This window comes from Mustela nivalis, assembly GCF_964662115.1.
Source record: "Mustela nivalis genome assembly, chromosome: 4".
Classification (NCBI taxonomy): domain Eukaryota; kingdom Metazoa; phylum Chordata; class Mammalia; order Carnivora; family Mustelidae; genus Mustela; species Mustela nivalis.
Window position 1 is genome coordinate 79,158,318 of NC_139023.1, and position 72,089 is coordinate 79,230,406.

The following is a 72,089-nucleotide window of genomic DNA, read 5'->3' on the forward strand; positions in this document are numbered from 1 at the left end:
AGAAAACAAATAAAGAAAAATATATAAAACAAGAAAAATATGCATATGTATTAGATAAACTAGTTTAAAAAACTTTAAAAAAGAAAAGAGTAAAAGTTAAAAAAAATTATCAGAAGAAAAAAAATTGAGAACAAATTAAATTAAGTACAAGACTAAAGAATCATGGGAAGAAAGCCATGAGTTCTGTGCTTTACTTTCTCCTTCTCTGGAATTCTGCTGCTCTCTTCGGTATTGAATCTGCACTCCTTGGTAGGTGAACTTGGTCCAGGCAGAAATGCACTGTCCTTACCAGGGACCGAGCTGAGTAATCAACTTGGGTTTGCTTTCGGGAGCTTTTGTTTCCTGTATGCTTTCTGTAGAGTTTTGGAGGATGGGAATGAAAATGGCGGCCTCCCAGTCTCCAGCCAGGAGGAGCCAAGAACTTGGGGCCCCACTCCTCAGTGTATCCTCAGAGAATAGTGCCCAATCACTCCAGTCTTCCTGGCCTCCAGCCGCACTCTAAGCTCACCCAGCCTGCTACCGGTTCAAGGTAACCCCAAGCTGAGTGCTCACCCCTCAGGAGCTCTGTTCTAAGACCTGCAAGCTCTGCAACACTCAGACACCCCTATCCTTCTGTGACCCTACAGGACCTGGGGCCATGCTGACCCCACCTGGGCTTCGCCCCGGTTTAGCCTCTGGAGCAATGTCCCTCAGCGGAACAGACTTTTAAAAGTCCTGATTTTGTGTTCTGTTGCTCCGCCACTTGCCGGGAGCCAGTCTCTCCTCCCGCAGTCTATCTTCCCGTCTCCAAAAATCAACACTTCTCTGGAGTCACTTCTCTGCCAGTCCTACCTTTCAGAAAGTGGTTGATTTTCTGTTTCTAGAATTGCTGTTCTTCTTCTCTTTGATCTCCCATTGGATTTGTAGGTGTTTGCAATGTTTAGATAAGCTATCTAGATGATCTCCTGCTGCCTGATGTAGTCTCAGCCCGTTACTTCTCTGCCATCTTGACCTAATACCTAATATCAATATCAATCCATTGACACAAAATGTTTTTCTGTTTCTTTGTGTCATGTTCAATTTATTTCATCACTGTTTTATAGTTTGCAGAGTACAAGTCTTTCCACCTCTTTGGTTAGATTTATTCCTAGGTATCTAACTATTTTTGGTCTAACTGTAAATGTGATTGATTCCTTGATTTTTCTTTCTGCTGCTTCCTTATTGGTATATAGAAATGCAACAGACTACCATATATTGATTTTGTATCCTTTGACGTTACTAAATTCATTTTGCAATGCTAATAGTTCATTTGATGGAGTCTTTAGGTTTTCCAAATGGAGTGTCATGTCATCCATAAATAGTGGAAGCTGGACTTCTTGATCATTTTGGATCTTTTATTTCTTTTTGTTGTCTGATTGCTAAGGCTAAGACTTCTAATACTATGATGAATAAAAAGTAGTGAAAGTGACTATCACTATCTTATCCCTGACAGTAAAGGTAAAGCTCTAGGTTTTTTTCCCAATCAGGATGATATTAGCTCTGAGTTTTTCATATACTGCCTTGTGTTGAGCTAAGTTCCCTGTAAATCTACTTTGTTGAGGATTTTTACCACGAATGGATGATGTTCTTTGTCAATTTTTTTCTGCATCTATTGAAAAGATCATATTCCTTATCCTTTTATTTTATTAATGTGATGTATCATAGTGATTATTTTATGAATATTGAACCACCCTTGCAATCCAGGAATAACTCCCATTTGATCAAGGTGAATGATTTTTTTAATATATGGTTGGTTTAGATTTGCTGCTATTTTGTTGAGAATTTTTATATCCATGTTCATTGGGGATATTAGCCCATAGTACTCTTTTTTAGTAGTGTCTTTATCTGGTTTTGGTATCAGGATATTGCTGGCCCCATTAAATGAATTTGGAAGTTTTCCTTCCTTTTCTATTTTTTGGAATAGTTTGAAAAAATAGGTATTAACTCTTCTTTAAATATTTGGTAGAATTCCCCTGGGAAGCCATCTGGTCCTGGATTGGTTTTGTTGGGCATTTTTTTCTGATTTCTGGTTCAATTTGTTTGCTGGTTATCAATCTGTTCAACTCTTCTATTTCTTCCTGATTCATTTTTGGTAATTTATATATTTCTAGGAATTTACCCACTTCTTCATAGTTCATAACATTATTGTAAAATTGTACTTTTGTGGTGTTGAATGTTATTTTCCTCTCTCATTTGTGATTTCCTTTATATCTTTTCTCTTTTCTTTTTCATCAGTCTGGTTAGGGGTTTATCAATATCCTGGTTTCACTGGTCTTTTCTATTATTATTATTATTATTATTATTATTTTAATTTTGTATCATTTATTTCTGCTCTAATATTTATTATTTTCTTCCTTCTCTTGGCTTTAGGCATTATTTATTGTTCTTTTTGTAGCTCCTTTTGGTGTAAAGTTAGGTTGTTTATTTGAGATTTTTCTTGCCTCTTAAAGTAGCCCTATATTGCTATATACTTCTTTCTTATGACCAGTTTGCTGCATCCCAAATGTACTGTCTTGTTTTCATTTTCATTCCTTTCCAATATGTATTTTTGTTTTATTGATTTCCTGATGGATATATTAATTGTTTAGTAGCATGTTGTTTAACACTCATGTATTTGTGGTCTTTATTTTTTCTTGTGATTGACTTCTAGTTTCATAGTCTTGTGGTCAGAAAAGGTTCATAAAATGATTTTTTTTTTTTTTTTTGAGGCCTGTTTTGTGACCTAATATGTGACCTATTTTGGAATAAGTTCCATGTGCCTTGAAAAAAATGTGCATTATGCTGCTTAGGTTGGGATGTTCTGAGTATATATTTTAAGTCCATCTGGTCCAATGTGTCATTCAAAGCCATTGTTTAGTTGGTGATTTTCTGCCTATGTTGACATATGTGGGGTGTTAAAGTCCTCTAGTATTAGTGTACTATTATCAATGAATTCCTTTGTGTTTGTTATTGTTTCATATATGTGGGTGCCCCCATGTTGGGTTGTTTTATCTTTGTGTTGGATTGTCTCCTTTATTATTATACAGAGCCCTTTTTTGTCTCTTGTTACAGGCTTTGATTTAAAGTCCAGTTTGCCTGATATAACTATTGCTACTTTGAATTTATTTGGACATCCATTTGTATCATAAATGTTCCTCCATCCCCTCATTTTCAATCTACAGGTGATTTTAGGTCTAAAATGAGTGTCAAAGCACCTGGGTGGCTCAGTTGGTTAAGTTTCAGAGGTAGAGTTCTACTCAAGTCATGATCCCAGAGTCCTGGTCTTGAGCACACCTCGGGCTCCTTCCTCAACAAGGAGTTTGCTTCTTCCTCTCCCTCTGTCCCTTTCCACTGGTTGTGCTTTCTCCCTCTCATGTTCTGTCTCTGTATCAAATAAATAAAATCCTTAAAAAGAAAAGAAAAGAAGCCTCTTGTGAAAGACAATTATCATATGATTTCGTTCATATGTGGAATTTAAGAAACAAAACAGTGGAGCATGGAAGAAGGGAGGAAGAAGTAAAACAAGACAAAATCAGAGAGGAAGACAAACCACAAAGGATTCTTAATCACTGGAAACAAACTGAGGGTTGTTGGAGGGGAGGGAGGTGGGAGGATAGGGTAGCTGGATGATGGACTTAAGGAGGATGCGTGATGTAATGAACACTGGGTGTTACATAAGACTGATCACTGAACTCTACCTTTGAAACCAATAATATGCTATATGTTAACTAATTAAATTTAAATAAATAAAAAGAGAAATAAAAGAAATAAGTCTCTTGTAGAGCATATAGATAGATTTCTTTTTATCTATTCTGACACCCTATGTCTTTTTTATATATGTGTGTGTGTGTATATATATGTATACATTTATTTATTTATTTATTTATTTGTTTATTTATTTAGTTTAGGGGGAATAGGAAGATGTGGAGGGATAGAGAGAATCTCAGGCAGACTCCATGTTGAGAGCAGAGCTGGACTAGGGGCTTGAACTCATGACCTGAGATGATGACCTGAACTGAAATCAAGAGTTAGTTGTTTAACAGACTGAGCCACCCAGGTGCCCATAGTACCCTGTATCTTTCAAGTCAAGTGTTTAGTGCATTTACATTCAAGGCAATTATTGATAGATACATATTTATTACTATTTTATTACTTGTTTTGTGGTTGATTCTGGGAATTTTTTTCTGATCCTTTCTTGTCTTTTTCTCTCATGTTTTGCTGATTTTCTCTAGTAATATATTTGGCTTTCTTTCTCTTTATTCTTTGCACATTTATTAGTGGTTTTGATATAAGGTTACCATTAAGTTTGTATATAACCTCTTCTACAAATAGCAGTCTATATTAAGTTGATGGTCATTCAAGTTTGAGCCCATTCTTTTCTCCTCTCCTCCCCACATTTTAAGTATATGGTATATACCTAAAATACCTTTTTTATGTGTGAGTTCCTTGACTGATTTTTACAGAAATATTCATTTCTACTTCTTTTGTATTTCTTGCTTTTTACTTAAAATTTTAGTTTCTCCTTTGCACTTAAAAAGTATCCTTTCTTTCAGATTAGTTTTCTTTCAGATTGGTTTAGTAATAATGAATTTTTTAAAATTTTTATTTTTTATTTTTTATTTTAATTTTTTGGTCTGGGCAACTTTCTCTTCCTACTCTGAAGGATAGCCTTCCTGGATAGCATGTTCTTGGCTTCAGATCTTTCTCATTTAGCATGTTGAATATATCATGCCTCTCCCATCTAGCTTGCCAAGCTTCTATTGAGATATCTCCAGCTAGCTTTATGTGTCTTCCCTTATAAGTTAGGGATTTCTTTTGTCTTGCTCATTTTAGGATGTTTTCTTTATTCTATATTTTGCATATTTAATTACAACAAGTCCTGGTGTTGGTCTGCTTTGGTTGATTTTGATGAGAATTCTCTGTGCCTCCTAAATTTCGATGTCTTTTCTTTCCTTGGATTAGGGTATATTTTCTGCGCCCCCCCTTCTCTTTCTCTTCTCCTTCTGGGACTCCTGTAATATGAATCTTATTATATTTTCTGGGGTTAGTGAGTTCCTGAAGTCTGTTCTATGATCCATAATTCTTTCTTTCTTTTGTTCAGCTTCATTATTTTCCATTTTATCTTCCGTTTTTGATTTTTTTAAAAAATATTTTATTTATTTATTTGAAATAGAGAGTGAGAGGGAGAGCATGAGTGGAGGCCAGAGAGAGAGGGAGAAGGAGGTTCCCTGCTGAACGGAAAACCTGATGCAGGGACCCTGGAACCATGACCTGAGCCAAATGCAAATGTTTATCAAACTCAGGCACACAGGCAGCCCTCAATTTTATCTTCTATATCACTTGTTCCTTGCTGTGATTCTTTAATCTTTGTGTTCATTACATCTAGTCTATTTTGAATCCCCATCACTGTATTGTTCATTTCTGATTGGATTTTAATTCTTTTATCTCTGTGGTATAGGTTTCTGATTTATTCCATTCTTTTCTCAAGCTAGAGGATATCATTATGATTATTGCTTTAAATTCTCCACTAGGCATGTTACTTATATCTGTTTTACTTAGATCTTTGGCTGTGGCCTTATTTTGGTCATTTATTTACAATAAATTTCTGTGTCTTTTGTCTCAGTCTCTGCTTTCTTCTCTGTGTTTGAAAAGCCAGTTGTGTCTCCTGCTTCTGAAAGTAATGGCCCTATAAAGAGGAGGTCCAGGGCACCTGGGTGGCTCAGTGGGTTAAGCCGCTGCCTTCGGCTCAGGTCATGATCTCAGGGTCATGGAATCGAGTCCCTCATAGGGCTCTCTGCTCATCAGGGAGCCTGCTTCCCTCTCTCTCTCTTTCTGCCTGCCTCTCCATCTACTTGTGATTTCTCTCTGTCAAATGAATAAATAAAATCTTAAAAAAAAAAAAAAAAAGAGGAGGTCGTATAGTGCCTAGGGCCTGGTGCTTCAGGGGGTATCTCCAGTGTGTGCTGCATGGCACTCTGTTAGTATGTTTTGCCTGCTCAATCCTTCAGGTCAGTTGTCTGAAGAGGTTTCCCTTGCCTGCTACAGGCAGTGTTTGGTCTGTGGGCTGAATGTAATAAGTTTTAACTAGGTGTACTCTGGTCTGCTTGTGAAATGATCTGTCACTACCTCCACCAGAACTGAGGTGCTGCAAAACTCTCTGATCAGGAAATGTGGTGTAGTCAGAGGTTTGTGCTGGTCTTCTGGGGAAGGGTCCATTGTGTTCGGACTGAGGCAACCTTGACTGAGAAGGAAAGTTCCACCACAGCATAGAGAAGGGGGTTTAGTTATGCAAGTTAGGCAGCCAATGTTGGCACTGAGCTCCTTCCCACAGGTGGCTCTGTGCTTATGTTGAGAGGAGAGGGAAATGGCATGGCCAGCTTCTTTGTTTCTGGAGATCTTTCTCCATGAATGCTGCTGTCCAAGGATGTGCCCCAACAAGAGCAAATAATCTCTGCATTGTATTCCCAAACAATCTTCAGATTGCTCTTTCCAAACCATCTGCCCATGGGTTGTCTGTCTGTCCTCTTTCCAGGAGCAATGCAGCCTCTCTGGGCTCTATCCCAGCCATGTCTGCTGACATTTAAAACTCTAGCCTTTAAACCTCACTAGTTGTAAGAGCACACAAAATTCAGCTCCTCTCATTTTCCAAACCTCAGCTTTGGGGAAATGTTAGCCTGTGCATTCCCCTGTGTTCTCGTCTCTCTTGCCTTTCTCTGTGATCATGGCTTCCTTCCCATACAGCGCTGTGAGAGATCCCTTTCTCCCCTAAACAATGTCTCTGTATTTCCTACATTCTTTGATGTTGTCTCTTATCACCTTGATTTGTGGAGTTTATTCCATCAGTCCTTGGATCAATTTCTGGGGTATTTAGTATGATTTAATAGTTATCTAGTTATATTTGTGAGGCAAGTCTTCCACCATTTTCCTGATCCTCAAGGATCTTTTGTATGACTGTCTTTGAATCAACATCTCCCAGAACTCTCCCTGAAATCATCTCCTGAATGTCTTCTTATTAATACCCAATAAAATTTATTGCTCATTGATCATACAGTGAGTTCCAACATGTTGTTACCAATTCTTCTGGAATTGTCTCTAATCTCATTAATCAGCCTATAGGTTCTCATCCTTCCTTACTTTAAATGCCATGTTCTTTTAACATTATCTCCATCCATTCCATGAATGGTTATGCAAGTTGTGTCCAAATCAAAGTCAGTGACCAAGGTGATGTAATTAGGGATGAAAATCCAATCAGCACTACTACTTAAGCTATGGATCATGAAGCTGTGCTGTGCTGGAAGAAGGCATTTTTTTTTTTTTTTTTTATAATAGTCCTTCCTAGATGGGGCATTCCTTTTTTAAATTTATCCTTCATGAGATGTAGTAGAAGGTGTCCATTCTTTTGATATTGTGTTGGTGACAACTGTCAACCATGCCAACCTCCTTTTTCCTCTCATCCTGATCTGGGAAAACTGATAAGAAATCTTGAATGCCCCTCCTTTGATGAGGAGGTAAAACCACATAGCACTTTGCCCACAGGCAACCCTCATTCTGGCCTCATGCCCTAATCACTATTAAAAAAACACCTCCAAAGTCAGCCTCATGGCCTCTCAAATCATTTTCAGTCCTGCTTAGATACCACCATATTTGCCATTATATGATTTTAAATGAATATATTTATTCTTTCTTGGTGCATATGTATTGTCATCAGTCTTAACATTTAAACCAGATTTTGGGGAAGTGTCTATTCTGTTTCTGTAGAATGGTCACAACAGAGGTGAAGCTTTTTTTCTCAGTTCCCACAAAGGCCCACTATATGCTGCAAATGCATAATGTGGTTATACTAGGGAAAATGGCTACAAAAAGGGAAGGCAAAATGTTACAGAAATAAACAATGAGAACAGACAAAAGTAGCATAAGATAAAATCAAGTGTGACTTGGAAACAAGATACCTGTGACTAGGAAAAAGCAGAATCCACAAATCCTTGAATTATAGGAGGACCCAAGTGACAGTTAAAGCAGTTGTTCTATTGTCAGGAAAGGATTTCCTCTGTCATGTTTCTCTAGGGAAATGAAGATATTGGACATAGACTGGGGGAGCTGAGGCCACTGATTTTGTTGCCACTATGAAGATTCTGATGCTTTTCCAAACTCCTTTCCAGAGTTTGGCCAGGTGTATACTATTACATTATTATAGAACTTTTACTATGTTTTAGGCATTAGGCCTTATTACATTTATTCTCTAGTTTTCAGTTTGTGGCTTGAAGCTATGTAATAAGAATTTTTATTTTGTCTTTTATTAGGTATTTTTTTCTTATTGTATTTCTATCTATTAAAGAATAAATCTTGTTAAAAGACTGACATATTAGCCTGTGGGTTTTCATTGTTGAAGCAAATTTATTTTCTGGTTCATTTAATGATAATCAAATTATAGACACAGATAAAAAGTGAAAGGCAAGTTATTCAATCTAGCAAGACCAAGACTGCCACAGTCCAGACCTGAGGCTACAAATTACTTCTGTTGAAGTGATTTAAAAAGCTATCCCTTCCTTTTACAGTTGAAATTGTGTTTGTACAAATGAAGTTTTCCCCCCATTGACTTTGATCACTACATAGATGAAGATAATAATTTGAAAATTTAGACAAATCAATAAAAAAGGTAAATATTATGTTGGGGATCTCTAAACAAAATAACTGAATGTTCATTTTTCAGCCACCAGAGTAATCACTAGAGTAAACAATGTTATTCTCTAATTGTAGATAACTATTAAGCCTTCATTTACCTGAATAAAAACTAGAAATTAACTGCATATGTGATATGGATGTCACAGAAATTTTGAAAAATTTAAGTTATTCTATTTGTAGACTTTTCAATTACTAGGACAAGAAAACTGTTATTCTAACAAATCTAAGAGGTATTCTTCATGCTTCTCCTAGCCTATTTTATTTGTGTTTTGTTAATTTCCATCTGTGTTTTCAATTTAGTTTTATCATCCATTATGTTCATTATCTTTATTCTTGTACAGTACATTATTGTATTTTACCAATATCTTATCCCTTTGTGGTTTTAAATCATCATCCATCATCATTTGAAGAAAAATAAATGTTTTATGTAGAAAACAGGGTTTGCTTAAGATCCCTGAACTAGACATCAAAAGACGTGACTTTTAATCCAGTACCTATCCTCAAGCAATATATACAGCAGGTAAATAGTAAAGATTTGAAATCCAAACTATAAAATTTAGGGTAGGAATTACCTATTCCACTTTATCCATTACGTACTAATTTATTTTGATAATACCTGTTACTCTGCTTTTAAAAAAGGCTTTCCATTTTGTAATTGATATATTTTGTAGAAAAACCTAACCTTAAGGAGATACTTCACATGCCTACTATTTTACTCTGAAAATGCATGCTTCATTTTACTTTAGCTATTTGCTATTCAACAAGATCCTGCTATATACTGATGAGAAATTTAAAAACAACAACAACAACAACAACAACAACAAAAGCTTGAAGAGACAATAATGGATGGAATGTTGACTAAAACAAGTTAACTCTCTCTGAATGATCTGAATCACCACCAACAATCGAGATAATTTGTAATAAGAAATTTAGGATTTCAAAACTTGACCGAAAGTAATACTTATATGTAAATGAGATTAAATAACTGATAATTTTTAAAAAACCTTCATATAAAATGTATAACTGTATATGAGACTTTATAGTCTATTATATTTCATTGCATTTAATTTTTTCCCTAACTTTGTGATTTATAGAAAAATCCTTCAGCTTAAAATTAAAACGATTTCTCTCTCTCTCTCTCTCTCTCTCTCACACACACACACACACACAAACACACACTGTAGAGAAAGTTCCATGAACTCAAACTTTTCAATTATTAGGTGAAAGCTAGAAACTGATGTCTTAAATTGCTTTTTGTATTTGGATTGCCTCCCCCCACCCCCACAATTCTCTTCCCAGAATGGGGGGCGGGCAGAGAGGTCAACTTTACCAGATCTGGTTGATCAAATCTTCAATTTTGATTAATGACATTGAGCTCTGGTTATAAATAACAGAATATTGCATCACTCCTTCTCCCTTTTAGGTCATCTTCCTTTCCCTCATGGGGTCTATGAAGAAAGTCTAAATCTCTGAAACCAAAGGGATGGAAATAAATATTATTTTTATGGATATGACTTAAAAAGAATGAAATCAGATCGATATGTAGTAAAGAAGAAACAAATAACATTCTGGGTCTTTTTATTCATTTTTAGATGTAAGAATTACAGTTTAATAATGTTCAATTTTGACACATGTTTATTCACATGTCTCTGGTTTTCTTATTTTTCGTCTTTTAATTATTCCAACTTCAGACCATTCATACAGCTATACTATGCTTTGTTTTCTAATTCTATTCCAAACATGTTGTCCTCTGTAATGTCATCCTTATTGCAACCTGTATCTTCAGAGCATTTATATTTCAAAAGATATAAATAATTCTATAACATATGCAATAATATGTTTGTGATAATTCCTTTGAGGCATAATAAAATGTAGTAAACTGTTATCATTATATCTTTAAAATGACAAAAGTTAAATCATTTCTTTCAGAATTTGTGTCACAGAATTTTCAGAGAAATTATATTCTTTCATTCATCAAATATTTTTTTGGTTGAAGTCAGGTAATTCTGAATCATGAATTCTTGGCCTGAGACACAGTTTACATATTTTAAGGCACCATTATTCAGTGTGGTTGCGAAAAAATAAAATTCTATAATGTCTTAGCTGTTCATCCACAAATACTATTTGCCTTAGTCATGAATAAGTTCAAATTATATGATTTATGTGTAAACTGGAGAGTTCAAGAATTTCATTTATTTATACCGACCATAATTTAAATAATTACTTCAGATAGAATTACTTGGACAAAGTATTCACTTCTTACTACTTACTATAAACTATCAAAATGTAATCCAGCATATCTGTGTTCCTAAAGGTGGATTTATCCTATACGTTGTCCAAGAATAATAATAACTTTAACAACTATTATAATCTCTGAAGTAGGCACCAGGCTACTTTCCACATTAATACCTCTTTTATTTTCCACATCCATACTACATACTATTGCCATCCCCCATCGACCTAAGAAAAGTACTGAACCCAAGAGAAATGGTGTAGTGTCCCTAAGGTTACACACCTAGAAAGGTGGTGAACCAGTATATTTGAAATAATTAATAACTGATTATAATATTTTGTTTTTGATACCTACCACTTAACACTAAGATTATCATTTTATGATTTGAGAATTCTTCATACATTAATTCACCTTTGTAAATATATACATACACATCATTTTAATTTTGTGTTTTTTTGTGAAAACATTTAAAAATACATTAATCTTTCCTTGTGTTTTATTTATTGTGACTATAATATTATTTTCTACCAATAAACTACATAAATATTCAATAATATTATTTTCCATATGTTTTGTTTTATCAACTGATTAAACATTTTTTACTTTTTTAAAAAATTTTATTTATTCATTTGAGAGAGAGAGGGAGATCACATACACAGGGGAGAGGCAGAGGAAGAAGGAGAAGCAGACTCCCCACTGAGCAGGAAGCCAGAGGCAGGCTTTATCCTAAGACCCTGGGATCATGACCTGAGCTAAAAGTAGATGCTTAACTGACTGAGCCCCAAGCCACCCCTATCTAACCTATTTTTAATGTGTTTTTTACCACAATAACCATGAAATGAGATTTAGTAATATAGGGATATTGAATCATGAAAGAAATATCAGGATAACAGTTCCTTCTCACTTAAATAGAAGGAAAAGTTTGGAAAAAATCTAATATTGATATGGAAAATAGCTGTTAAGACATTAATTAATTATGACCATTCTGACATTAGTTAAAACAAAGACATAAAGTAAATATCATCTGGCTTTCCTGAAATAAATAATCATATAAAATTATGACATTTAACATCACAATGTATAGTCCCAGTACTTATCATTACATTTTAAAATTTTTATTTATTTAAAATATCCAATTTCTTTTTTTCCCAATTTCTTTTTCATTGTAAGTTTTCTAGAAATGCTGACTTGAATGCCTTTAACAAATAAAACTGTAAATACCATACCTATATACCTTGGCATACACCTGTTGAAGTTTAAATCAAATACTACTAATATTTTCATTCTCTCTCTAACCCAAATAACTAAATTATCTTTTATTTGATCATAAATTATTTTCTGTATTATCCAACATTATTTTCACAATCTCTTGAGAATCAATTGCTTCTTATCAAGTTCTTACTTCACATTCCTCTCTCTGAACCTGACACACTCTTTATTCATCAAACGTTCATTCATTCCCTCAGTGTTTTATGAATGCAGTAGAAGGGCCAAGAACAATACTTGACACTGGTAAAACAAAGATGAGTAAGACACAAACTTTGCCTTAATTATCTATAAGTCTCTGAAGGAGATAGACATGCAAAAATAAATAAATAAATAACAGGGAATTTAAACAAATTCTTAGTAAATTACAGAAAAATGAGCTTTAAATCTGGAGAAATAAAATGTTTTCCAAAGAAGTAACATTTTAGTGCAATCTTAAGAATTTTCCAGGTCAACAGGAGGAAATGCATTCCAAGAAAATTGAACAATAGGTGCATATGCAGAGAATTAATCCTGCAAATTATAGGAGAAGGAGATGAGAGATAAAATCCGTACAGAGGCCTAAACATCAGATACCATGCATCAGACCTAAACTATTTAGATACTTTTTTATTCTTAATAATAAGATCTCTTAATTAAAAAAAATATTGTCATATAACTTGAGAAGATATATAAACGGAGTAAAAATTACTATATAGCTCTTATAATAGAGAAGATGTGGAAAGATGAGTTCATATTTAATACTTTTTTAAATTAAATTTATTTATTTTCAGCATAACAGTATTCTTTATTTTTTCACCACACACAGTGCTCCATGCAATCCATGCCCTCTATAATACCCACCACCTGGTACCCCAACTTCCCACCCCCCTGCCACTTCAAACCCCTCAGACTATTTTTCAGAGTTCTTAGTCTCTCATGGTTCACCTCCCCTTCCAATTTACCTCAACTCCCTTCTCCTCTCTAACTCCCCATGTCCTCCATGCTATTTGTTATGCTCCACAAATAAGTAATACTATATGATAATTGACTCTCTCTGCTTGACTTATTTCACTCAGCATAATCTCTTCCAGTCCCGTCTATGTTGCTACAAAAGTTGGGTATTCATCCTTTCTGATGGAGGCATAATACTCCATAGTGTATATGGAACTCATTTTCCTTATCCATTCATCCATTGAAGGGCATCTTGGTTCTTTCCATAGTTTGGCGACCATGGCCATTGCTGATATAAACATTGGGGTACAGATGGCCCTTCTTTTCACGACATCTGTATCTTTGGGGGAAATACGCAGGAGTGCTATTGCAGGGTCATAGGGAAGTTCTATTTTTAATTTCTTGAGGAATCACCACACTGTTCTCCAAAGAGGCTGCACCAACCTGCATTACCACCAACAATGTAAGAGGGTTCCCCTTTCTCCACATCCCCTCCAACACATGTTGTTTCCTGTCTTGTTAATTTTGGCCATTCTAACTGGTGTAAGGTTATCTCAAGGTGGTTTTAATTTGAATCTCCCTGAGGGCTAGTGATGATGAACATTTTTTCATGTGTCTAATAGCCATTTGTATGTCTTGATTGGAGAAGTGTCTGTTCATATCTTCTGCCCATTTTTTTTATATGATTGCCTGTGTTGTGTGTGTTGAGTTTGAGGAGTTCATTATAGATCCTAAACATCAACCTTTTGTCTGTACTGTCATTTGCAAATATCTTCTCCCATTCCGTGGGTTGCCTCTTTGTTTTCTTGACTGTTTCCTTTGCTGTGCAGAAGCTTTTGATTTTGATAAAGTCCCAAAAGTTTATTTGTGCTTTTGTTTCCTTTGCCTTTGAAAGAAGTACTGTGGCTGATATCGAAGAGATTACTGCCTATGTTCTCCTCTAGGATTCTGATGGATTCCTGTCTCACGTGAGTTTATCCATTGTGACTTTATCTTTATGTACGGTGTGAGAGAATGGTTGATTTTCATTCTTCTACATGTAGCTGTCCAGTTTTCTCAGCGCCATTTATTGAAGAGACTGTCGTTTTTCCACTGTATATTTTTTCCTGTTTTGTAGAAGATTAATTAACCATAGAGTTTAGGGTCCATATCTGCGCTCTCTACTCTGTTCCACTGGTCTGTGTGTCTGTTTTTATGCCAGTGCCACACTGTCTTGGTGACCACAGCTTTGTAATAAAGCTTGAAATCAGGTAATATGACACCCCCAGTTTTATTTTTGTTTTCCAACATTTCCTTAGCAACTCGGGGTCTCTTCTGATTCCATACAAATTTCTGGATTATTTGCTCTAGCTCTTTGAAGAATACTGGTGGAATTTTGATCGGAATGGCTTTAAAAGTATAGATTCTCTAGGCAGTCTAGACATGTTAATAATGTTTATTTTTCCTATTCAAGAGCATGGAATGGTCTTCCAGCTTTTTGTCTTCTTTAGATTCCTTCATGAGTGTTCTGTAGTTCCTCAAGTACAGATCCTTTACCTCTTTAGTTAGGTTTATTCCCAGGTATCTTATGATTCTTGGTGCTATAGTAAATGGAATTGATTCTCTAATTTCCCTTTCTGTATTTTCATTGTTAGTGTATAGGAAAGCCACTGATTTCTGCACATTGACTTTGTATCCTGCCACTTTGCTGAATTGCTGTATGAGTTCTAGTAGTTTGGGGGTGGAGTCTTTTGGGTTTTCCATAAAAGAATCATGTCATCTGTGAAGAGAGAGAGTTTGACTTCTTCATTGCCAATTTGGGTACCTTTTATTTCTCTTTGCTGTCTGATTGCTGTTGCTCGGACTTCTAATACTATGTTGAACAAGAGTGGTGAAAGTGGGCATCCTTGTTTTCTTCCTGATCTCAAGGAACAAGACATGAGGATGATATTTGCTGTGGGTCTTTCATAGATTTTATGAAGTTCAGGAATGTTCCCTCTATCCCTATACTTTGACGCATTTTAATCAGGAATTGATGCTGGATTTTGTCAAATGCTTTTTCTGCATCAATTGAAAGGACCATGTGGTTCTTCTCTCTTATCATATTAATTTGTTCTATCACATTGATTGATTTGCAAATGTTGAACCATCTTCGTAGCCCAGGGATGAATCCCACCTGGTCATGGTGGATAATCTTTTTAATGTGCTGTTGGATCATGTTTGCTAGGATCTTTTTGAGAATCTTAGCATCCATATTCATCAGTGATATTGGTCTGAAATTCTCCTTTGTGGTAGGGTCTTTGCCTGGCTTGGGGATCAGGGTAATGCTGGCTTCATAGAAAGAGTCTGGAAGGTTTCCTTCTGTTTCAATTTTTTGAAACAGCTTTAGGAAAATAGGTGTTATTTCTTCTTTGGAAAGTTTGGTAGAATACCCCAGGGAATCCGTCAGGTCCTGGGCTCTTGTTTTTTGGGAGATTTTTGATTACTGCTTCAATCTTGTTACTAGATATCAATCTATTCAGGTTGTCAATTTCTTCCTGGTTCAATTTTGGGAGTTTATAGTTTTCCAGGAATGCATCCATTTCATCAAGATTGCTAAGCTTATTGGCATATAATTGTTGATAATAACTTCTGATGATTGTTTCTACTTCCTTGGTGTTAGTTGTGATCTCTCCCTTTTCATTCATCATTTTATGAATTTGGGCTTTCTCTCTTTTCTTTTGGATTAGTGTGGCCAGTGGCTTATTGATCTTATTGATTCTTTCAAAAAACCAACTTCTAGTTTCATTGATATGTTCTACTGTATCTTTGGTTTCTACCTCATTGATCTCAGCTCTAATCTTGATGATTTCCCTTCTTATGTGTGGAGTTGGTTTGATTGGTTCTTGATTCTCCAGTTCTTTAAGGTGTAGAGAAAGCTGCTGTGTTTAGATTTTTCAATTTTTTTGAGGGAGGCTTAGATGGCTATGTATTTCCCCCTTAGGACCGCCTTTGCTGTATCCCAGAGGTTTTGGACTGAAGTATCTTCATTCTCATTGGTTTCCATGAATTGTTTCAGTTCTTCTTTGATCTCCTGGTTGATCCAAGCATTCTTAAGCAAGGTGGCATTTAGCTTCCAGGTGTTTGAGTTCCTTCTGAACTTCTCCTTGTGATTAAGCTCCAGTTTCAAAGCACTGTGATCTGAGAATATGCAGGGAATTATCTCAGTCTTTTGGTATCTGTTGAGTCCTGATTTTTGACCCAGTATGTGGTCTATTCTTGAGAAGGTTCCATGTGCACTTGAGAAGAATGAGTATTCTGTTGTTTTAGGGTGGAATGTTCTGTATATATCTATGAGGTCCATCTGTTCCAATGTGTCATTCAATGCTCTTGTTTCTTTATTGATTTTCTGCTTCGATGATCTATTTCTGAGAGAGGCATGTTAAGATCTCCTACGATTAGCATATTCATATCAATATGACTCTTTATCTTGATTAACAGTTTTCTTATGTAATTGGCTGTTCCCATATTGGGGGCATCGATATTTACAATTGTTAGATCATCTTGTTGGATAGTCCCTTTAAGGATTATGTAGTGTCCTTCTGTATCTCTGACTACAGTCTTTAGTTTAAAATCTAATTTATCTGATATGAGAATTGCTACCCCAGCCTTCTTTTGAAGCCCATTGGCATGAAACATGCTTCTCCATCCCTTCACTTTCAGTCTGGGTTTATCTTTAGGTTCAAAATGGGTCTCTTGTAAACAACATATGGATGGGTCCTGTCGTTTTATCCAATCTGCAACCCTGTGCCGTTTTATGGGTGCATTTAGGCCATTCACATTGAGAGTGATTATTGATAGATACGTTTTTATTCACATTGAGTTACCTTTGAAGTCTTTTTTTCTGTAGATTGTCTCTATATTTCTGTTCAATGCTATTCTTAGGATTTTTCCTCTTTTATAGAACCCCCCTTAATATTTCCTGCAGTGTCGGCTTGGTGGTTGCATAGTCTTTTAAGCCTTGCCGGTCTTGGAAACTCTTTTTCTCTCCATCCATTTTGAATGTCAGTCTTGCTGGATAAAGTATTCTTGGCTGCATGTTCTTCTCATTTAGTGCCCTGAATATATCTTGCCAGCCTTTTCTGGCTTGCCAGGTCTCTGTGGACAGGTCTGATGTTATTCTGATGGGCTTTCCTCTGTAAGTAAGGAGCCTCTTTGCCCTAGCGGCTTTCAAGAGATTATACCTACAATTATAATTCCTCTATTTGACTCTCATGTGTCTTGATTTTTTTTTGGAATGTATCATCTTGGGTGGAGACCGTTCAGCCTCTAGTACATGAACGCTGGTTCCATTCGCGAGATTGGGAAAATTTTTATGAAGGACTTGTTCCACTATATCTTCTAGACTTCTTTCTTTCTCCTCCCCTTCCAGGATTCCAATAATTCTGATGTTGGAACGTTTCATGGCATCATTTATTTCCCTGATTCTGTTTTCGTGGTTTCTAAGCTGTTTGTTCCAGGCTTCCTCCTGATCCTTTCTCTCTATCTGTTGTCCTCCAGATCACTAATTCTATCTTCTGTCTCAGTTACCCTAGCTTTGAGAGAGTTTAGATTAGATTGGAACTCATTGAGAGCATTGTGAACCTCCTCCCTGGTAGCTTTAAGCTTTGCCCTAACATTGTGAACATCCTGTCTGGTCGCTTTCAGCTCGGCCCTAATCAATTCTGTTTGGTCATCCATGGCTTTCTCCAACATAGCTATTGCCTGGATAATTGTTAGCCTGAATTCTCTTTCCGACATATTGTCTATGTTGATATCTGTTAGCTCTGTTGCAGAAGGTCCATCCTCTGTATTTTTCTTCTGTTGGGCATTTCTCCTCCTAGTCATTCTGGTGGGAGATGACTGAACAGATGTAGCTGGATGTATTAACCATGGTGCAGTCAAGGTGCACCCTGGAACACTTCTGAGCAATCAGGATTCCCCACCCAAACAAGAGACAAAAGAAAAGAAAAAGAAAAAGAAAAAAAGAGAGATAGAGATAGAGACAGGAAAGAAAGGGAAGATGAAAGAGAAGGTTCAGCCCAAATGGGCCCCAAAGTAAGATTTATGAAGTAGACAAACAAAAACAGACAAACAGAAAGACTGATAAAAGTATATGACAAGAGAAAAAAATATATATATGTAAATAAAGGAAGAACCTCATCAAAAAGAACCCCAAGTGTAAGATTTATATACTATCAGGTCAAACACAAAAACACAGAAACACTTGTGGGAAAAAAAGATGGGAGAGTGGTTATAAATTCTCAGTGTGTGCGAGGAAGGTTGTTTTGATTCTTCCTGGATGTATCTTGATATCTTTGTTAAAGGACTCAACTTTACTAAGATATAGGGGGATTAAAAATTAGTTTACCTATAGGGGTAGTATTGATTGGGGAAAGGGGATTACTTTGAAGTTTAACTCTATATGAATATTAGAAGATAAAAATAAAAAGGAATGAACTAGACTAAACTAAACTAAATTTTTTAAAAAAGAAGGAATTCAAAAAATAGAAATGCAAAAAAAAAAAAAACCATAGGTGTATGTATCAAAAAGTTCAGGTTAGAAGGTGATTACAGAATTTGATGTACTGGACAGCTCGCTGTGATGGTTATTAGGTTAAAAAAATTACCTATGTATAAAAAAAAAATGAACCAGAATAGTAGGAATGAATGAAAAATAAAAGTTTTCCTATGAAGTAGTGGTTGTTCTCTTGTAGTTCTTTTTTTTTTTCCCTCTTTTTTTTTTTTTTTCTTTCATGGTTTGTTTTCTGGGGGAGGGGTCTGCCACGTGGTTTTTCAGTCAGTGACATTCCCTGACTTAAGTCCTCCTGCCCCCCTTAAGGGGGTGGGCTCTGAAGAAACTGGTTTTTTTTTTTTTTCAGGCTTTTGTTCTATGGTGGTTTTTATGTTTGTTCACTTTTTTTTTTCTCACTTTGACCGCTTTTGATGGTTTTTGTAGTTTTAGAGGAAAACAAACCGCACTCTGATCTCCCTCTCAGAGAGAAGCCTCAGTCTGGCTGCAGAGCCTAAATAAGTTCCCCCTTGGCCGCTGGCAGAGCAGGTTCCAAGTTGCAGTCCCTGGGGACGCAGGATCTTTTGCTTGTACCCAAAGTCAAGGCAGTGGCGGCTGTCTGGGCAGCTCCAGACCAGCAGAAGGTTCCAAGCAGTGATGGCACACTGAGATTTTCCCACTGGCCCGGGCTGGGAGTGCCTGGTCTTTCTGGGTCTAAGAGCACCCAGCTTGCGCACACCAATTTCAGGGGAGGCTGAGGTTCGCACGTGGGTCTGAGGCTCTGAGAATGGGGTGCAGGTCCGAGAGCACCAGGCTGGGCCTTCACGCACCTCTCTGGGGGGAGAGTTTGGTGCAGGCTCTGAAACAATGGCGTGTATCAAAGGGCACCAGCTGGGCCTTTGTACCTCTCTCAGGGGAGTATCTCAGGCTCTATAGCAGGACTCGCACATTCTGCCGCATGGCTCCCATCACCTCACCGGAAATGGACCCCATGCGTTCTCAGGAGCGCTGGCGGCTTAGAGACCAAGAGCTGGTTTCTCTGCGGCACTCTCTGCCTCAGCGCCAGGGGAGGCTGTCATGGGATCGGGGACTTAAGCCCCTGTTTCTAGCCGTCCTGATTCCCACAATCTCCCCACCCCCCCAGATCCTTTGCTCTTTTGGAGTGCTTTCAACCAGTCTCGAAGTTAATGCTGGTCCCCAGATGCAGGGCACTCTCGCTGGTATTGGGCTATTACTTTCCAACTGGTCGCCTCTGGTGGCTCCCTCCCCCTTTTGTTTATCTTCCAATATCAGTCGCTGTTCCCACTCATCTTTACCTGCCCACTGGCATCTTCTCCCCCTGTAGAGATCCAGACGTGTATAATTCTGGTCTCAGGCTGATTTCATGGGTGATTGGAGTTCTTTGGTAGGTAATTAGCTCACTTTGGGGTACAAGTTGAAAAGGCGCCTCCTCCTACTTCCCCGCCATTTTGCCCCCCCATATTTAATACTTTGTCAATAGATATGAATAAAGTGGGTAGAATCAAAAGATATTGGGTTGACAGATTTTATAGCATTTAGTGACCAATTTGCAAGATTTAGATGATGAAACAGAAATAAGTATAAAAAATGAGTAAAGTATATGTAACAATAACAAAAAAATTTATTGCAATTTGTGAAATGGCTAAAGGTGAGAATTCTGGTAACTAAGGAAATGAAAAATTTTCTTTGGCAGTGTTTGAATTATTTCTTCCATTTTCTACATGATGAATTTGACATGAAACTGAAGTTTCCAAATGCTTTTTTAAAATGTAATTCTTGCATTTGGGAGTGATTTGATGGTTTCAATATGTATTTATTTATTTATTTATATAAATATTTATTTATATAAATAGTTATTGAATACTTACCATATGCATTGTTATATACTAAATGTGTGTGTGCCCCTTCAAAATTCATATGTTGAAACCCTAATCCCCAGTGTGATGGTAATTGGACAGGGGAGACTTTAAAAGTAATTAAGTAGTGAGAGTGAAGATCTCATGATGAGTTAGTGTCCTTATAAGAAGAGACAGGAAAGAGCCCTCCTTCTTCCATTCCCACCATGTGAGCATACAATAAGATGTCTATCTGCAAACCAGAAAGAGTGCCTTGTAGGACACCAATCACTTGTGTAGCTTCAGGAACTGTAAGAAATAAATGTTTGCTCTCTCAGATGCCCAGGCCATTGTATTGTTATAGAAGCCCAAACTAAGACATGTCTACCTTATGTTAAATTCACAGGTGAACAAGAGAGATTGATCCTCTTCCTTCTGGTAGCTTATATTTTATTTGGAAGGGAAAATAATAATATATATATACAAAGATATAAACAAGGTAAATTCAGATAGTGTGACACACATTTAGAAAAAATGAAACTTTTCAATGTGGTAGAATATGAAAACAGAAACAACGAAGGGTTAGATTTACTCCAGGAGGATCTCTCTATGGAGATGAAAGTGGAACTGAGACTGAAATTATGATAGAAGGAAGCTTCTTCTAGGAAGAGGCAAGTGTAGTATAAATGTGTGTGTTATGTGACTCAGAACAAGTACCTTCTTTCAGGTTCCCATGAAACAGAGATTAGAAATCCAAGAAATTATTGGGGAGTTGCTCTAAGGTACAGCACATGTAGAGGAGTAAAAGAAGTGGAAGTGTGCAGTAAGGAGTTGACCTATAATAAAGTTAAGAGCTCAGTGAGGAGCTGTGGAGCTGGGATAGCTAGGTTGTACAAAAGAGCCAGGCCTATATATACCTACTATTAAGCTTAGGTTTCCTTCAGAAAGGCCACAGTCATGGATGAAGTGACTCTCTCTGAATGAAGGCATTTTCTGGAGAGGTCTAAGCCTTGAGTCTTAGGAGCCAATGCTGGCAGCAGCTAAGAATATAGGGACCCAATCCTGAAGAGGACCTCATAGAGCATCATAACATCCACTGTAGCAGATGAGGACCATGGTAAAGAGGTTGGATTTTATGTTTAATATCTGCATGAGTATTTCAAGCAAGTGTTAGTCCCAAGCTGAGTTATAGTTAAAAAAAAAAAAAAAATTCCTGGCTACTCTGTATAGTAATCCAGGTGTATGATGATGGTGGCTTAGTCAAGGGTAACAGGACTAGATAGGCAATAATTAAAAGCTAAAGCTGTGGGTTGGAACTAATTAAACCTCTCAGAGAAAGTGTTAAGCCAAGTGAATTAAGACTAGAACTCGGGAAAACAACATTACCTAAGTCAAGAGAGAAAGAAATAGTAAAAAGTAAAAACAAAAGGACTGTAAGAATTACAAAGTAAACTGAGGCCAAAGGTAAGAAAATGGTATCATGTAAATATTAGAAGTTTTGTGCTTCAAACAAGGAGAAAATGATTAACCACATCAAATGCCACAAAGAAATCTAAGATAAAGACAGGCTTTTCCACTTGGTGAGTTTACCTATAGTAGTTTCATACATGCAATGACATGGAAGACACTGTACTAGTTGGAAAAGAAAATGATAGAGGAAGGCAACAGAGAGCACAGAATGATTGACTGGCTATGAGTAAATGGAGAGCAAAAGATTTAATTAAAGTGACAAAGTTAAGAAAGAATTTTTAGTTTGCTATTATGTGTTTTTTTTTTTTTAATAAAGATATCTGACTGGGTTTTCTAGCATACACACACAGAAATACCCAGAATACAAAGAGTTGATAAAAGTTAAGTTGATGACAAAGCAGCACTTGGCTTCAAAATCTGATCTCTGTGGCAAAAATCAGGAATTGATTGGATATATGTGGAGCTGGGAAGAACTGTTAGTGAAAAAAGTTCACAGCAAATTAATCCTCTTTCGTTGGAGAAGTAGAAAACAAAATTGAAAGGCATAAAACATTATGAAAGGATGATATCATGATATAACTAGCAGTTGGATTTTTCAAAAATATTAATGTACACATTAAGGATGATATCAGTTATGCTAAGATTTGCAATAAAACACCCAATCATAAACAAACTAAAAATATGATCTTTATTCTGTAAGCAGAGATAGTGGACAAAGACTGCCTTTATATGCATGAGCCACTATGTTCTTTAGTTATTAAACTATCTAAGACAATTAAAAACTTGTGCAAAATTTGAATTCTTTGATAGAGTTTGGATTGTTTTTGTTTTTGTTTTTTTGTTTTGTTTTTTTCTCCATTGCTTGCTTACTTCCTCAGCAGTACACTGGCTTTCCATAGTTATAACACATATAAACTCAATAAGAGATATTGGTTTCTACATGTAAATCTGCATCTATAACTTCCACAGTGATTGCATAATATTATTGGTATTTAGGATAAATAGTAAGTTTAATGTGTGTTTACTAGACTAAGAGTAGTCTAGCCAACTCACAAAATAGAATTATATCAGAATATTTGTGATTTCCATTTAAATGCTTGAGATTTCACTTGTAATGGGAGATATGGACTCATTTCAGTATGGCATTTTAATTTTGTAACTTTTTAGTAGAATCATTTCTTTTCTTAGCAATATAGCATATTAAAGTACTGTAGCATGAATTATTGCAAACATAAAAGTTGATTTAAAAGAGCTTATGGAAATGATAAAAACTGTGTTTATCTAGCTTGGCTCTTAAAACCTTGAGTGAGCTATTAATATTGACTGGAAATTCAACTATTATTCTACCAATAATTTCTGAGATATAAAAACAACTTAGATGTTATGATTTATAACATGAAGCCTATCTGATTATAAAAGTTCCTTTAATATCAGATGTTATAAATTAATGCTAAAAATGCATGGAAGAATGACAGAAAGACCATTACAAAATTCTATTTTGGATATTATAATAGAGATAATATTCTGCAATTTAGTTTAATGAGTTGCAATTAAGAAACTGTTTCAAGAGTTGCATGTGATTTCTTTTAATTATTAGTTATTAGTTCTTCCTGCATAAGTGTATTTAAAATCACATTATTTGAACTATAGTACATGATAAAAACTCTTCAGTGTATTAATATATCTTATGGACTATATAGATCAGTAAAATTTAAAAGGAAACACAGCACTTTTAATTCCCAGTACTTATGAGAAGAATATGATCATTTTAACCTATTACTTGTGAAATGCAGAGAACACATACATTTACAGGTAATTTGAGTATACTTTGTATACTAAGAGATATAATATTGAATTTCTTTACATTCAAAAGGCCTGCAATTAAATAGTTATCCCAAGTCAAATATTTAAAATAACTGATTAAGTGAATAACTTAATCAGTTATTTTACTATTTTTTTGGTTAGGGCTGCCATAACAGAATATCACAGATTAGGTGGCTTGAGCAAGTGAAATTTATTCTGTCATGTTCCTAGAAGGCAGAAGTCCAAGATCAAGATGCTGAAGGGCTGGTTATTGATGAAGTCTCTCTTTCTTACTTGTAGATGAACACCTTCTCACTATGTTCTCACCTGATCTTTTCTCTATACAGTTGTAGAGAGAAAGAGATTGCTGGTGTCTCTTCTTCTTTTTATAAAGACCTCAGTCCATCTTTATGACCTCATTTAACCTTAATTACCTCCTTGAAGGCCCATCTCTAAATATAGTCACCTGGGAGTTAGGTCTATGAAATATGAAATTTGAGGGAACAGCATTAAGTCCATAGCACTATGGTAAATAATCTTTCACAGCTAGATGAAGAAAATAGTATTATAGGATCCCATGACAGAATAGATTTATATTGCATTTCAGAGGAAGAGAAAAAAACACCGAATTAACTTTGATTTTGGAATTTAAAAAGAAACATTTCCTACCTTCATCCTATAGCAGACATAGCATATAGCCTTGAAAAATTAAAAAGTGTGTAAAATATAAAAGCAATATTATTATATTTCATATTCTGCTTGGATATATAGTAAATCATGAATTAACTAATTGTCAAAGCAAATACATAGTTTTACTAAATGGGGAAAATATCTTAATGTCTGAACGATTAAAAATAGAATCTTCATTAAACTTCCTGTGAAAAACTACATCTAATTTAATATCAAACTAGAATAGTTTGACCACAGATAATGATAAAAATATAAAATATTGCAATAAGGGATATATATATATATATATATATATATATATATATATTCTTAATAAAGGTAGACTGCCACATGCAGCAGCTCATTTGGATGTGTCTGGAGTTTTGGAAGCTTGATTCTTCCACTTTCTCCTACAAATGGACCCTGAGAACTTGTTTGGAAATTCTGTCATGAAAGCATGGCTATGCTGGAAAATGGTCCTCTTCTATTGGGGAAGGTCTTCCTCTTCAACTCAGTGCACTGCTTCAATAGAGATGCACGCAGAGCTGTGAGGGAAAGAGGGGGCACCTGTCTAGCCAACCAGATCAGCTGATTCAACCCTGCTGATCAATAGAGTGACAGATGTCACAGCCAGATCAACCTTACATCCACATTCAACATTCTTAATGTCATATATTTATCATTCATGCTCCATTTTATATAAAAAATGGTAGAAATAGTTTAAAATTTATATAAAAGAAAATCCATTATACAAAACCATCCTTCCCTTATATAAATTATGGTTATATTAAAAATTGTTTAAAGAATTGTTTAAATTCTTCTCCCATAACTCTACTTGTATATTGCAGCATCACTAACATTTAACAGCCCTTTATGCATATTGAGAACTCGATAAGCATATGTTGAAAGATGAACATATTTTATCATGACTAAGTTTAAGTGGAGGGTCAGACCATTTGTACTCATATATTCTAGAACCTTTGAAAATTATTTTTGGCACCACGCACCTTTCTTGATGTTCTCAACTGACACTTGGCACACTTTGTAATTTCCATATGGAGAGGCTTCTTTTTTCCTCACCTATTTAAACTTTCCTTGTGATGGTGTCTCCAAATAACCTCACCCAATTATGTTAACTCCTCTACTTCAAATAATATATTTGCATACTACAAATGTTCACAGAATACTGTGTCAGTATTAGCGCTACTAACTGGCAGTAGTATTTCTATTACTAGATGGTAGTAATAATACCATATGTGTATGTGTGTGTATCCCGCCCCCCCAAAGATGAAAATCAAAGATGGCTGTTCATTGTTTTTTTTAGCACTATTCAACTTTATGTTCCACAATGGCTCAATATCCACTAATAGCTGCCACAGCAAAAGTTTCAATTCAGCTATGTGAAATTTAATATAAAAGAAGATGAATCAGAAGGAGGACCATAATAATAATATTAGAACAAAACCACCAACCACAGCTCCATACCTATGCATCATCTCCAAGAGATCTTGTTTTGTTTTGCTTTCCTCAGATTTTTTTGCTTTCCTCAGATTTTGTTTTGCTTTGCTCAGATTCTTGCTGACATTTCATTTCTTAAAATTTTTTATTTATTTATTTGACACACAGAGAGAGAGAGAACGAGTGAGCACAAGCAGGGAAACAGCAGAGGGAGAGGGAGAAGCAGACTCCCCACTCGTGGGACTCGATCCTAGGATCCTGGGATCCTGACCTGAGCTGAAGGCAGACGCTTAACTGACTCAGGCACCCAGGCATCCCAGATTCTTGCTGAAATTTCTAAGCATTCTTAGTCAGATACTGTATTTAGAAGAATACTATTCCAACACGATGTGAACAAATAACAGCACCATGATATACTCTTGAGCATGTTACTAAATAGTCTTACAGTAAAATTACTTACTTAACTTTCCTTAATGTAATGTACGCCAAAATAATTTGTTCATATAACCATTTCTGAATCTTCAGAACTCATGTTATGAGTACCATTTTTGAGAAGATATAGGCATACAACAACTCAAGTCCTTTTCCTGAATTATGGTACATGGATGAAGAACATTCTGCTGAACATAAAAGAATTATATTAAAATAAGCCTTTCTAGGACCACACAAACTTCAACTAAGGCAAAAACAAATTTAAACAAATCATTCAATAAGACAGAAAAGTCCAAGGTAATTCAGTGCATAAATGAATACCAGAGAGTGAAAGCCTGAAGTGGACAGGAGCTTTCTCAGTGATAATGTGCATGAAAATTCTAATACCATGTGTGTAAAATACTAATTTATTTAATTCTCAAAATACACAAAACATCTAAGTGGGTAAGGAGATTGAGTTAGAGAAAAAAATGCAAGTAGAGAGTAAGACTACATATCTTACAAGTAATGAAGCAGTCATTTTTTGGTACATTAAGTATAGAAACATACCATTTTCATGGTACATTCTCTGCAAATTAAAAAAAGATAATAAGACAATAATAATTTTAAAAATAATAATTTTCTTACCGTATGTCTAAGACCATTCCTAAATGTATAAACTAACAAGGATATTCTATTTGTGGAATGATAAGAATCAGAGCAAAGGAGTAATATAATCATATTTTTAAAGGATTCACTCTGCTGCTGTGGGAGAGTCAACTATCAGGAGTTGGTTGTGCACGAGTTTGAAAACATACAAGTAAGGAGCTAAGCATTTTTTCAAGGGACATTTCAGACTTCCTTGGACTAGGCTATTAGTGGTACAAGAAAAAAAATATATATATAGGTATACATATAGATATAGATGATATAGATATAGATATGCGGGCTATATTTTAAGAGCAAGTCACCAGTACTTTTTGATGGATTGGATGAAAAAAATGAAAGTATGAGTTCAACATGATAATTCTAAAACTTCTCACAGAAACAACTGGGTGATGAGAGACACCAGTTACTTAAATGAGGCACTCCAGGAATTGGTAGATTTTGGAGATAAAGGAATCAAGAATAGATAGATAGATAGACAGATAGATGATAGATCAATCGATATATATATATATATATATACTTTTTCATAATGCAAATATATGTATGTATATAAGGATTTTATTTATTTATTTGAGAGAGAGAGAGAATAAGGGACCACAAGTGGGGGGAGGAGCAAAAGGAGAGGGAGAAGCAGGCTCCCTGTTGAGCAGGGAGCCTATACATGGAGCTCAATCCCCAGACCCTGCAATCATGATCTGAGCCAAATACAGATGCTTAAAGAACGGAGCCACCTGGGTGCCTCAAATCAGGAAAACTTTTTAACATATTATGTGATGATGCCTATTAGGAATCATGGTCAATCAAACACTGGATTTATAACATATAGTAACACTGAAAATACTTAGCATTATAGTTTTTTAAAGAAATTTCACAAATATGGATTTAAGGAATTAGTTCTAAACACAGTTATAAATAGGAAAGCTGACATTTACTTGCAAAAAAAAGATGTCAGTAAAAAAAAAATGATGTGCAATAACAATTTGAGTAATTGATTCATTCACTATATAAGTGTGGCTAAGGTGGGCTGTGTATTTTATTAACTCTTAGTAATTCTGATCTAAACAACTGATCAAGAATCTCCCCTTAGATCTTATAATCTAGTGATAAAAACAACCTTATTATATTCTTTGATAAAAACAGGCAGGGCTTTATAAGAACAAGAATGAGAACAGATCTTCTCTGGGTGAAAAGAAAAGGTTTCCTTGAGGAAAAATGAGACTAATTTGGAGTTGACTACATCATGTAAGAGGGAAGAGGAGAAAGCAAGGATTCTGGTAGGATTTCATGGAACAAAACAAGATTTTATCAAAAATATTAACAAGATAAGTAGAATTCCTTAATATTGAATAAAATAGAGGTATTTTAGTGTCATGCATTTAGTTTTGCTAAAATGTTCTTTGAAGCTAGGTGGTAAAATGTTTAAAGATCGATTCATGAGAGAGAATCAAGAGGATATGTGGTAAATGTGGGAATAGAGGACATGGGGAGATGGAGAGGAGAAGGGAGTTGAGGGAAATTGGAAGGGGAGATGAACCATGAGAGACTAGGGACTGTGAAAAACAATCTGAGGGTTTTGAAGGGGCGAGGGATGGGAGGTCGGGGGAGCCAGGTGGTGGGTATTATGGAGGGCACGTATTGCATGGAGCACTGGGTGTGGTGCATAAACAATGAATTCTGTTACACTATAGAGAAATTAAAAAAAAAAGAAAGAAAATAAAATTTAAAAATAAATAAATAATAGATTTCAACACTGTTCAATAAAAAAATGTGGGAAGAGAATGGAAGTGGAGAGGCTATTGCTGAGATTTTGCTAGAAGTGCAACATGATCCTTACTTCCTTAGGGTGAAAATGGAATGCTCACTTTAGTACTCATTGCAGAGTTAAAACCCAAAATATGATGACAGAGGCCCCTTAATATTTCTTTTTAAAAGTGTATTCTCTTGATCCTTGAAACCCTGCTATAAAATTGCTAATTAATATTTGGCAAAGAATTTGGAAAGGTGTATATTCCCAGACATGCCATAAAACATCTTGGTTAGAATGTAAAATCAAGGTTACAGTACACCCATTAAAAGGATTTATAACTGTGTTTTAACTTAGAGTGGAGATGGAAAGAACACTAGACAGCTGTTAAGGGATTGAGAGCAGAAAATATGCTCTTCTATTCATCAAAAAAGAAGGCTCTAGGAATACAGAATTTGTTCTAAGTTGTTGGAAGATTTAAGAATTAAACAAGCTTGGAATTGATATTTTGAAATTGGAACATAATTTGTGATTCAGCAGATAATCTAATATGATGAAACTCTCAGGAATATTTGTAATAGGGATGTTTACATATGAAACAATGATAGCATTATATTTGATATTTTAATATATTACACTAAATTGGGAAGGAGGGGAGTTACTCCCCCAAAATAAAAGAGAAAGGCATTCTTTGAAATCAAGATAGACAGGTACAGCTTGGAGCATTTGATATGTAATTAAGTGTCATTTTTCAACTCTAATGGTTGCTTATCAAAAGAATTGTTTGGTTTGGGAGTAAAGATATGTCGCAGAGTATCAAATTTGTAACGAAATTTTACTCAGGAACGTGTCATCTACAGATACAAGAAAGTTAGCATAAATGTTTATTCAGAATTAATATATTTTATATACACAAAAATAGAAGTATATCCCACGTTTAGATTTTATACAAGTTGTCTTTTTGTGTCATCTAAAATATTGTATGTTATTAGATTTCGACATTAGCATTACTTGAAAAAGTTGAGAATTTAAAAATATAGAGTTTTTAATATTTAGAATTCTAGAATTAGATAGAAAATACTTTTGCAAGGAATTTCCCAAATTACTACTAATAATCCTACTACTACAGACATTACTACTATTACTGCTACTACAGCACTATTAATATTATTACTACCACTAAAAATAGTAACTATAATGGCAAATATCTGTTCACTGTATATTAAGCACTATGCTGATCATTTTAAGAATGCTATCTAGTTTATTTTTTATAAAAAATATTTACCAGGTGGAGATTATTATTTTCACTCTATATGTAAAGAAATGTGCCCAGGGTGACTTGGCTAGTAAAGAGCAAATATTTCATCTGAAGCTAAAAGTTTGTGTTGCCATATAGTCCACACACACACTTCACTATAACTCTGCAATTTCATTCATTGGCTACAGTTGAGATGTATATCCACTTTTTCATAATGCAAATTAAAACATAAGAAGGAAGTAGAAGAGGTCACATCAAAGTATTGATAAGTAATTTGAAAACTTTAAGTAAATTTTGCTAAAAGATTTCTTTTAATAATATTAATATTTAACAAAAATATTCTGTTAATATTTAACAAAAAAGAAAACATATTGCTCTCTTAGTATTAAAATGTCAAGAGCTGCTGAGGCTAGGACTAATCAATAAACTAAAACCCAACTGCAAAATTTTATAAAGTTTGTTTAAATAGCTCAACTAATTATATAATGTAGAAAGTATCAGAAAAGATACTGCTAAGCTATCCCACTGATTTAGACAGTTATCCATAATGAAGCAGTAAAAAGGGATTAGGACAGGCATGGTATTTTGAGGTTTCTGACAAATTCTCATGAGGATTTAGTTAAGAACTTACAATCAAACATAGAGAAAATTCTGGAATATCAAAGGTGAATGGTATTTCCAAATGAAAGAATGTCCTACATAATTCTACAGAGCTTTGTCATGTATACTTTGAGAGGATTCCAGAGTCACACATGTTAATTGGTTACTATAAAGACAGCAGAGGCTTGCTTCTTTTACAAAAGAGTATTTCCATGGAGCTCAGTCCTTCAAACACTTGCTGTAAAATATCTGAAGCCAAAGCCACAATATTTTTTCACCCACTCATGTCATATTCTTGAAAGTTATAGTCCTTCCTCAAGTGATATAGTTACTAGAAATGCACATTTATTTATGTAAAAATGGATAAATAACATAGGTGACACACATTTTAGCAAAATTCTAGCTCATTAAGTATCTTTAATGAAGATAAATGGCTTTGAAATCTAAAGGTGTATACATTTTAAAAATATGTTTCTCTTTATGGACAGTTAAAATTAATTATACTAAAACACAATGGGCGGAAGAAGGGATAGAAGGAATGAGAGAAGAGAAGAGAAAGAAGAAAAGAAGGAGGGGGGGGACAAGCAAAGACCTGAGGGAGGGAAAGAAGGGAGGGAGAGAGGGAGTGAAGGAGGAAGAAAGAAAGAGAACTTGAGATTGTAGTGATGTTCCAGACGTCCTAGTCTTTATACTCTATAAATGACTAAAGTTAGGTAAAGATAAAGACTAATAGACAATTAACATATTTTATTTAAAGTTGAAATTCAGGGGACACCTGAGTGGCTCAGTTAGTTAAGTGTTTACCTTTGGTTCAGGACTCTGGGATGGACAATGATCCTTGCTCAATGGGGAACCTGCTTCTCCCTCTGCTTGCCATTCCCCCTGCTTGTGCTCTCTCTCTCTCTGGCAAATAAATAAATAAAATATTTAATAAGCAAATAGTTAAAATTCAAATCTAGATTTTACTAAAATCAGTATAAAAATCCAACAAAATAAAAAAGACATGAAATATCTATTTAGGGGAATATGTCTCTTGACTAGCTTAAATTTTTACTTACTACTTCTTTCCCACATATCCTTTTTAAAAAATTTTTATTATTATTATCTTTAAGTAAGTTCTACACCACACATGGGGCTTAAACTCACTATCCCAAGATCAAAAGTCACATGATTTATGGACTGAGACAATGAAGCACCTGCCACAAATCCTTTTTAGTTAATTGCAGTTAATATTGACATTTCCAGGCATTTACCTTTTATTCTTTCAGTGTTTAGTAAGAGCCTTGTTATGAAAAGATTAAAAAAAAAGATTTTCAGTATGTTTATTAATTTGATTTTTAAAACTTAAAAAAAAAATCCTTCTTTGAGTAAGCAGTCCTCTATAGAATATTCTTTAGCTGTTTACTTATGTTAGTATTTTAAAAAATATTTTATTTATTTATTTGACAGAGAGATTACAAGTAGGCAGAGAGGCAGGCAGAGAGGTGGGGGAACTAGGCTCCCTGCCTAGCAAAGAGCCCGAGCCAAAGGCAGAAGCTCCAACCCACTGAGCCACCCAGGTGCTCCTACTTACTTTAGTCTTTAAAGAGATTCTAAATCCCATTTCTTGCAGCTAGAACCCTCTGTTAATGCGTCTCAGGTTAAGCTAGGAGTTTCTTTCATAGGTAAGGGGTCACAGGATACAAGATACAACACAGTAGATACTTAATAGAGGTTGAAAGATTATGTCTCACTTTTGTAGAGATTGGCAAGTTATGTCCTCAATCCATTTCCTTTTCAGTAGTAATAAAAATTTTGGAGAGTCATATGACTCCCTTAGTATTGAAGAATACATTTAACACTTCCTTTTTAGCAAGGAGGATCATGTCACTATGTAACAGTGTTTGGTGGAAGCTTACAGGCACATCCACTAGAAAACAGCTTAAGGAGAATGCTTGGGTGGCCCAGTCTGTTGAGTGTCTGCCTTCCATTGGCTCAGGTCATGATCTCAGGGTCCTGAGATCCAGCCGCATGTTGGGCTTCCTGCTCACTGGGCAGTCTGTTTCTCTCTCTCTCTCCTTTGCCCCTCCTCTGGCCTGACCGACTCTCGATTTCAGCTCAGGTCATGATATCAGGGTCACAGAAAGCCCTGTGTCAGTCTCCATGCTTAACATAGCTCCCTAATCAGAATCTGCATTTGAATCCCACTGCTAAATTATATCTCTATGTTCTCCTTTTCACCTTTGCATATTCCTTCTGAAATATTTTAGATACTGTTAATCAACATATTTTTATTAGAAATATAACTGATTAATAACAGCTAACATTTGGGAACAGTTTCCATACAGATCTACCTGAATTAATGTTAATTGATTTCATCTTCACAAAAAAACAATAATCCTTGATGAAATAATCTTAAAAAACATTAAATGACTTCCCAAAGATCATATACTCTTTGGAACAAGCAGACAATTAACCATTACTTAAATCAGTTTCTTTTTCTAAAAATTCAGCTTCAACAGAAAATGTGCCTGGTATTATTTACATCTTATGGGATATAATTTTAAGCCAAGGCAGTGGCAACAGAATTAGATATAAGAAAGTTTCTTGACCCTTAAGTGATTTACTGAGTGACTAAGCTTCTTCAGATTTATGATGATAAAAGCATATTTGGTACTTACAAGGTAGCAAATGATGAATTGTGAGACTCATAAAAGATAGCCCTCAGCAGGTAAAACTGATTATTATTCAAGGGGATAAAACATGACACATCTTTTGAGCTATATACATTGAAGTCTGAGCATGTAACACTTTGATGCTATGGCATCCATCTATGTTGTAGCTGGATTCTTTTCTTACTTTGATTAATATTGTCAAAATGATGATTAAATAGATAATGTAGTGCAGTCTAAAAAAACTACTGGCTGATTTGTTCTTATGTTGCTTGTATCTCAATAAGAAAAACTAAAGCTTGACTTGGATTTTGTTTTAGTTGTTAGCAACAATCAAGACTGTCATTATCTGGCATCCCACATTTCCTCAAGTAATCAGACTTACTGTTTTTAGTACAACCATTTTTAAAATGTGCTAAGTAGTGCTGGATTCATCTTTCCTTTTTTTTTTTTTTAACTGACATGCATGGTGTAAACATGTATACTCTGAGGCAGAAGCTGAATGGTTGAAGGGACTGAAGGTAATGTAATTGTGGTGTATGGACCATGAAATCCTTAAGAGAAACAACATAAAATTAAAATTTTAATTTTAAGTATGTAGGGACTTGAAAGAAGTCGTGTAAGTTAGGGGTCCAGAAGATTAAGCTTCATTAGTCTTATGGCAAACCCACTTCATTAGAAAAATATACATAGATACATCTTGTATACACTTCATATATACATCTTATTTGTAATAATAGATCCTAATAATATGGCTTCTGACATAATCTGTAAAGATACTGAAGTCTACATTTGTTTTCATTTTATCTCTTCTGGTAATTCTTCATACTTACATATGATTTATTTATTTGTCTCAAAATATTTAACATAACCATTTATTGTAACATACATTGTTCTAAGCATTTTATATACATCAATTACATTGTGAAACAGTTCTATCACCTATGTAATAAATATAAGCAGATAGATTAATTTAATTATAAATTACAAAATGAGAAAATATGAACTAGAAAAGTGCATCTTGGACTTGATGCAATTTAAAGCTGAGATAAAGGGGCGCCTGTGTGGCTCAGTGGATTAAGCCTCTGCCTTCAACTCAGGTCATGATCCCAGGGTCCTGGGATGGAGCCCTGCTTTGGGGGTCCCTGCTCAGCAGGGAGCCTGCTTCCCCCCTACCCTGCCTGCCTCTCTGCCTACTTGTGATCTCTCTCTCTGTGTCAAATAAATAAAATCTTTTAAAAAATAAATAAAACCAAGATAAAGCAGTATGTTTCAATAGACACCTTTAAAATTTATATATATATATATATATGTGTGTGTGTGTGTAATTTGACTTATATGTAATTTTTAATTATAATAATTTTATATATACTGTGAATTTATTTGTAATTTGAATTATGTATAATTTGAATATATAAAAGTATACCTAATAAAAGTAAAATTAAAAATAAAGTATAAAAATAAAAAATAAAAGTAACCTCCTCTGTTAGCAGCAAGGAAGGAAGAAAAGGAGAGAGAAGGGAGAAAGGAGAGAGAAAGGAAACAAAAGGAAGAGAAAGTGGTTTTGAATTGCAATGGAAATAAATATACTACTACATACTTTGAGGTTTTGCCAGTATTTTCATACAGACTTCCAGACATATTTTGACAGTGCATATAATATAAATTCAAAATATAATCCTGCCATATCACACTTATCAAGAATGATTGGTATCATTCCTCTTCCCTCTCCCCTGGTGGTGGGGGGATCCAATCTGGTAGTAAAAATTAAAAAGTAGCTTTTCATTTTTATTTCAATTATTTTTAACTTTAATTTTGTATAAGTTTAAAAATGTTCACATTGATTTGTAAAGTAATTATCTTCCCCTATAAGTTATATTTTCATTATTCTTTCTTGGTGTTCTGGGAGGTATTATCAGATGTTCTCTTACTTGTTTGTTAAAATAATGAAAGTCACACACATTCCATTTATTTTCCCTTTATAATCATTTGACTCTTCTATTTGCAGGATTTTATGGAACATAGTTTATAATGTTACACAGATGGATCTTTCTGTATTTACACTGTAATTTATAAACTGGATGTATGGTTAAAGAGAATATGTGAATATTTAGTGTTAATATTTGCCAGTGTTTCATTCAATACTTTTAAAAGATGTTTTACATTTAATAAATATAAAACCTATTTACCAGTGTTTGAATTAGGTCATAATTCCATTTTTCTTCAAACATGTATTCAGTTTTTTACAATAAAATCATGTTATGTTTAGATATATCCTACATATAAATGTGCACATATACTTAATTATACACTTGTTTAAGCTTCTATTAATCATACTATCAATCAATAGATCTCTTTCCTAGTCCAAATTACCTTCATATAATTAACATCATATAGCAAGGACCACACAACACACACAATCACATGCTCTATTTATCCCCCAAAATGTGGCTTAGTATTAACTGTATGCTCTCTTAATTCTTTTGTGAGTAGAGAAGCAGGATTTGGGCATTTGGAAGCTTACATTGCTATAGAATGTGAAAAAATGAAATTAATAAAATGGGCCCAGGATGGATGCTGTCATCTACTTAACTAGTAAGTTAACTAGATCATGCTATAATACACGGTGCTCTTCATGCAAACAAAATTGTAGTAAGAGGGTTCCTTTGAAGAACTGATATAACCTCACACAAGACAGTTCTCTATAAAAGTGCAAATAATGGATTCTTTGAAAGGTAATATCAAATCTGAGATTGAAAGTTTCTCACTTGCTTGCACAAGTATCCATACATACCTTTGGAATTGGGTAACTGTCACTGTTTTTAGGGAAACATGAATTTCAAATAACTTTATTTTCATTTTCTAAAATTCATACACTTATGTGTGCTTGCTTATATTCAGGTAACTAGGTCAATTCCACTGGATCTAGGAGTGTCAATTCCCAAAAATTCATAACTCTAAGTGAACCTTAGAATACATAGGTCAAGTTCTAATAGAGAATCCTGGTGGGATTTTGATGAAAATTGCATTAGATTAAAAGATTAAGTTTAGAGGAAGTAAAGTATTTATGAGATCATATTTCTTTCCACATTTTTTTTTTATTTGACAGAGAGAGATTACAAGTAGGCAGAACAGCAGGCAGAGAGAGAGAGGAGGAAGCAGGCTCCCCGCAGAGCAGAGAGCCCCATGTGGGGCTTAATCCCAGGACCCTGAGACCATGACCTGAGCTGAAGGCAGATGCTTAACTGACTGAGCCACGTGGGTGCCCCCTCTTTCCATGTAATTTGACCTGCCTCTATGTTCTTCACTGAAGTGAAGTTATAGTCTCCATGTGGATCTATCCTTCCATTTCTTATACAGTTTGTAAAAAGAATTTAATAATTTTCGTATATTAACAAAACATTTTCTGACATGTTTCCTATATAAAACATGTATGATTTATATATGCATATATGTTATTCTTATACATATTTATATTTATAAAATATATTATAAATATATATATTTATAAAATATATTATAGCACACATATATAAATATATAGATTTGAGTGTATATATATATATATAGATATAGATATATAACCATTTTGTTTTAACTCATATTTTTCAGGTTTACAAATGTTATAAAAATTGATGCCAATTTTTGATCTGTACAATTTGATACTTTGACATTTTTTTATCATTGTTGTTGATTACATGGCTTGTACTTCCAGAGTAATGCCAATTGATTGTGATTTGGGGGGAAATGTTAGAATATTACATGAAAAAGACAATCGCCATAGACTCAGAGCATCCCTGCATAACTGTATGCCAAGACTGCGAGGCTTGAACATTTTTGTGCTGGCGCTGTTTTTCAGGAATGTGCTTTCAGTGAGCAGCTTTGAGGGATGAGATAAAGTCACCCTCTGGAGCCAAGAAGAAAATTCCTTACTGCTTGTTTTAGAAGAGTGGATTTCCTAGGTCAATACTCCTCAGCTTTGGTGCAAATTCACTGCTTGTGCAATGTCAATTTCGCACCCCTCCCCACCATGGGACTTGATGAGAAGGGGAACTGATGTGCTTGCTGACAGTCATTCTACTTCTTGTGCTGTCTTTTGACTCTGATCTAGGAGTCTCATGTCTTCTGCCTGTATCATAAAATAGTAATAGGTTAACATATTAGATTGGAAGTAGGATAATATCAAATCCTAGACCAACAATTTTGGTAATGAATATGGGAAGTTGATGACTATGGAATGTTTAAAATGGCTTTAAACAAGGAAATGATCAAGGGACCTACAATTTGGATTTGAGGATATGGGCACCTTCTCTGGACTTGTTCTTGCCCAAGGGATGTGCTGGACAAATGTAAGGATATCTTGATACCTTATCCATTAATAAAGCTGAACAATGAGAGGTAAAACTGAAACAAAACCATGAATAATATAGCTATTTCTTATTTTCCTTTGGAATGTAGAAGGGAAGGCTGATGTGAAGGCAATACAGCAGCAAGTCCCATAGCCACAGCTGAAAGGCAATGCTGCTATGTCTGTGGAGTTCTCAGGGTTGAAATAAAGGGCATCAGAAATAAGGACTTTCTTATTTGATATAGAGCTTGAGGTGAGCTTGAAACAATAGAAATTTGTTTGGCTGAGCAACAAACAAGTGGAACTCAAATGCAAAAATCAATCAAAGTTTTGCTTACTAACATGGAGCTGTTCTCCGCTGCTGGGTAATCTGTAATGAAGCAGAGCAATAGAGGCACGCACAGGGCAGAAAGAACAAGGTTATTCTGTCCAGGTGCTTTCTAGACATTGGCAGTATTTAAGAGAAGAATCAACACTCTCTTATGTGTCCTGACTTTGGAGCTAACCCTAAAGGAGAAAAAAATCCTCCCTGTTGATCCTGCCTATCCCCTTATCTAACCTTCCCTTTTTCCTGCACTCCATGCATACAAGCCATCCCTCCTACGGAGGGAAGAAGCTCCAGAATTCAACTAATTAGATTTGGGAAGGGTTCTTGGTAGGGGCAGGAAGCTAACCTGACCTTGGTTGGTTGTGAGAGACCTGCTGGACCAATTGAACATACTCTTTTTGTGCCTTCTACTTCAAATGTGTAATTGATATTGATGTTTACTGTGCAAGTACTGTGAATGTCTAGCCATATCAGAGGGAATTCACCCATTCAAGGATAGCTACATTTAGAGAGGTAATTCCTGTCTCTTCCTATGGGGTCTAACAGAGGTAAAATATAAAATCCAGAGAAGGCAGAAAATATTTGATGGTTGACTATACTCGGAGAGACCATTTCCCAATGTAGTAGCACCATCTGTCCCCTACAGCCTCTCTGAAAGCCTTTAGAAATCAAAGACAACCATTAATCCAACAACTGAGCTCTTTTGGAAACTGAATGTTTGACCCTCCGTAGTTTTATGATTGTCTAACTTGACATCTGCATTTTGGAAATTTTCAATTCAGACTTGATGACTAACAAGGGAAGTACCTAAGAGAGCTTACTCTTCATATGAAAATGGTACATGATGAGAGTGTCACTAGCCTGCTGTTACATGAGAAAGTCACAACTACACCAGTTAGGAATACTTTACTTCCCCCCCCACCAACACCACCCCACTTGAAGCAAAGCCCTTGATTGACAAAAATCTCCCTAAATTCTTGGCTTGGTTCATTCATGTTTGGCCAAGTGAAAATCTAATGGTGTTTATTAGAAGGCAGCCATCATCCAAAATGAGTGGCAACACTAGACAACCAACAAGAAGGTCATAGACTTCTCATTTTGGTTTGGCTGCAAACTGTAAAAACAAATCACAGCTGCTGATTGAATAGACTAGATTACTCATGGAGACAGTCACAAGTAAGGGTTCATTTTCTGTTGAGATCAATTGGAATCAAGCTGCTGTTGAAATCTATACCACCCATATTTCTGCCACTGGCACTGAGATTCACCTCCATACCAGAAATGGCAACACAGCCATCACTATAAACTGGTCACAGCAGTATAATCCTTAAAACTAAATTTGTATATTTTTCCTGTTGTCCAAAATATTTATAGTCTGACACTAGTGTTAATTTACCGCAAAGAATACCTGTAAATGGGGAATATTCATGGTATTTTATGGTCATCTTATTAATCTCATCAAATCCAAGATGCTGGCATTATTAAATGGTAGAATGGACTTTAAAAAGTCAATTCTATATCCCTCAGTTCTTCTGATCCAAATAATTCAAAAAGGTAGTTTGGTCACTGATTATGGTTATCCACTGAAATGGTTCATTTTCTCTTGTCCAATTCCTGGATAATTATCAGGATAAGCAGAGTATAGAATTATATAAACATACATCAAAAAGTTATAATTTCACCTAATCCATTTCCAGACATAATGAATCTTTGTTTTTCCTTACTGGAACCCTAGAGCAGCCTGATTGGGATACCCCTGAGGTGCCAATCCAGTCAAAGTAAGGTATTGGACATTTAAACTCAATTCTGCTTCAGCCACATAGATCATCTTGCTGGACTAACATACCCTTAGATGATAAAGACATTGACATCTTCGCTGAATACACTGTTTGTTGGTCTTTATTAGAGTGGCCTTCTGTGGGCAATGTGGGCAAATGTGATGCGTATAATGGGGCTCTGAAAAAAATATATTTTAATGATACACATTAACTTTGTGTTGGTTCAGAGAGAGCAAGAGCTTTGACGCATAGGGAGGGAATACCTTAGAGTAGCCAATTTTGGAATGGGGTACAATTAATTTATCTTTGTCTACTAGATCTAGCACCACGGCCTAGAGAAACAATCATGGTCTCCTTAAGTAAAGTAGCAGCTGCACTTGACAATCAGAACTTTTATGTAGTTTGTCATTCCTGTCTATGCACTATTTAAAAAAAAAAAAAAAAAAAAGGAAACTTGGCTGGTCCAGAACTATTCAGATATTCTTTTTTATTTCTTTATTTCTTTTCTTCTCTGTCTCTCTCTTTTTTTTCCTATTCAGATATTCTTAACACCATCTGTGGCAGCTCCTGAACATGTAGTCTGCCTCTGTCTTCACCTCTGTATGTTTACAAACAGGCCAGCAGCCAGCACAATGTTTTTTGTTTCTTTGTTTCTTTGTTTCTTTCTGACTTTTACAAATTCATATGCTTTTGTTGATACCCAAGTGGCTTTGGATCATGCTGTGTATGGAAACTATGTATGCTATGTATGGCTGTATACTTAATAATACCACCTACATTAACCAATGTAACAGTGATCCAAGTCAAGTTTAATGTAAATTGCTAACTAGTGAGTGTTGTGACTTTCAGGTTAAATGTTTGTATATAAAGGGAAGTGAGCCTCATAATGCCCTCCACTGAGGATGGGAATTGGTTTTTTTTGACCCCCTGGAATGACACCAAAAATCAGTCAATCTTATCTTTCCTGTATGTATAAGAATGGATAAGGGATAGTCTTACACTACATCTTGTCTGTCAGAAGTAAGACCAATTGGTTCTCCCTGGGACATGTTCATAATTGCCAATTCTGACAACCTGGTGAAAGTGGTTGAGGTCACTACTACACGTTGCTCTCATTACTCTGTTTGGAGCTCTGTTGATAGTTATAGGCAGTATGAGATAATTAAAGACAGTATGAAACAAATTGAATGGATTTGATCATAGCCTCTGTCACTTAAATTAATCAGAGTGGACAATGAAGTAGCACATATATGTGAAAATTAAGTTCTTCTAAGAACATGTAGAACTAAGAGTAGATTGTTGTGAGACTGCCATGGTTCCTGGGCATTCCTGTGTGTTTTTGCTGGGTGTGTCAAGAATGCAAGCCATGGTAACTCTATACCTGGGACATTTCTAAGGCTTTGTTTGTAAGAAGCAACCTAGAGGGATGAGGTAATATCATTCATTGGGACAAACATTAGGCTTATTTCCTGCTTCCTATGAAAGAAGTGGATTGCCTAGGCTTATTGTTTATCATCTGTAACACAGACCTACTTCATGGGCAGTAACCATCTGTGCCTCTCCATTCCATGTCTATGGAACCGTGTGTACATGAGGTATCAATAAACATCTTATATTCATGCTGTTTTCATGACACAAAAAGTGAGTAATAAATTATAATAAATTGTCTTCTCTCTTTGCCAGGAGTCTCGTGTTTTCTGCCAGCATCAATGAGATAGTAACAGGCTTTCAAGTGGGTAACTACATCCCAGACACAAATACATATCCTTATGGAAATTCACAGCATATATTATTAAGCTTGCAGCTCTGAGAAGTCTGGTCAAGAAAAATTTCTAAATATTTTAACCTGTGTTTTCAAAAACGCACATATGACATACCTTGGAATACACTGCTATCAGAGTTCAGGTTTTTTTTTTTTTTTGGTACCTTTAAATGTTTGGTACATTCTAACATTTCTTCATTATTAGACATTTCCTTTTCTGTTTCACTAATGAAAACAGAATACAGTTTAATACCTTATGGTCTCAGTGACAGCCCTTCTCACTTCCTTCTTTCTTCCATAAAAGAACTGCTCTTTTGCTAGTGAACTTGTTCTCCAGACTTTCCTATTTCACCCTAGCTGTTATGTCCCAAATTGCAATTCCTCTACTATTCCCAAATAAACTCATTTTTCTTGTAAACTAATTTTAGATTATTTTTACTATTCAGATTGACAGTATCATGTGCTTTTGATATCATGTGCTTTTGACGTAAAGAAAGACCAAGTAGAACATTTATGTCAAAAAGGCACAGTTTTGAAAAGAATATGAGTTCCTCCAAGAAGGACTTGGTTTCTCATGACCAGAATTTTATATTAATTAAAAGCTTTTTGAGAAAAAAAAATACAGGAGGTGTTGGGATTAGTAAAAAGTATAGGTAAACTTTGAATTGTTTCTAGGAAGCATTTCTGTTTTGCACAGATATGTAAGTTAAGAACAGTTGCTTTTAATTCCTCAAAGAATCAGACTGTAGCCTAAATGATATCAAGGGTCTGATCTGCATATCCAACCACATATCTTCAAACATAGAAGTTTAGAATGTTTTAGTACATCTTTTCACAAGAGCTTCAGGAGCTCTCCCCACCCCCACCCCTAGGGTATATAGTTTCATTTTAGGTTAGGAGAGAAGGCCTAAAAATAGGTTCCCATCAGCCTCTTAACATCAGCTTTCAGTCTGACCAATTTCTGATGACAGAGCTACTTAGGGAAAAAAAATGAATGAAAGAAAAAGATATAGAAAAAGACAAAGACAAGAAAAGAAATTAAAAAATGAAACCCAATTATCTTCAGCTGAGACAAATAGCAAAGGAAGAGATAATGTGAAATTTTATTTTCCTCTCTAAACTGGGCACTGCAGACAGATACTAACTGACTCTGGTAAAATTCTCACCCACAGATTCTGTCAGTTTTCCCAGGATCCTGCTTGCAAAGTTCTGAGTGGTATTTAAAGTAAATAGTATAGCTCTCATGTCTACCAAAATTCAACAAGGTTTTCCAGCAATTTAATTTTAGTTTCCCTTGGCTATTGAATTTTAGTTTTCCTTAATAATATAGAAGTTTATCAGAAAATTCCTCAGAATCTTGTCATTCCATGGAGGAACCCATATGGAGGCCCTCTTCCAAGGATGTATATGGGGAGATCTATAAGGCCACTAACTTGATTATGGTCTTATTCCAAAGATTGTTTTTTTGTTTTGTTTTTTTTTTCCCAAATTGCTTAGCTATGGTCACTCTTCATTCAGATTGGTGGCCTTCCACAATATTTTCTGCCTGTCATTTTGTCAATCTACAACTTTAGAAAATAAATCGTTCACCAAAACTTATGAAAATCCTCCCTGTGTTAAGAAAATTCTTTAATGATTGCATTAATTTTGGCCTTTGACCAAGGAGTGAAAGATACCTAAAGATCACCTGTTGGTATTATTCTTAAAAGATTCTTAAAAGGTAGTTATTTAATAGTATCTTCAGTGTGGAAAGGCAATTCAGATAGAAGATGAGTAGACTGTGTAACCAGGTAAAGGACTCAAATAAAGAACAGTACTGATACTGGCTCAGGTACTCACTCAGGTAAAGGAGAACAGAAAGGAACAATAGGAATCATATCAGTCTTATCATCTTCTATTTTAGGTACCTTTTACATCCTTAATTTCTCATTAACCCTTTGAAATGAATCTATCAACTAAACTACTTTGGAATTTTGAAGGCTTTTGGCAATATTTGCATGCTAACTGAAATAGGTATTCCATGTAATTGTTTGATTTGAGAGTCCTTGCTTTCAAATGCATTTCTTAAATGACTTATGTACTTAAAATGTTTCACTTGAGCCAAGACAGGAAACAAGATGGCAGAGGAGTAGCAGACTGAAATATCATTAGGTCCCAGGAGTTCAACTAGATACTTATCAAACCATTCCAAACATCTACAAACTCAACAGGAGATAGAAGAGAAGAAGAGCAGCAATTCTAGGAACAGAAAATCCACCACTTTCTGGAAGGTAGGATGTGCAAAGAAGTGAATCTGAAGTGATGGGAAGATAGCCCATGGGGAGGAAGGGTCCAGCTCCCAGCAAGCAGTGGCACAGAAAAGCCCCAGTCAGAACTTTTAGAAGCCTGCTCCACTGAAGAACATCACTCCAGAGGCTAAGCGGGGGTGGAGCTCTCATGAGGACAGCGTGGTGTCAGGACCCCCAGGGTCACAGAAAGATCTAGGGTGTCTGAGTGTGGCAGAGTGGCCAGGTATTAGAGCAGGAAGCCAGCTACAGAGACAGAGCCAAGAAGCGAGCTCTCAGCTTGGAGCTACCTTAAACTGTGATCCAAGGCACAGTTGGGCCACTGCTCTTTGAGTAAGGACCCCATAAGTAGAAGATCTGGAGAGACCCCCTCCTTCTTCCTCTAGGAGAAGCAGTGCAGGAACATAAAGCAGGAATCTGCTGGGTTTGGAGACCAAATGGGGCTGTGCACCAGAGATAGAAATTCTTAGTCACAGGCGCACTGAAAAGAGGAGCCCCAAGCTCTCAGCTTCTCCAGGCCAGGGATAATGCCATTTTCATTCCCATCCTCCAAAGCTGTACAAAAAATGTTCAAGGAATAAAAGAAACCATAATAAATAAACCAAAATAAAACTCGTGTGAGATTACTTAGCCTGACCCTTGGCAGGGGTGGTGTAATTCCCTTGTGCAAAGACATTTGAGAATCACTGCAACAGGCCCCACCACCAGAAGATCAGCAAGAATATCCAGCCAATACCAAATCTATTGATCAACAAGAACTGTTAAACTCCGGAGCTAGGAGAAAGCAAGGCATAGAATTCATGGCTTTTCCCCCATGATTTTTAGTCTTGCAAAGTTAATTTTTTAATTTTATTTTAATTTTTTCTTATTCTGTTTTTAAAATTTTATTTATTTATTTATTTATTATTTTTATTTTATTTTAAATTTTTTATTCTATTTTTAACTTTTCATCTTTCCTCTTTTAATGATTTTTTTAGAAGATTTTATTTATTTATTTGACAGACAAAGATTACAAGTAGGCAGAGAGGCAGGCAGAGAGAGAGGAGGAAGCAGGCTCCCTGGCTGAGCAGAGAGCCTGACACGGGGTTCAATCCCATGACCCCAGGATCATGACCTGAGCCGAAGGCAGAGGCTTTAACCCACTGAGCCACCCAGGGGACCCTAATTTTTTTTTAACTATTTTATCTTAATGATATCTTTAAAAAAAAAAAATCTTTTTAGGGAGGCCTGAGTGGCTCAGTTGGTTGAGCCTCGGCCTTCGGCTCAGGTCATGATCTCAGGGTTCTGGGATTGGGTCCCATGTCAGACTCTCTGCTCAGTGGGGAGCCTGCTTTCCCCCTACCACTCTATATCAGCCTGTCTGTCTTCCTACTTATGATCTCTGACAAATAAATAAACAAAAATTAAAAAAAAATTAAAAAAATTCATTGTTATAGTCATATCTTATCCCTTCATTGTATTTAACCTTATATTTTGTATAGGTCCTTTTCATTAAAATTTTGGGATATAATTTCTTTTCATAGATCAAAATATACCTTAAATCTAGCACATGGCTTTGTTCTAGTCTCCAGCCTTATCACATTCTCTCCTTTCTTTATTTTTTTTATTTTTCCAACCAACTTATCAATTCTTTTTTTAGAAACTTATTTTAATTTTCATCTATACAATTACATTTCATCCCTTCTTAATTTGCATATATACAAGTTTTCCTTTATTTAAAATTTTGGGAGATAGTTTCCTCTAAGACCAGAATACACACCCAAAATGAAGTGGGTGGCTATATTCTAATCAGCAGTCATATATTTTTGTTTGTTTGTTTGTTTGTTTGTTTTGTTTTGTTTTTATTTGTCCCTCTTTCTTTTTCCCCCAGTTTCGGGTCTCTTATGATTTGATTACCATATATTTTACTGGAGTCTTTACCACTATTTTAGTATTTAATTCTCTCATTCATATATTCTTATCTGGATAAAATGACAAGGCAGAAAAACCACAAAATAATAATAATAATAATAATAATAATAATAATAACAAGAGGCAGTACCAATAGCTAGGGACCTAATCAATAAAGACATCGGTAATGTGTCAGAACTAGAGTTCAGAATGATGATTATCAAGGTGCTAGCTGGGTTGAAAAAAGGCATGGAAAATATTAGAGAATCCCTTTCTGGAGAAATAAAAGAGCTAAAATCAAAGCAAGTTGAAATAAAAATAGCTATTAATGAGGTGAATCAAAAATGGAGGCTCTTCTGGCTAGGATAAATGAGGCTGAAGAGAGAATTAGTGATATAGAAGACCAAAGGATGGAGAATGAATAAGCTGAACAAAAGAGGGACAAACAACTACTTGACCACAAGGGGAGAATTCAAGAGATAAGTGATACCACAAGATGAAACATTATTAGAATAATTGGGATCCCAGAAGGAAAAGAAAGAGAGAGAAGAAGGTAGATTGAAGCAAATTATAGTAGAGAATATCCCTAATATGGCAAAGAGAACAAGCATCAAAATCCAGGAGGTACAGAGAATCCCCCCTGAAAATCAGCAAAAATAGATTGACACACTGTCATCTAATAATAAAACTTACAAGTCTTAGTGACAAAAAGAAAATCCTGAAATCAGCTGGGGACAAGAACCGGGTAACATACAGTGGCAGAAATATAAGATTGGCAGCAGACTTACCTACAGAGACCTGGCAGGAGAGAAAGAACTGGCATAATATATTCAGAGCACTAAACGAGAAAAACATGCAGCCAAGAATACTATATCCAGCTAGGTTGTCATTGAAAATAGAAGAAGAGATAAAAAAAAAAAAAAAAAACTTCCAGGACAAACAAAAATTAAAAGAACTTGCAAATACCAGCCCTATAAGAAATATTGAAAGGGATCCTCTAAGCAAAGAAAGCCTGAGATAGTAGACCAGAGAAGTACAGAGACAATATACAGTAACAGTCACCTTATAAGCAATACAATCACCCTAAATTCATACATTTTAATAGTTACCTGAATGTAAAATGGGCTAAATGCCCCAATCAAATGACACAGGGTATCAGAATGGATAAAAAAACAAAACCCGTCAATATACTGCCTACAAGAAACACATTTTAGACCCAAAGACAACTCCAGATTTAAAGTGAGGGAGTGCAAAACAATTAACCATGCTAATGGACATAAAAATAAAGCTGGGGTGGCAATCCTCATATCAGATAAACAAGATTTTAAAACAAAGACTATAATAAGAGATGAGGAAGGACACTATATTATACTCAAAGGGTCTGTCCAACAAGATCTAACAATTTTAAATATCCATATTCCCCTACATGGGAACAGCCAATTATATAAACCAATTAATAACAAAATAAAAAAAAAACATTGACAATAATACAATAATAGCAGGGGACATTAACACACTCCTCACTGAAATGGATAGATCATCCAAGCAAAAGATCAACAAGGAAATAAAGGCCTTAAATGACACACTGGACCAGATGGACATTACAGATATATTCAGAACATCTCATCCCAAAGCAGCAGAATACATATTCTTCTCTAGTGCGCATGGAACATTCTCCAGAATAGATCACATCCTGGGTCAAAAATCAGGTCTTAATCAGTACCAAAAGCTTGGTAAAAATCTTGGTAAAAAATTGTTAAGTATTGGTAAAGATTGGTTTAAAAAAAAATAATTCCCTGCATATTTTCAGGCCATAATACTCTGAAGCTAGAACTCAATCACAAAAGGAAAGTTGGAAAGAACTAAAATTCATGGAGAACATCCTACTAAAGAATTAATGGATCCACCAGGAAATTAAAATGGAAACAAAATGAAAACACAACTGCTCAAAATCTTTGGGATACAGCAAAGGCAGTCCTGAGAGGAAATTATATGGTGATACAAGCCTTTCACAAAAAAAAAAAAACAAGGTCTCAAGTACACAATCTAACCCCACACCTAAAGGAGTTGGAGAAAGAACAGTGAAGAAAGCCAAAACTCAGCAGGAGAAGAGAAATAATTAAGTCCAGAGCCTTAATCAATGAAGTACAAATGAAAACAAACAAACAAACAACAACAACAACAACAACAACAACAACAAAAAACCAGTATAACAAAACAATGAAACCAGGAGCTGGTTCTTTGAAAGAATTAATAAGCTCGATGGCCAGACTTATCAATAATAAAATAGAAAGGAACCAAGTAAATTAAATCATGAAGGAAAGAGGAGATATCACAACCAACATCAAAGAAACACAAACAATTATAAGAACATATTATGAGCAACTACATGCCAACAAATTTGACAATCTGGAAGAAATTAACACATTCCTAGAGACTTATACACTACCAAAACAGAACTGGGAAGAAATAGAAAACCTGAACAGACACATAACCAGTCAGGAAATTGAAGCACTCATCAAAAATCTCCCAACAACAAAGAAGAGCCCAGGACCAGACAACTTCCCAGGGGAATTCTACTGAACATTTAAAGAAGAATTAATACCTATTCTCCTGAACCTGTTCCAAGAAAAAGGAACTTGGAAGGAAAACTTTCAAACTCATTTTATGAGGCCAGCATTACCTTGATCCCAAAAGCAAAGACCCCATCAAAATGGAGAATTAGAAAGCAATATCCTTGATGAATATGGATACAAAAATTATCACCAAAATACAAGCCAATAGGATCCAACAATACATTAAAAGGATTGTTCACCACAAGCAAGTGGGATTTATTCCTGGGCTGCAAGGTTGGTTCAACATCCACAAATCAATCAATGTGATACAATACATGAATAAAAGACTGAACAAAAACCATATGATACTCTCAATAGATGCTGAAAAAACATGTGACAAAATACAGCATCCCTTCATGACCAAAACAATTCAAAGCATAGGAATAGAAGATACATGCCTCAATATCATCAAAGCCATCTATTAAAAATCCATAGTGTATATCATTCTCAATGGGTAAAACTGAGAACTTTCCTCCTAAGGTCAGGAACATGGCAGGGATGTCAACTATCACCATTGTATAGTACTAGAAGTCCTAGCCTCAGCAATCAGACAAAAGAAAGAAAATAAAGTTATCTGAATTACCAAAGAAGTCAAACTCTCATTCCTTGCAGATGGTATGATACGTTATCTGGAAAAGCCAAAAGACTCCACTCCAAAACTGCTAGAACTCATTCAGGAATTCAGTAAATTGTCAGGATATAAAATCAATGCACAGAAATCAGGTGCATTTCTATACACCAACAGCAAGACAGAAGAAATTAAAATTACAGGCTTGATCCCAATTACAATTGCACCCAAAACAATAAGATACCTGGAAAATAAACCTAACCAAGGAGGCAAAGTATCTGTACTCAGAACACTATAAAGTACTCATGAAAGAAATTGAGGAAGACACAAAGAAATGGAAAAATGTTCCATCCTCATGGAGTGGAAGAACAGATATTGTGAAAATGTCCATGCTACCTAAAGAAATCTACATGTTTAATGCAATCCCTATCAAAATAACATCATTTTTTTCCCAAAGAAATGGAACAAATAATCCTAAAATTTATAGAAAACTAGAAAAGACCCTGAATAGCCAGAGGAATGTTGAAAAAGAACGTCAAAGTTTGTAACATCACAATTCCAGACTTCAAGCTCTATTACAAAGCCAAAATCATCAAGACAGCATGGTGCTGGAACAAAAACTGACACATAGATCAATGGAACAGAATAGAGAGCCCATAAATAGACCTTCAACTCTATGGTCAAGTAATCTTCAACAATGCAGGAAAGAATGTCCAATGGAAAAAAGACAGTTTCTCTACAAATGGTGGGAAAACTGGACAGCCACATGCAGAAGAGTGAAACTGGACCATTTCCTTATACCACAAACAAAAATAGACTCAAATTGCATGAAAGACCTCAATATGATACAGGCATCCATCAAAATCCTTGAGGAGAACACAGGCAGCAACCTCTTCGACCTCAGCCACAGCAACTTTTTCTTAGAAACATCACCAAGGGCAAGGGAAGCAAGGGCAAAAATGAACTATTGGGACTTCATCAAGATCAAATTTTTTGCACAGAGAGAATGGGAAAAGATATTCTCAAATGACATATCAGATAAAGTGCTACTATCCAAAATCTATAAAGAACTTATCTAACTCAACATCCAAAGAACAAATAATCAAGAAACGGGCACAGGACATGAACAGGAAATTTTGCAATGAAGACATCCAGATGGCCAACAGACACATGAAAAAGTGATCCACATTGCTCAACATCAGGGAAATACAAATCAAAACCTCAATGAGATACCACCTCATACCAGTCAGAATGGTTAAAATTAACAAGTAAGGAAACAATAGATGTTGGCTAGGATGTAGAGAAAGTGGAACCCTCCTACACTGTTGGTGATAATGCATGCTGGTGCAGCCACTTGAAAAACAGCAGGGAGGTTTCTTAAAAAGTTGAAAACAGAGCTACCCTATGACCCAGCAGTTGAACTACTAGGTATTTACCCTAAAGATAGAAATGTAGTGATCCGAGGAGGCACGTGCACATGAAAGCTTATAGCAGCAATGTCCACAATAGCCAGACTATAGAAAGAACCTAAATGTCCATCAACAGATGAATGGATAAATAAGAGGTGGTGTATATATACAATATATACTGTGAAACCATCAAAAGAAATGAGATCTTGCCATTTGCAACAATGTTGATGGAACTAGAGGGTATTATACTGAGTGAAATAAGTCAATCAGAGAAAGACAATTATCATATCTCTCTGATATGAGGAAGTTGAGAGGCATGTCAGGGAGCTTGGGGGTAGGGAAGGAAAAAAATAAAACAAGATGGGATTGGGAGGGAGACAAACCATGAGAGACTCTTAAACTCACAAAACAAACTGAGGGTTGCTGGGGGGTGGGGAGGTAGGGAGAGGGTGGCAATGTACATTTCTGTCCAGGAAAAAATGAAAGGAAAAAAATAAAACAAGATGGGATTGGGAGGGAGACAAACCATGAGAGACTCTTAAACTCACAAAACAAACGGAGGGTTGCTGGGGGGTGGGGAGGTAGGGAGAGGGTGGCAATGTACATTTTTGTCCAGCCATATATAACTGCAAATGAAATATGCCCACATTTTTGCCCAGCCGTATTCTGGAGCCCCCAGCATCACAGTTTCCAAGCCATGTTCTCAAGATTCAAAATAACTTCTATGTAGTAAGATATAGACATTTTGTAGATATCCACACCTTACAGGATTATAGTTTTCAGGCATAGAATGAGTGAGTGTACTGAAAAGTGACACATAAAACTTTTCAGAACTTAAGGATTTTTTTTTTTTAACTAAGATGTGGGTCTCTCAAAACCAAATTAGTACCTAAGAGAAATTTCCACTGTATTGGGGATTATGTAGTGTTTTATAGTGTACCATATCAAACAGAAATTTTCTTCAGATTGGGAGGTGACCTTGTGTCAATCTAGCCCATTCCATGATCAACTCATCCTAACATCAGAGTCTTAAAGTTAGGTGGCAAGTGCTATAGAAGCTTTTCAGTTCTTGACCCAAACCCACAAATTTTGTAGCTTTTGACTGCCAAAATTTCCATCAGCAATAGCTTTTACCCACATAAAATAAGACAAGCAAGCTTGTGAACATTAACACACCAGCAATAACAAAATATATATTCTGTGGACTGGCCAGTATGAGGCCTTTCTGCGCTACCAACAATTCCCAGTGTAGAACTGGTGACTGAGGAAAGCATTGAACCAGGAGACCCCAACAAACAGGGACTACAGACTGGGATAAACCGCTTATTCAGTCTTAAATCAAAATTTTATCCATCTATGGTACCCCACATGACCAATTCCTGCTTAAGTTGTACCTAGTCTGACTACAGACCCAGTAGGTTTTTAAATCAGACCCAGCCCTACTCTGACTAGCAGCCACCAGAAGCTCTCAGTGTGAAACATGAAGAGGGATTCCAAACAACTGGGGAATTACAGACTTATCCAAGGGCTAGGTACTTGGGTTGTGCATGGAACATAGGTCATCTCAAGTTGACTAGACTGGAAAGCCAATTATAAGAGGAACTCAACACAAAGATGGCAGAGTTCAGAACTGAAAGACACCCATGGCTCTCAGAAATGGTGGGAAATACCAAGAAACTCAAAGAGGTATAGAAACCATGCCTGCTTCTCCCTCCATGAAGCTGTCAAGAGTTTCCTTTGGATCTTGATACTGTGACCAGATCTGTTATTTTTTTTTTCAACTAAGTAAATTTGAAAGATCTTATTGGTTTTGTTTAATGATTCATGAGTTGGGCAGTATATCACCTAGGAAACAGGAATTGTCTCCAAGGAGCTGTACAAAATTGAAGACTTTTATATGCAGAAGCGGGTGAGAGAAAGCATCTACTGGCAAAGAGTGTATTGTGGCCAGGTCACTTTACTTTGGGGGACTGTAGGGGTCTATCAAGAAGATTACCTAAATGGTGCTGACCAGGTAATTTCAGATTGACTCGCTTAAGATTCCATTTCTGGGAGGTTTTGAAATTATAATTAAATGAAATACTAAGTTTCTGATTAGTGACATGGGCTTAGACCAAGAGACTCTATTTGGGCCTACTGTATCTCTCTCTCTCTCTTTCTCTCTCTCTCTCTCTCTCCCTTTCTCTCTCTCTTTTTAACAGATTGTAATAGATTGTGTATGTTGGTGGAGATAACAGCAAGAATTTTTCAAGGAGAAATAATAATTCACATTGATAAATGGGGAAAGTAATGAATGTCAGGGAAATGAAACAATATGTGCATAGGCAGAACCTTAGACAAGCATTCTGTATTTTTAGCAATAATAGTTACTTCAGTTTAAACGGCAGGTCATAAAATTAGAGAAACATGAACAGAAGTTAAATATTAGGTTGGTGGTTGGCGACATGAATTCTAGACTAAGAAACTGATCATCAATTAGCTGACAACTAGTATTATCTGGTGATATATGAGACAATAAGAATAGTCCATATGAGAATAAAAATTCATTGTATCTAGTGGCTGAGGCTATAGGAAGATACTAAAAATGATTGTGATTTTTGACTTGTGAGGCTGGGAAATGTGCATTACCATTAAAAAATAATACTAATCAGATATTACCATTAAAAAATAATACTAATCATATAATTATGATTTCAATTTTTCCCCAAAGTCTTTTTTAAACAAACATGTGAAAATAGAACTCAGCTAAGTATTTTACATAAATTTTATTATTTATTTCTTACAATAACAGTCCTACAAAGTAAATTTTGACTATTATTCTCAAATTATACAAAAGATAAATGAGGATTGGAAAGTTTACATGACTAGTAATTGACACAGCAATGATTAGCAGAGAGTTTTGTGTCTGGCATATCCACACTAAAACACCTCCCAAGTGACTCCCTGGAACATTTGGGGATATTAAAAGTTTATGACTACACATCTTATATTTATTCATTTTATTATTACTATTATTATTATTTATGTTAAATGCTTAGCCTCTCACCAACGCAATAAGAATTTCAACCTTGGAAACAATTCTTAAATACAATGACAAATGTGAATCCTGGGTAACCATGCTTAGCAAAGGGGTTGTTGGTGGAGAGATTTCTAGTAGTGAATTATGAGGCAAAGATATTTTTGAGACCTCTTAACATAAATACAAGTAGAATGGAATAATAATGTAATGATAAAGGAAGCCACATTTCTATAATTGAAATAATCCATATTCTGTAGTACCCCAGGTTAATTTGTAAAATTAGTGTGAAATGACAAATGAATAGAAAGTTACTGTGCTGTTAGACAAAGTTTAATTTGCTGAGTCAGTATTCAGTTTAGTGATTCTGTTTCAATTTGCTTTTCTTCAGTTTTTTTATGTGTTTTCTGATATTCAGAATGAAAAATGAAGTTAGTGATGCTTAAAAAGTAATAAAAGCCCAAGTTCTTAGTGTAACATGAGTTTCTATGTGGCTGGATTCATTTCACCTTATTTCACATCATATACTTAAAGTGTAAATATTTTGCTTTTTTTATTCTGTTTGATAATTTTTTTCAAAGATTTTATTTCTTTTATCTGAAAGAGAGACAGGGTGCAAAAGAGAAAGAGAGAGACCACAAGTGGGGTGATGGGCAGAGAGGGAAACACCCTCTGTGATGAGCAGGGCTCAATCCCAGGACTTGGATCATGACCTGAGCTGAAAGAAAATGTCCAACCAACTGAGCCACCCAGATGTCGCAGTTTCCTGATTTCTATGGTAGATTATATTTTATGGAGTTTCTCGAGTACAGATCCTTTACCTGTTTGGTTAGGTTTATTCCCAAGTATCCTATGATTCTTGGTGCTATAGTAAATGGAATCGATTATCTAATTTTTCTTTCTATTTTTTCATTGTTAGTGTAAGATAAAGCAACTGATTTCTGTGCATTGACTTTGTATCCTGCCACATTACTGAATTCCTGTATGAGTTCTAGTAGTTTGGGGGTGGAATCTTTTGGGCTTCCACATAAAGTATCAAATCATCTGCAAAGAGAGTTTGACTTCTTTGCCACTTTAAATACATTTTATTTCTATTTGTTGTCTTACTGTTGTTACAAGGACTTCTAGTACTATTTTGAACAACAGTGGCAAGGGTGGACATCATTGTCATGTTCCTGATCTCAAAGGGAAGGCTGTTAGCTTTTTCCCACTGAGTTTGATATTCACTGTGGGTTCTTCATAGATAGATTTTATGAAGTTGAGGAATGTTCCCTCTATCCCTATACTCTGAATGGTTTTAATCAGGAATGGATGCTGTATCTTGTCAAATGCTTTTTCTGAATCAATTTAGAGGATGATGTGGTCCTTCTCTCTTCTCTTATTGGTGTGTCACATTGATTGATTTGTGAATGCTGAACTATGGTTGCATCCCATGGATAAATCCCACGTGGTCATCATGGGTAATATTTTTAATGTACTGTTGGATCCTATTAGCTAGAATCTTGTTGAGAATCTTGTCATCCATATCCATCAGGGATATTGGTCTTTGCCTGGTTTGGGCATCAAAGTAATTCTGGCTTCATAAAAAGGGTCTGGAAGTTTTCCTTCTTTTTTTACCTTTTGAAACAGCTTCAGGAATATAGGTATAATTTCTTTTTTGAATGTTTTTTGAGAATTCTCCAGGGAATCTGCCAGGTACTGGGCTCTTGTTTTATTGGGAGGTTTTGATCAGTGTTTCAATCTCATTATAAGATATTGGTCTGTTTGGGTTGTCAATTTCATCCTGATTCAGTTCAGGAAGTTTATAGGTTTCCAGGAATGCATCCATTCCGTCTAGGTTACTTAACTTATTGACATAATAACTGTTGATAGTAATTTCTGATGATTGTTTCTATTTCCTTGGTGTTAGTCGTGATCTCTCCCTTTTCATACATAATTGTATCAATTTGGGTCCTCTCTCTTTTCTTTTGAATTAGTTTGGATGATGGTTTATAGATCTTACTGATTCTTTAAAAAAAAAAAACAGCTTCTGGTTTCACTGATGTGTTGTACTATATCTCGGGTTCTATCTCATTGATCTCTGCTCTAATCTTGATGATTTCCCTTCTTGTGTGTGGGATTGGTTTTTTTTTTTTTTAATTTTTTTTTTTTAATTTTCAGCATACCAGTATTCATTATTTTTTCACCAAACCCAGTGCTCCATGCAATCTGTGCCCTCTATAATACCCACTTGGTACCCCAACCTCCCACCCCCCAACCACTTCAAACCCCTCAGATTGTTTTTCAGAGTCCATAGTCTCTCGCGGTTCACCTCCCCTTCCAATTTACCCCAACTCCCTTCTCCTCTCTAACTCCCCATGTCCTCTATGCTGTTATGCTCCACAAATAAGTGAAACCATATGATCATTGACTCTCTATGCTTCACTTATTTCACTCAGCATAATCTCTTCGAGTCCTGTACATGTTGCTACAAAAGTTGGATATTCATCCTTTTTGATGGAGGCATAATACTCCATCGTGTATATGGAACACATTTTCCTATCCATTCATCCGTTGAAGGGCATCTTGGTTCTTTCCATAGTTTGGCGACCGTGGTCATTTCTGATATAAACATTGGGGTACAGATGGCCCTTTTTTCACAACAGCTGTATCTTTGGGGTAAATACTTAGGAGTGCAATGGCAGGGTCATAGGGAAGTTCTATTTTTAATTTCTTGAGGAATCACCACACTGTTCTCCAAAGAGGCTGCACCAACCTGCATTACCACCAACAGTGTAAGAGGGTTCCCCTTTCTCCACATTTCCTCCAACACATGTTGTTTCCTGTCTTGTTAATTTTGGCCATTCTAACTGGTGTGAGTTGATATCTCAATGTGGTTTTAATTTGAATCTCCCTGAGGGCTAATGATGATGAACATTTTTTCATGTGTCTGATAGCCTTTGGCTGTCTTCATTGGAGAAGTGTCTGTTCATATCTTCTGCCCATTTTTTTATATGATTGCCTATGTTGTGTGTGTTGAGTTTGAGGAGTTCATTATAGATTCTGGATATCAACCTTTTGTCTGTACTGTCATTTGCAAAATTCTTCTCCCATTCCGTGGGTTGCCTCTTTGTTTTTTTGACTGTTTCCTTTGCTGTGCAGAAGCTTTTGATTTTAATGAAGTTCCAAAAGTTTATTTTTGCTTTTGTTTCCTTTGCCTTTGGAGACATATCTTGAAAGAAGTTGCTGTGGCTGATATCGAAGAGGTTACTGCCTATGTTCTCCTTTAGGATTCTGATGGATTCCTGTCTCATGTTGAGGTCTTTTATCCATTTTGAGTTTATCTTTGTGAACAGTGTAAGAGAATGGTCGAGTTTTATTCTTCTACATATAGCTGTCCAGTTTTCCCAGCACGTTTATTGTAGAGACTGTCTTTTTTCCACTGTATATTTTTTCCTGTTTTGTCGAAGATTAATTGACCATAGAGTTGAGGGTCCATATCTGGGCTCTCTACTCTGTTCCACTGGTCTATTTGTCTGGTTTTATGCCAGTACCATGCTGTCTTGATGATCACAGCTTTGTAATAAAGCTTGAAATCAGGTAACGTGAGGCCCCCAGTTTTATTTTTGTTTTTCAACATTTCCTCAGCGATTCGGGGTCTCTTCTGATTCCATACAAATTTTTGGATTATTTACTTCAGCTCTTTGAAGAATTGCAGTGTAATTTTGAGCCCAAATTCATAAAATTATGAATGAAAAGGGAGAGATCACAACTAGCACCAAGGAAGTAGAAACAATTATCAGATGTTATTATCAACAATTATATACCAATAAGCTTAGCAACCTTGATGAAATGGATGCATTCCTGGAAAACTATAAACTTCCAAAATTGAACCAGGAAGAAATCGACAACCTGAATAGACTGGTATCTAGTAACGAGATTGAAGCAGTAATCAAAAACCTCCCAGAAAACAAGAGCCCAGGACCTGACGGGTTCCCTGGGGAATTCTACCAAATTTTCAAAGAAGAAATAACACCTATTCTCCTAAAGCTGTTTCAAAAAATTGAAGCAGAAAAAAACCTTCCAGACTCTTTCTATGAAGCCAGCATTACCCTGATCCCCAAGCCAGGCCAAGACCCTACCAAAAAGGAGAAATTCAGACCAATATCACTGATGAATATGGATGCTAAGATTCTCAAAAAGATCCTAAAAAACAGGATCCAACAGCACATTAAAAAGATTATCCACCATGACCAGGTGGGTTTCATCCCTAGGCTACAAGGATGGTTCAACATTTGCAAATCAATCAATGTGATAGAACAAATTAATATGATAAGAGAGAAGAACCACATGGTCCTCTCAATGGATGCAGAAAAAGCATTTGACAAAATCTAGCATCCATTCCTGATTAAAACGCTTCAAAGTATAGGGATAGAGGGAACATTCCTGAACTTCATCAAATCTATCTATGAAAGACCCACAGCAAATATCATCCTCAATGGGAAAAAGCTTGCAGCCTTCCCATTGAGATCAGGAACAAGACAAGGATGCCCACTTTCACCACTCTTGTTCAACATATTATTAGAAGTCCGAGCAACAGCAATCAGACAACAAAGAGAAATAAAAGGTGTCCAAATTGGCAATGAAGAAGTCAAAAAAATCTCTCTTCACAGATGACATGATTCTTTATATGGAAAACCCCAAACACTCCACCCCCAAACTACTAGAACTCATACAGCAATTCAGCAACGTGGCAGGATACAAAGTCAATGTGCAGAAAGCAGTGGCTTTCCTATACACTAACAATGAAAATACAGAAAGGGAAATTAGATAATCAATTCCATTTACTATAGCACCAAGAACCATAAGATACCTGGGAATAAACCTAACCAAAGAGGTAAAGGATCTGTACTTGAGGAACTACAGAACACTCATGAAGGAAATTGAAGAAGACACAAAAAGATGGAAGACCATTCCATGCTCTTGGATAGGAAGAATAAACTTGCTAAAATGTCTATATTGCCTAGAGCAATCTATACTTTTAATGCCATTCTGATCAAAATTACACCAGTATTCTTTAAAGAGCTGGGATTGGTTTAACTTGTTGATTCTCCAGTTCTTCAAGGAGTAAAGAGAGCTGGTGTATTCTGGATTTTTTTTTAATTTATTTATTTTTATTTATTTATTTATTTATTTATTTATTTATTTATTTTTGGAGGCTTGGTTGGCTATGATTTCCCTCTTAGGACCAACTCTGCCATATCCCATAGGTTTTGGACTGGAGTGTTTCATTCTCATTAGTTTACATGAATTGTTTAAGTTCTTCCTTGATTTCCTGGTTAATCCAAACATTCTTAAATAGGGTGGTTATGAGCCTGCGAGTGTTTGAATTCCTTCCAAACTTTTTCTTGTCATTGAGTTCCAGTGTCAAAGCACTGTGGTCTGAGAATATTTAGGGAATAATCTCAATCTTTTGGTATTAGTTGAGCCCTGATTTGTGACCAAGTATGTGGTCTATTCTGGAGAAATTTCCATGTGTGCTCAAGAAGAATGAGTATTCTCTTGTTTTAGGGTGGAATGTTCTGTATATATATGAGGTCCATCTGGTCCAGTGTGTCATTCAATGCTCTTGTTTATTGAGTTTCTGCTAGGATAATCTGTCCATTACTGAGAGTAATGTGTTAAGATCCCCTACTATTAATGTATTCATATCAATATGATTCTTTATCTTGACTAATAGTTGTCTTTTTTTAATTTTTTTTAAGATTTTATTTATTTATTTGTCTGAGATCACAAGTAGGCAGAGAGGCAGGCAGAGAGAGAGGAATGCAAAGAGGCTCCCTGCTGAGCAGAGAGCCGAATGTGGGGCTTGATCCCAGAACCCTGAGTTCATGACCTGAGCTGAAGGCAGAGGCTTTAACCCACTGAGCCCACCAGGCGCCCTTGACTAACAGTTGTCTTTTGTAGTTGACTGCTCCCATATTAGGGGCATAAATATTTACAACTTTTAGATCTTCTTGGTGGATAGACCCTTTAAGAATGATATAGTGTACTTCTTTATTTCTGACTACAGTCTTTAGTTTAAAATCTAATTTATTCGATATTAAAATCGCTACCTCAGGTTTTTGTTTTGTTATGTTTGCTTGTTTGTTTTGTTTTGTTTTGTTTTGAGGCCCATTGGTATGAAAGATGATTCTCCATCCTTTCACTTTCAGTCTGGATGTATCCTTAGGTTCAAAATGGGTCTCTTGTAGACAACATATGGATAGTCCCTGTTGTTTTATCCAATATGCAACCCTGTGCTGTTTTATGGGAGCATTTAGACTATTCACACTGAGAGTAATTATTTAAAGATATTTTTGTTGGCATTATGTTTCCTGTGAAGTCCTTGTTTCTATGCATTGTCTCTGTAAATTTCTGTTCTATGACACTCTTGGGTTCTTTCTTCTTTTATATAGCCTCCCTTAGTATTTCTTATAGTGCCAGGTTGGTGGTCACATACTTTTTTAAACCTTGCTGTTCTTAGAAGCTCTTTATCTCGCTATCCATTTTGAATGTCAACCTTTCTGGATAAAGTATTCTTGGCTGCATGTTCTTCTCATTTAGTGTCCTAAATGTCTTGCCAGCCCTTTCCAGCTTGCCAGGTTTCTGTAGACAGGTGTGACATTATTCTGTTGGACCTTCCTCTATACCTAAGGAATCTCTTCCCCCTAGCCTCTTTCAAAAGCTCTTGTCTAAAATTATGATTCACCAGTCTCACAATCAAGAGCTCAATGTCATTCTAGATCGCTGATCTTGGGGGGTGGTCATTCTGCCTCTCAGACACAAATGCTGGTTCCATTTCACAGATTGGGAAAATTTTCATGGAGAACTTGTTCAACTATATCTTCTAGTCTTCTTTCCTTTCTCCTCACCTTCAGGGATCCCAATAATTCTGACACTGGAATGTTTTATGGCATCATTTTTCCCCCTCTTTCTGTTTTCATGGCTTCTAAGCTGTTTCTTCCAGGCCTTCTCCTGATCCTTTTTCTCTACCATTTTTTTCCTCTAGATCACTAATTCTATCGTATGCCTTTGTTACCCTACCTGTTAGAGTATTTAGATTAGATTGGATCTCATTGATAGCATTTTTAACTTCTTTCTAAGTGTTTTCCACTTCTGCCCTAATCAATTCTATGTTGTCACTAATGGTTTTCTCCAACCTGGTCATTGCCTTGATAATTATTACTCTGAATTCTCTTTCCAACATACTGTTTATGTCCATATCCAATAGCTCTGATGGAGAGTGCACAGTCTCTGAATTTTTTCCTCTGTTGGGTGTCCCTCCTCCTAGTCATTTTAGTGAGACATAGTTGAGGGGATGTGTAGCTGAATATATCAACTGTGATCCAGGCAAGGTGCACCCTGGAATGCTTCTGAGCAATTGGAAGTCACCACCAAAAAAGAAAGAAAAAAATGAAAAATGAGTGAGAGAAAGAGAGAGACAGAAAAAAAAAAAAAAAAGCCCCAGCCAGAATGGGCCCCAAAGGTAAGATTTATAAGGTATACAAACAAAACCAGACATTACACAGGTAAATTACAAGAAAGAAAAAAAAAGAACCCAGCCAAAATGAATCCCAAATATAAGATTTATATAATACCAGAACAAAAACAAATGCACAGCAACACTGACAAAAGAAAAAGATGGGAGTGTGGTTATAAATCCTCAAAGTAGATGAGGAAGGACATTTTGATTTTTTCTGAGTATATCTTGATCTTTGTTAAAGGACTCAACTCTCTGGAGGAGTCAAGAGGGCAGAGATGTAGCAGGCTGAGACTGCATCAGGTAGCAGAAGATCAGCTAGATAGCTTATCAAACCATTACGAACACCTACAAATCCAGCAGTATATCAAAGAGAAGAAGAGCAAAAATTCTAGAAACAGAAAATTGACCACTTTCTGAAAGGTAAGGCTGGCGGAGAAGTGAATCCAAAGCGATGGGAAGATAAACATGGGAGGAGGTGACAGCTCCCGGTAAGTGGTGGAACAGTGGAACACAAAACAGGAAGTTTAAAAGTCTGCTCCACTGAGGGACATTGCTTCAGAAGCTAAATCAGGGTGAAGCCCACATGGGGTCAGCATGGCCCCAGGTCCTGTCGAATCACAGAATTATTGGGGGTGTCTGAGTGTCGCAGAGCTCACAGGAATTAGAACAGGGAAGCCAGCTACAGAGACAAAGCCAAAGAGGGAGCTCCCATCTAAGGTTTAGCTTGAACCAGTCACAGACTGGGTGAGCTCAGAGCACGGCCAGAGGCCAAGGAGACAGGAGTGATTGAGCACTTTTCTTTGAGGGCACACTGAGGAGAAGAGCAACAAGCTCTTGGTTCCTCTGGGCCAAAGATTGGGAGGTCACCATTATCATTCCCATCCTCCAGAACTCTACGGAAAGCATTCAGGGAACAAAAGCTCCCAAAAGCAAACCTGAGCAGATTACTTAGCGTCGCCCCTGGTAAGGGTGGGACAATTCCGCTTTGGGCAAAGACACTTGAGAATCACTACAATAGGCCCCTCCCCAAGAAGAGCAACAAGAAATCCAGCCAAGACCAAGTTCACTTACCAAGGAGAACAGCAGAACAAAGTACAGAAATCATGGCTTTCTCCTCATGATTCTTTAGTGTTGCAGTTAATTAATTTATTTTTTCTTCTGCTAAATTTTTTCTAACCTTTACCCTTTCCTCTTTTAACATTTTTAAACTAGTTTATCTTAAAAATACCTTTCAAAATAATAATAATAATTATAATAATCTTTTTTGAAACTTCATTATCATAGTCATATTTTATCCTTCACTGTATCTAACTATATTTTTTGATACACATAGTGTTTTTTCTTCTAAAAATTTTGGGGTACAACTTCTCCTAATAGATGTAAATATACCCTAAATATAGCTCCAGGCTTGTTCTAGTCTCCAACCTGAGCAAATTCCCTACACTTTCTTTTTCTTTATTCTCTCAACCAACTTACTTTATCAAATCCTTTTACAGAAATTAAAAAAAAAATGTTTTCCTCATCTTTATAAGCATATCCCATTCCTACAATGTGTCTATCCTTATATATGTTTTTCATTCTTTAAAATTTGGGGAGGTAGCTTCTTCTAAGAGGCAAAAATACTCCCCAAATTAAGTGGGTGACCATGTTCTAGTCACCAGTCTAATATATATATATTAATATATATATATATATATTAATATATATATATATTCTTTTTTAATACTTTTCTCTTTATTTATTTTCTTTTTAAAATTTTTTAATTTTTTTTTTTATCACTTTTCTCCCTCCCATGATCTGGGGACTTCGGATTTGTTTAAAGCACATTCTCCTGGGGTCTTTGCCACCCTTTTAGTATTTTATTTTCTCCTTCATATATTCTTATCTGGACAAAATGACAAGGCAGAAAAACTTACCACAAAAAAAAAAAAGAACAAAAGGCAATACTGAAGGCTAGGGACCTAATTAATATGGACATTGGCAATATGTCAGATCTAGAGTTCAGAATGATGATTCTCAAGGTTCTAGCTGGGCTTGAAAAAAGGCATGGAAGATATTAGAGAAATCCTGTCTGGAGAAATATAAGCCATTTCTGGAGAAATAAAAGAACTAAAATCTAACAAAGTTGAAATAAAAAAAAGCTATTAATGGGGTGCAATAAAAAAATGGAGGTTCTTACTTCTAGGATAAATGAGGCAGAAGAAAGAATTAGTGATATACAAGACCAAACAACAGAGAATAAAGAATCTGAGCAAAAGAGAGTCAAACAAATACTGGAACATGAGGAGAGAATTTGAGAGATACGTGACACCATAAGACGAAACAACATTAGAATAATTGGGATTCCAGAAGAAGAAAGGGAGAGGGGAGTAGAAGGTATATTGGAGAGAAATATTGTAGAGAATTTCCCTAATACAGCAAATAAAACAAGCATCAAAATCCAGGAGATGCAGAGAATCCCCCTCAACATCAATAAGAATAGGTCCACACTCCATCAACTAACAGTAAAATTTTCAAGTATTAACAATGAAGAAAAATTCCTAAAAGCAGCGCGGGACAAGAAGTCTGTAACATAAAATGGTAAATATATGAGATTGGCAGCAGACTTATCCACAGAGACCTGGCAGGCCAGAAAGAACTGCAATAATATATTCAGAGCACTAAACAAGAAAAACATGCAGCCAAGAATACTATATCAAGCTAGGCTATCACTGAAAATAGAACGAGAGATAAAAAGATTCCAGGACAACAAAAACTGGAAGAATTTGTAAACACCAAAATAGCTCTACAGGATATATTGAAAGAGGTCCTCTAAGCAAAGAGAGACCATAAGAAGTAGTATATCAGAAAAGAACAGAGACAATACACAGTAACACTCACCTTACAGGCAATACAATGGCACTAAATTCATATCTCTCAATAGTTACCCTGAATATAAATGGGCTAAATGTCCCAATCAAAAGACACAGGGTATCAGAATGGATATAAAAAACAAAACCAATATGCTGCCTACAAGTAACTCATTTTAGACCTGAAGACACCTCCAGATTTAAAGTGAGGGGTGGAAAACAATGTACCATGCTAATGGAAATCAGAAAAAAGCTGGGGTGGCAATCCTTATATCAGATTTTAAGCCAAAGACTATAATAAGAGATGAGGAAGGTAACTATATTTTACTCAAAGGGTCTGTCCAACATGAAGCTCTAACAATTTTAAATATCTATGCCCCTAATATGGGAGCAGCCATCTATAAAAACCAATTAATAACAAAATCAAAGAAACACATTGACCATAATACAGTAATAGTAGGGGACTTTAACACTCACCTCACTGAAATGGACAGATCATCCAAACAAAAGATCAACAAGGAAAAAAGGGCTTAAATGACACACTGGACTAGATGGACATCACAGATATATTCAGAATATCCATCCAAAGCAGAAGAATATGCATTCTTCTCTAGTGCACATGGAATGTTCTCCAGAATAGATCACATCCTGGGTCATAAATCAGGTCTCAACCGGTATCAAAAGATTGGGATCATTCCCTGCATATTTTCAGACCACAAGGCTCTGAAGCTAGAATTAAATCACAAGAGGAAATTTGGAAAGAACCCAAATACATGGAGACTAAACAGCATCCTTCTAAAGAATGAATGGGTCAACCAGGAAATTAAAGAAGAATTGAAAAAATTCATGGAAACAAATGATAATGAAAACACAATGGTTCAAAATCTGTGGGACACAGCAAAGTTAGTCCTAAAAGGAAAATGTTTAGCGATACAAGCCTTTTTCAAGAAACAAGAAAGCTCTCAAATACACATCCTAACCCCACACCTAAAGGAGCTCGAGAAAGAACAACAAGAAAGTCTAAACCCAGCAGGAGAATAGAAATCATAAACAACAGAGCAGAAATCAATGAAATAGAAAATTAAAATAATAATAATAATAGAACAAATCAATGAAACTACGCATGGTTCCTTGAAAGAACTAATAAGATTGATAAAACCCTGGCCAGACTTATCAAAAAGAAAAAAGAAAGAACCCAAATAAATAAAGTTATGAATGATAAAGGAGGGATCACAACCAACACCAAAGAAATACAAACAATTATAGGAACATACTACGAGCAACACTATGCCAATAAATTTGACAATCTGGAAGAAATGAATGCATTCCTAGAGACATATAAACTACCACAACTGAACCAGGAAGAAATAGATAACCTGAACAGACCCATAAGAGTAAGGAGATTGAAACAGTCATCAAAAATCTCCAAACAAACAAAAGCCCAGGACCAGATGGCTTCCCAGGGGAATTCAACAAACATTTAAAGAAGAATTAATTCCTATTCTACTGAAACTGCCCCCCCCAAAAAAAAATGAAAGGAAAACTTCCAAACTCATTTTATGAAACCAGTATCACCTTGATCCCCAAACAAGACAAGGATCCCATCAAAAAAGAGAACTACAGACCAATATCCTTTATAAACAGAGATGGGAAAATTCTCACCAAAATACTAGCCAATAAGATATAACAGTATATTAAAAGGATAATTCACCATGACCAAGTGGGATTTATTCCAGGGCTGCAAGTTTGGTTCAACATCCACAAGTCAATCAATGTGATACAATACATTAATAAAAGAAAGAACAAGAACCATAGAATACTCTCAATAGATGTTGAAAAAGCATTTGACAAAATTCAGCATCCCTTCCTGGTGAAAACTCTTCAAAGTGTAGGTATAGAGGGCACATATCTCAATATTATCAAAGCCATCTATGAAAAACCCACCAGAAATACCATTCTTAATGGAGGAAAAACTGAAAATTTTTCCACTAAGGTCAGGAACATGGCCTGGATGTCCATTATCACCACTGCCATTCAACATCGTGCTAGAATTTCTAGCCTCAGCATTCAGACAACAAAAGGAAATTAAAGGCATCCAAATCGGCAAAGAAGAAGTCAAACTATCACTCTTTGCAGATGATATGATACTATATGTGGAAAACCCAAAAGACTCCACTCCAACTCTTCTAGAACTTGTACAGGAATTCAGTAAGGTATACTGAATATACTGGATATAAATTAATGCACAGAAATCAGTTGCATTTCTCTACACCAACAACAAGACAGAAGAAAGAGACATTAAGGAGTCAATCCCATTTACAATTGCACCCAAAACCATAAGATACCTAGGAATAAACCTAACCAAAGAGGCAAAGAATCTGTACTCAGAACACTATAAAGTACTCATGAAAGAAATTGAAGAAGACACAAAGAAATGGAAAAATGTTCCATGCTCATGAAGTGGAAGAATAGATATTGTGAAAATGTCTATGCTACCTAAAGCAATTTACACATTTAATGAAATCCCTATCAAAATCCCACCCATTTTTTTTCAAAGAAATGGAACAAATAATCCTAAAATTTATATGGAACCAGAAAAGATCTTGAATAAGCAGAAGAATATTGAAAAAGAAAGCCAAAATTGGTGGCATCACAATTCCAGACTTCAAGCTCTATTACAAAGCTGTCATCATCAAGACAGCATGGTACTGGCACAAAAACAGACACATAGATCAGTGGAACAGAATAGAGAGCCCAGAAATAGACCCTCAACTCCATGGTCAACTAATTTTTTGACAAAGTAGGAAGGACTGTCCAATAGAAAATAGCCTCTTCAACAAATGGTGCTGGGAAAATTGGACAGTCACATGCATAAAAATGAAATTGGACCATTTCCTTACAACACACATGGAAATAGACGCAAAATGGATGAAGGACCCCAATGTGGGAGAGGAATCCATCAAAATCATTGAGGAAAACACAGGTGGCAACCTCTTCGACCTCAGCTTCAGCAACTTCTTCCTAGAAACATCACCAAAGGTAAGGGAAGCAAGGGCAAAAATGCACTATTGGGACTTCATCAAGATCAAAAGCTTTAGCACAGCAAAGGAAACAGTAAATAAAACCAAAAGACAACTGACAGAATGGGAGAAATATTTGCAAATGACATATCAGATAAACGGCTAGTATCCAAAATCTATAAAGAGCTTAGCAAACTCAACAACCAAAGAACAAATAATCCAATCAAGAAATGGGCAGAGGACATGAATAGAAGACAATAATTTCTGCAAAGAAGACATCCAGATGGCCAACAGACACATGAAAAAAGTGCTCCACATCACTTGGCATCAGGAAAATACAAATCAAAACCACAGTGAGATACCACCTCACACCAGTCAGAATGGCTAAAATTAACAAGTCAGGAAAGGACAGATGCTAACGAGGATTAGAGAAAGCCTCCTACACTGTTGGTGAGGTGCAACCTCTATGGAAAACTGCATGGAGATTCCTTAAAAAGCTGAAAATAGATCTACCCTATGATCCAGCAATTGCACTACTGGGTATTTACCCTAAAGATACAAATGTAGTGATCCAAAGGGACACGTGCACCCAAATGTTTATAGCAGCATTGTCTACAATAGCCAAACTATGGAAAGAACCTAGATGTCCATCAACAGATGAATGGATAAAGAAGAAGTGGTATAAATATATATACACAATGGAATACTATGCAGCCATCAAAAGAAATGAAATCTTTCCATTTGTGATGATGTTGATGGAACTAGGGGGTATTAGGCTTAGGGAAATAAGTCAATCAGAGAAAGACAACTATCATATGATTGTCCTGATATGAGGAAGTGGAGATGCAATGTGGGGGACTTGGGGGGTAGGAAAAGAATAAATGAAAGAATATGGAATTGGGAGGGAGACAAGCCATAAGAGACTCTTAATCTCACAAAACAAACTGAAGTTTGCTGGGGAGGGGTGAAAGGAGAGCGTGGTTGTATTATGGACATTGGGGAGAGTACATGCTATGGTGAGTGCTGTGAAATATGTAAACCTGGGACTCATAGACCTGTACCCCTGGGGATAAAAATATATTATATGTTTATTAAAAAATTAAAAATTAATTTAAAAATTAAATTAAATTAAAGTTAAAGAAGGACTCCATTTTCCAGAGATAAAGGGGGATTAAAACTGGTTTATATATAGGAGTACTATTGATTAGGTAAAAAGGATTACCTTGAAGTTTATATCTATAGGTATATTAAAAAATAGAAAAGAAAAAAAATAGGTATATGTATGAAAAATTTCAATTTAAAAGGTTATTATGGAATATGTTGTATTAAACCTCTAGTTGTATTCATAAGTTTGTTAAAAAATTTAAACAGAACAAGAATAGTTAGAATGAATTAAAAATTAAAGTTGTGTCTATGAAATATACAGGTTTTAGGTCAGTACCAGGAGCTTAATGTATTGTTTTCCCCTCTTATTGGGGTTTTACTGCTTTATGTGGACCCTGGGGTGGTTTTCTTTGTAAGTGCCTATTTAGCCAGAGTGATTCCATCCAGTTAAACAGGGATTTTGTTGTCTATGCCGTAAAACTTAAACTGACCCTGCCCCCTCCAGGGACAGGGAGGGGGGGACACTTAAAAGCAAGTCCATCCAGCTCCATTCCTGCCTCCCCCTGTTCCAGTGCCAACTGCAGCCTCTCTGGCACCTCTGATTCCACGAATGGCCACCTCTGGCTTCATCCCTGCCTCTCCCCATTCCAGCACCAACTGCATGCTCTTTGACACCTCTGATCCCACCCATGGCCTCTGGTTCCCCAATCGCAAATGGTCTCACTACCAACCTCCACACCACCCCCAGCAACTTGTGATAGGGACTCTTCTCCAGAATCCAAACCCCAAACACCATGCACTGTCTCTGAACACAGGAGATCCCAGCTTACCAAATGCCCCTCCATGAGATTTGAGGTACCAATATGATTGGTGTAGATGGCACCCCCCAACCAGGTCGGCCCAGCATCTATTATCAATCTTTCACCACTACGGACCTCCCAAACTGGAAACATCATACTCCCACTTATTCAGAGAGACCACAGGCAGTTATTGACCTCATGGAATCTGTCTTCCAAACTTACCGACCAACATAGGAAGATTGTCAACAGCTCTTTCACACCTTGTTCAATACCAAGGAGAGAAGAATCCTTCAGAAGGCTTGTAAGCTTCTCAAGGAGGTGGCTCCAGCAGGTTTTATGAATACTGAGAAATGGTCTCAGGAGTCTGCACCAGGCAATTGGCCCCACTGAAAATTCAACACAGAAAAAGGCCATAATGCTATCAAGTGCTACCAGGAAGCCATTGTGTGAGGTCTCCGACAAGGTGCTAAGAAACCTACCAACTTGTCAAAGACAGCTGATGTGACTCAAGATGGGGAAGAAACTCCTGGTAATTACTATGAGTGGCTTTGCGAGGTTTTCTGCATATACACTCCATTTGATCCAGAAGAACCCGAGAACCAACAGATGGTAAATGCAGACTTCAAAGCACAGTTAGTTCCTGATATCCATCAGCTCCAAAACTTGATATCCTGATATCCTCAAATCCGTCAGCATCAAAGACCTGAGGGTTTTGCTGGGATGAACATCACTCAGCTACTAGAAATAGCCAACAAGTTCTATCGAAACCGAGAGACTACAGCAAAATGTGAGATTGAAAAGAAGATGAAACAAAAAGTCGCCCTGCTGGCTGGGACTTTCAACAAAACTCTCAGCTATGAGGACCATCAGAACAGTTAAAGAGAACAGCCTCAACAATGCAGAATTTTCAAAAAGGACCAATGCTTATACTGCAAGGAAATGGGGTACTGGAAGAATGAATGCCCAAATCAAAGGCCAAAACATTCAAATCCTCCACCCGACCTAAAACCCAGGCAGACAGGGATCCAGACTTTATTGGACTAGCCAACATAGACTTGGACTGAGGGGGACCAGGCTTATTAACGTTAGGCCCTGGGGAGCCCATGGTTGATGTAAAGGTGGGGGGCCAGAACATCACTTGGTAGTAAGAACACTTGGTAGTAAGTACACCAGTGGCACCCCTTACAGGATGAACCATAACCATCATGGGTGCCACTGGCGATCAAGCCACAAGCCAACTTTTTTGACAATCCTGAACTTGTAAGCTAGGTGGATACATTGTGTCCCATGACACAATGGCTGACAGTCATAGCCATGCCCCTGTATTATTCACTAATGGAATTGGGTAATCAGCCTCTACAATGGGAAGACAGACAAGAGAAAGCTTTCAAGGAACTCTAGGACTTAGTTGGAAGGGCCCCAGCCCTAGGCTTACCTGATATTTGGAAACTCTTCTGCCTATATGTTCATGAAAAAAACAAAATTGTCTTAGGACTTCTAACCCTACCAATAGGCCCTTGGGAAAAGTCCATTGCATGTCTGGCAAAGAAATTAGACCTTTTGCCTCTGGATGGCTCCATTGCCTACCGGCCTTGGCAGCCACCACACTTCTCATCAAGGAGGCTGACAAGCTCCCTTTAGGACAACAACTCACAGTAAAAGTTGCCCCCTCAGTGATCACTCTTCTGAACAGTCAGTGTCAGAAATGGATATCAAATGCCAGGCTCACTCAATATCAAGGGCTACTTCTAGCAAGTCCTCACATAAACCTACTGACTGTGGAGGCCCTCAACCTGGCAACATACCTCCCAATGGTGGCAGGGGGACCAGAATATAAACTGTCTGGAAATCATAACTGAAGTCTACACCACCTGGCTGGACCTTAAGGATTCCCCTCTGATGAATGCTGACCTTACACCATACACTGATGGTAGCAGCTTCCTAAGCAATGGCCTAAGAAAAGTGGGTTACAATGTTACTATGGCTACAGAAGTCCTAGAAGCCAAAGCACTCCCTGCGGGATGGTCAACTCAAAGAGCTGAACTCTGGGCCCTCATCCAGGTGCTCTTTCTGTCTAAGGCAGAAAGGTCAACATATATACTGACTCAAGATATGCCTTCACCACTCTACATGTACATGGGGTAATCTACAAAGAAAGAGGACTCCTCACATCCAATGGAAAAACCATCAATAACAAAAATGAAATCCTCCAGTTGTTAGAAGCAGTTGGGCACCCTGGAGCTTAGCAATCATCCACTATTGGAGACACCAAAAAGGATATGCTGAGCTAGCTATGGGCAACTGCTTAGCTGACCAGGCAGCCAGGAAGCTGCCCAAGACAGATAACCTGCCATTATAGCACCTGTTACCCCCTCCTTACAAAATACCACTAATACAGCAGCTGGAGATGACTGGGCCAAAACTGAGGGAGACATTCACCATCCCCAAGGGTGGTGGATCCTCCAGGTGGGCGCTTATTCATTCCAGCAAACCTCGTCCCCTATGCCATCACTGAACAACATTCAACTTCACACTTGGGAAAAACAGTGAAACACTGCTGGGAAAACATTTCTACATTGCCAGACTTGAAACTTTATGCAAGTTGGTCACAGATCAGTGTGCCACTTGTATTAGACACAACCTTAAAACAAGACCTTCCTGGCCCCCAGAGTACAGCACACAGGGACAGCTCCCTTCAAAGACCTGAAAGTTGACTTCACAGAGATGACTCCTTACTGAGGTATAAAATATATGCTAGTTCTGGTCTGTACATTCTCAGGATGGGTAGATGCATAACCAACCTGGACTGAGAAGGCCAGAGAAGTCACCAAAGTCCTCCTCTGAGAGGCCGTGCCTCGGTATGGGATGCTGCTTACCAAACACAATGACAATGGCCTGGCTTTTATCTCTGAAGTTCTATGAGAGCTAACTTCAGCCCTAAGCATCTCCTGGAAACTCCATAAAGCCTACTGGCCTCAGAGCTAAGGGAAAGTAGAGCATATGAACTGTACCCTCAAGGAAACCCTATACAAATTACATGCTGAGACCTCCTTATGGTAAACAGATCTACTTCCCTTAGCAGCACTTTGCTCCTGCTGTACCCCTCAGAAAAATGGATTCTCCCCATTTGAAATATTCTATGGCAGGCCATCCCCACTATTATCTTCTTTTCCCGGGAACCTTAACATCTTAGGAAACACATATATCCAGGATCAACTGTTATCCCTTGGAAAAATCCTTGCAGAATTACACACCCACATATTAGAGAGGGCCCCTATATACTTAGGAACCCCTGTCCATTCCTTATGCCCTGGAGATGAGTTCTGGGTAAAAGATTGGAAAAATGAACCCCTTCACCCAACCTGGACTGGCCCACTTATAGTAATTCCCATTGCCCTCAAGGTTACCAACATCATGACATGGATACACCATTCACCAGTGAAAAAGGCAAACCAGGACCAAGCTACCTGGATCCCACATCCATTACCATCATACTTTCTAAAGTTTACTCTAAAGAAGTGAACTCTAAAATACATTCTCTCCTTTCTCAGCCCAGCTGGCTACTAAGTTTCCTCTGCCTTTTTCTGCCAGGGAACCCCACTAA